Consider the following 65,118-nt stretch of genomic DNA (forward strand, 5'->3'; position numbering starts at 1 on the left):
AGTCTGGGTTGAGGGGCGAGCTGGGGGGGGTGGGGAGGGGAGTACGTGGAGCCTCCAGGCCCGGGGCTGGCAGACACCCGAGAGGGACGAGGAGCGGGGGCGGGGTGAGCCCCAAGCGCGGGGGGGGGGGGGGGGGGGGGCGCAGATCGGGGCCTGAGCTAACGCAGACGCCCGCCCGACCGCCGGCGCGGCCCCACCCGGGGCCCCCCTTCCCCGCGTCCCCTCCCCTGCGCTGGGTCCCTCCCCTCCCCCGCCGCCCCTCCCCCGCCCCGCGCGCCATTCCTCGCCTCCCGCCGCCGCGCAGGGCGTGCGCCATGGCCGGGCTGGTGCCGCGACCCGCCAAGGGCTACCGGGTGGTGCTGCTGGGCAGCGCGGCCGTGGGCAAGACGGCGCTGGCCACGCAGTTCGCGTGCGGCCGCTTCCCCGAGCGCTGCGAGCCGGCGGTGGAGGAGCTGTTCAGCAAGCTCATCGAGGTGAACGCGGCGCCCGCGCTGCTGGAGATCGTGGACACGGTGGGCGCCGAGCACCTGGTCACGCTCCGGGACCTGTACATCCGCAACAGCGACGGCTTCGTGGTGCTGTACAGCGTGCGCAGCGAGGCCTCCTTCGCGGCGGTGCGGCCGCTGCGGGAGCGCATGGGCCGCCTGCGGGGCGCCCGGGCCGTGCCGCTCGTGCTCGTGGGCACCCAGGCCGACCTGGACGCCGAGCGCCAGGTGCTGACGGCGCGGGGCCGCGCGCTGGCCCGCGAGTGGCGCTGCCCGTTCCTGGAGGTCACGGCCAAGAGCAAGCGGATGGTGGACCAGGTGTTCACGCAGGTGGTGCGCGAGATGGAGGCCCTGGCCCCGCCCGAGGCGGAGGCCCGCGCGGCGCCCGCGAGCGCCCCGGGGACCGGGCCGTCGGAGAGGTTCATCGGCTAATGCGCGGCCACCTTCGCGACGGCGAAGCCCGGAGCCCGCACCCGCCTGTGGAGCCGTCCAGCCGCCGCCGAGCGCCTCCTGCGGGAGCGGAAGCCTGGCCCGCCCCGCGCGCTTCTGGACCCTCGGCGAACCCTCTGCAGCTGTTTTCCCGACGATCGCGCTTTGAGAAACCAGCAACCTCACATCCCGCCCCGCCCCGCCCCGTCCCCCTTGGAGAGCGCGCCAGCCTTTTCCTCCCGTCGCGGTCCTTACAGAGGATGTTTCTTTTTTAATCCACATCATCAGACATTTGAAATTGGACGAGGACGTGAGCTAGCGGTTAGCTTTCGATTCGGTGAGGCCTGGTCCCCCTGGTTTAAGGCCTGAGCTGCAGAGTGAGGTTCCCCTGTGTCTCTTATTAGTTCTGAGGCCGGGCGGCTGGAGAGGGATAGTGGGGGGGCGGGGGGCGGCGAGCAGCTGCCCTCACACAAAGGGCTCAGAGCTGCCTTGTTCTCCAGCTGAAGGAGCTGGAGCGACTTGGGAAGCTGGTGGTTTCGCTGTTTGCCTTTCCAACGCCTGAAGCCGCTGTTGGGGCCGTTTCCACGCTGCCTCTGCTTCTCTTATTTTCCGGGAAATGGTTGGTCACTGGAGGGAGGTGGCCCTTTGTGTTTTTGCAGAAATTCTCTCCGCCGCGGTGCCTATTCTCTGTTCGGCAGCAGGACATTGTGTGTGTGAGTAACGGGACCCGGCCGCCCACAGAGAAGCAGAACGTGCGGGTCCGGTCTGACCTCCCCTTCGAGGCCAGAGGCTGCCCTGGCCGGTGCGCAGGCTGTTCTGGAACCTTAAACTGCGACCGTCCGTCCGTCCGGCTGCGAGTTGCTTGTGCTTATTCGCGAAGAGAACCCTCTCACCTGCCCTGAGACACACTTTTCAGGTTGAAGGCCTCGCCTCGCCATCGGAGCATCTTTCCAGGAGAAATCGACAGGAAAGCCCCACGCCGCCCGCGGCGCCTGTAGAGGGAGGCTACAGCGCACTGAGTGCTGTTTATGTGGCATGTGACGTCTGACTGGAGAAAGGGTTTTATCTGAACATGACATTTACATCCATCTGAGAAGCTAGGAGTGCCTGGCAGTTCCCCCAGGAGGGCCGGCTGGGGCATCCCCTGTCCCCTCTCCCTCTCCCAGGACATGGGGACATGGGGTGGGGGAGTTGGGACCCAGCTGCCCCACTCCCCTCTCTAGCCCTCTGTCCCCTCACACCCCTCTAGGCCATCATTTCTTACGTATATTTAGTTGATTTCAGGGAGGAGGGGAGAGGGAGAGAGTGATAGAAACATCAATGACGAGAGAGAACCATTGATCAGCTGCCTCCTGCACGCCCCCCCCCCCCAATTGGGGATCGAGCCCACAACCTGGGCATGTGTCCTTGACTGGAATCGAACCCGGGACCCTTCAGTCCACAGGCCGGCGCTCTATCCACTGAGCCACACCGGCCAGGGCTGGGCCATCATTCTTCAGGGGACATTTCACAGGGAGGGAAGGGAGGAGGGCTGCAGGCCAGGGCAGGGAAGCACCCTCAGGGCCTGAGCTCCTATGTCCAAAGCTGCCCCTTCTGCCTGCGGGAGCAGACAGGACCGCCGGACGGAGGGACGGACGGACGGACGGGTTGGGCTGCAGAGGAAGCAACAGGGAGTGACCAGCACCACCCCAAGAACCGGAAGCTGGTGACCCCTCCCCGGCCCCTGGCCCCCCCTGCCGAGGCCTCCGGGGTCTTGCCTCCCCCTGGATAACAGGCCCGTCCAGGAAACAGTGTACAAATAGCGATTCTCCCGCTAGGCTCCCGGGACCACCTGGGTCCCTCCCACTCAGGCCCGCATTTCAGCTCAGAGCGCAGGGCTGCTCCTGGCTGGCGGGGCCGCATGACGAGTGACCGGGCCCACATGCTCCGCCGCTGTGACCTCAGGAACCTGTATGAAGCTGCCTTCTGAGTGTGTCTGCAGACACGCGCACACATGCTCACGCACGCACTTACCAATATACACACAATAAAAAACCTACTAGCACACACTGCGATTTCTTTCTCTTCTTACTGCTAATGTGTAACTCCGTGTGTTACACACGGGTTGCCCGCAGTTCCTCTGCAGTCACCTCAGTCCTACATGCCCTGAGCAGCAGAGCCCCCGCTTGTCAGGGAAGACCCAGGAGAGGACCAGAAGCCCTCAGGTGAGGCCCTGAGACCCCCCAGGTGAGGCCTTGACACCCCCAGCTAAGGGCCCTGACACCCCCCAGGTGAGGGCCCTGACACCCCCCCAGGTGAGGGCCCTGACACCCCCCCAGGTGAGGCCCTGACACCCCCCAGATAAGGACCCTGAGACCCCTCCCAGGTGAGGGCCCTGAGACCCCCAGATAAGGACCCTGAGACCCCCCCCAGGTGAGGGCCCTGAGGCCCCCCAGATGAGGACCTGAGACCCCCCAGATGAGGACCTGAGACCCCCCAGATAAGGACCCTGAGACCCCCCAGGTGAGGGCCCTGAGACCCCCCAGGTGAGGGCCCTGAGACCCCCCAGATAAGGACCCTGAGACCCCCAATAAGGACCCTGAGACCCCCCAGGTGAGGGCCCTGAGACCCCCCAGGTGAGGGCCCTGAGACCCCCAGGTGAGGGCCCTGAGACCCCCAGATAAGGACCCTGAGACCCCCCAGGTGAGGGCCCTGAGGCCCCCCAGATGAGGACCTGAGACCCCCCAGATGAGGACCTGAGACCCCCCAGATAAGGACCCTGAGACCCCCCAGGTGAGGGCCCTGAGACCCCCCATGTGAGGGCCCTGAGACCCCCCAGATAAGGACCCTGAGACCCCCAATAAGGACCCTGAGACCCCCCAGGTGAGGGCCCGGAGACCCGCAGGTGAGGACCTGTGAAATCGGGCGGCTAGCTTGTCAGCTGGGAGGTGGTTGGAGTCTCACCCTTTGCGGTGACGCTGGCGTCGGCTCCGTGCACACTCAGCATAACCAGGAAATGGGTGCTGGTTCCCGAGTGGCATGGCGTTCACATGGCCACACGCAGGTGGGCACGGCAGCGGCTCTTGCCGCCATGGCTGTGATGCCGGTGTGTGCGCAGATGCTGTGGGTGGCGAGTGTGAATGACGCCCCGTTCCTCCCTGTGGCATGCCGCTCACTCTGCCAGCTTTGAAATCATGTGCCGCCCTTTTCTTCGTGGCTCTGGGGTCTCGCACAGCCCCTGTGGCGGGCAGCCTGAGACCCAAGGGCCCTGCCTCCTGGCGTGGTTCCCGCCCCTCGGGTGTGGCAGGACCTGGTGACTCTGCTAAGGAATATAACATGCCCAGGTGAGGGCATGGCACCCCCAGGTGACATCCCAAAGCACTGACCCCCGAGTTACCGCCTCTCGGCCTCCATCCAGGCCCCGGTTCTGGGGAAAGCAAGCTGCCCAGCTGTGAGGTCAGGGCTGGCTCTGCCCTCCTCGTAGACATCTGTCCCCCCCCCCCCCCACGTCTTCACATCTGCCCTCTGCATGTCTTTGTCCCAATCTCTTCTTAGAAATACAGCTATCACCCTGGCCGGTGTTTCTCAGTGGATAGAGCACCTACCTGAGGACTGAGGGTCCTGGGTTCGATTCCAGTCAAGAGCACGTACCCTGGTCCTGGTTGGCGTGTGCGGGAGGCAACTAATCGATGTGTCTCTCTCACATCAATGTTTCTCTCTATCTGTTCGTCTCTCCCCCTCCCTTCCACTCTCTGTAAAACTCAATGGAAAAATATCCTTGGATGAGGAGGGAGGAAGGAAGAAAGGAAAGAAGAGAGGGAGGGAAAGAAGGAGGAAGGAAGGAGAATAAACAATCAGCCCGACCTGCATGGCTCAGAGGTTGAGCATCGAACTATGAACCATGAGATCAAGGTTTGATTCCCAGTCAGGGCACATGCCCAGCTTGTGGGCTCGATCCCCAGTACGGGGCGTGCAGGAGGCAGCAGATTAATGATTCTCTCTCATTATTGATGTTTCTTTCTCTCTCTCCCCCTCTTCCTTCCTCTCTGAAATCAATAAAAATATGTTTAAAGAAAAAAAAAAGAAAGACAGCAATCTTATTGGATGAGGGCCCACCTTCATGTCCATAGTTGAACTTGATCACCTCTCTAACAGCCCCCCTCAAATACAGACACAGGGTTAGGTGAGCGACGCCAGGCACGAAGGAGAACATAACACAGGATTCTGTTTATATGAAGTTCAAAAACAGAGTCAGCCCTGACCGGTGTGGCTCAGTGGATACAGCATCGGCCTGTGGACTGAAGGGTCCCAGGTTCGATTCTGGTCAAGGGCATGTACCTTGGTTGCGGGCACATCCCCAGTGGGAGGTGTGCAGGAGGCAGCTGATCAGTGTTTCTCTCTCATCAATGTTTCTAACTCTATCCCTCTCCCTTCCTCTCTGTAAGAAATCAATAAAATATATTTTTAAAAAATAAAAGTGTTAATGTTGCCCTACCCGGCTTGGCTCAGTGGATAGTGTGTTGACCTGCGGACTAAAGGGTCCCAGGTTCAATTCCAGTCAAGGGCACATGCCCAGTGGGGTGCGTGCAGGAGGCAGCCAATCAATGATTCTCTCTCATTGATGTTTCTATCTCTCTCTCCCTCTTCTTTTCTCTCTGAAATGAATAAAAAATATACATATTTTAAAATGTCAGTGTTAGCCCTGGCCAGAGTGGCTCAGCTGGTTGGAGCGTCTTCCCATACACCAAAGTGTTGCCGCTTTGACTCCTGGGTCTGGCACATGCCCAGGTTGGGAGTTCGATCCCCAGTCCAGGCGTGCAACAGATGGACGTTTCTCTCTCACGCTGATGTTTCTCTCTCTCAAAATAAAAATAGCCAAAACCGGTTTGGCTCAGTGGATAGAGCGTCGGCCTGTGGACTGAAGGGTCCCGGGTTCGATTCCGGTCAAGGGCATGTACCTCGGTTGCGGGCACATCCCCAGTAGGAGATGTGCAGGGGGCAGCTGATCGATGTTTCTCTCTCATCAATGTTTCTAGCTCTCTATCTCTCTCCCTTCCTCTCTGTGAAGAATCAATAAAATATATTTAAAAATAAAAATAGAGTTTTCAATAAAAACATATTTTGAAAATTAACAAATGAAAGGTCAGTGTTAAAATTCTGGCAATATCCCAGAAATTACGCATGCCCTTAGCGACAAGTCAAACGTACATGTTTAAGCTGCGTGCTCACCTAAGAGAGTGTGAGACGGTTCACAGGTTTCAAGCTGCTCCGCGAGGGCCTCAGCAGGAAGTCCGCGTCTCCTCCACGCGTTTCGCTGGCGGCTTCTTGAGGTCACCGGGTGTTGAGTGGGTCCGAAGGCTCTGCAGACACCCGGCTCCTAAATCACCACCTCAGGAGGCCAGGGGAGGGGAAGGGACGTGACCAGGACAGAACATCCTGTCCCCCCACTAGGGGGCAGAGCCGGCTCAAGGGAGGAGGAGCTGCTAGTTGTGGAAGCTTCCAGGGCGAGGTGTCCAGACAGGGCCTGCAACCGCCCAGAGCCCACGCAAAGCCTAGGTGGCTGGGGTCCCAGGGACCTGCTCTCCAAGGCTCCCCTTGGGTAGGGGTCCCCCTCCCAAGAGCTTGCTCTGTGGCCATGGTTTCTGTTGCCTCATAGTGTCCAGGACACTCACTGTGAGGCTGTGTCCCCCCACCGTCCTGCGCAGTCTCCGGGACCATGGAGACCCCCCTGGAGGTGGCCACACCCATCCTCCTTGGCGGTCCTGCCCCGAGGCTGGCACGCCTGTCCCAGGATGTGGGGAGCTTGTGGCCTTTGGAGGACCCTGGGCTGCATCAGCACCAGAGCACACAGGGAGGGCTGGGCAGTCTGCACCCCACACCCCGATCCCCACAATCAGGTGATCAGGGGTCAGGGGTGAGTGATGTGGACAGGGGGCACGGGATGAATGCCAGCAGGACAGCTTTTTTGTATATATACTAGAAGCCTGGTGCACGAAATTCATGCAAGGGGTTTGACACCACCACCACCACCCCACCCCACCCCCGCCACCCGCCATGGTGGCTGCCTCTGCCTTGGCCCCAGCTACCGCAGCGTCATCCAGAAGGTCATCCTGAAGGATGTCTGGTCTAACTAGCATATTATGCTTTCACTATTATAGATTAGAGGCCCAGTGCTATGCACCAGTGGGGTCCCTCAGCCTGGCCTGCAGGTATCAGGCCAAAACCGGCTCTCTGACATCTCCTGAGGGGTCCCGGATTGCGAGAGGGCGCAGGCCAGGCCATGCACTGGGACTCTAGTATGCATATAAGATCTTTGGTTAATCTCTTCCTGCCCTCTCCCCCCTCCCCCCCTACTTCCCCCTTCTCTCTGAGATTCATCAATCTGTTCCATGTTTCCATGCCTGTGGTTTCTGCTCCTGCATTGACTGTCTGCCCCCTGGTGGTCAGTGTGCGTCATAGCTACTGGTTGGCTGGTCACTTAGACTTTTATATATATAGATATATATTTTTTTAAATATATTTTTATTGATTTCAGAGTGAAGGGAGAGGGAGAGATAGAAACATCAATGCTGAGAGAGTATTATTGATTGGCTGCCTCCTGCATGCCCCGTACTGGGGATTGAGCCCAAAATCGGGCATGTGCCCTTGACTGGAATCAAACCTGGGACCCTTCAGTCCGCAGGCTGGTGCTTTATCCACTGAGCTGAGTTGGCCAGGTCAGGACAGCTTCTTGTTAAAACTAATCTCAAGTCCCCAGGCAGCTCACCCTGCAGAAGGGTCTGGAACAATCCTTGGATTGCTTTAGAAGAATAAGAGTTCCCCTTTCTCCTGTTCTTCCAAATCCCACCTCCAAGTGGTGGGGCCTGGGTGCCAGGGAACTCAGGGCAGGATGGGCAGGCGCTGTGGGGAGCTGAGGCAGAGCCCCTCGCTGGGCTGGGGAGGACTACGGACACAGAGGGTGGAGGTCAAGGCAACAAGAGGGCCTGGGGGACAGTTCCGGCCATTGAAGCTTCTGGCTCTGCCACCCTGAGAAACAGGAGCCCCTCTGCTGGCCCAGCCTGACCCCGTGACCCCAGTGACTGCTTCCTGGGCAAACGCCTGCTTGGGTATGTGGCTGCCCCAGCATGGTCTCCTCCTCTGGGTGGCTCTGCCCAAACCAAGACCAGCTGCTCATAACCGGGCAAGACCAGGCAGTGAGGGCGATGGGATTTCCTGCCTGTCCTGGGGTCCACAGTGCCCCCTCCTCTCCTGACTCTGCCCTGCAAAGCTCCAGGCTGGTCCTTGGCTTTTTGAGGAGGGAAGAGGAGCCCTGTCCTCCTCCTCCCCTCCCCTCTCCCTCCCCTTCTCCCTTCCCCTCCCCTTCCCCCAGGCCCTCATCCCGGACCTTGACTGACTCTTGCAGAATACCTTGTGGAAGGATTGGCCAATCCTGGTGGGAGGAGGCCCAGCCATGCCTTTGGGGGCTGGTCTCGCCTCCTGCTTCATCACACAATCAATATGTCCTTGTTAGGAGTCCCATTTTTTTGTAAAATCCTAGGCATCCTTTCCTCTGTTTTACAGACTTAAAAAAAAAAAAGTTTTCTAGTTCCAAAGCACTTCATTGGAGATGTCCAAACGAAATAAGGTCCTATATAATAAAAGGGTAATATGCAAATTGACCAAATGGCAGAACGACCGGTCACTATGACACGCACTGACCACCAGGGGGAAGATGCTCAATGCAGGAGCTGCCCCCTGGTGGTCAGTGTGCTCCCACAGAGGGAGCCGACTCAGCCAGAAGCCCTGAGCCAGGCTCACAGCGGGTGAGCGCAGCAGCGGTGGCAGGAGCCTCTCCCACCTCCTCGGCAGCGCTAAAGATGTCCGACTGCTGGCTTAGGCCCACTCCCCGTGGGAAGTGGGAGTGGGCCTAAGCCAGCAGTCGGACATCCCCCGAGGGCTCCTGGACTGCAAGAGGGCACAGGCCAGGCTGAGGGAACCTCCTGAGTGCACACATTTTGTGCACCAGACCTCTAGCATCAAAATAAGACATTTAAAATGACTCAACTACTACAGACATGGGTGTGTCTTAAATGCCTTTCCCCATCCTGTTTGTACAAAATACTGTCTTCTTTTTAAAAACCTGAACAAAGAGTCACCCACACCCCATTCTCAGGATTCTGTGAGCACCCCTCTCTCCCTCTTGGCCCCTCCAGTTCTGCGCCTTGGGGCGCAGGCTGTGCCAGCATTTGGTACAAGCACGCATATTCCTGCAGCAACCCTGCTCTAAACTGTCCTCAGACCCGCACTCTCCCTTCCTGCCCTGTCAGGATGCCCCCCACACTGACCAGGACCCGCCCCTCCGGACGGGCCACCTGCCCTGCGGGTGAGAGTGTTTGCCTTCTTCTCTTTGGCTGGACGTTTTGGGATTTTCCAGTTTCCCTACAATGAGAACCCTGCAGACAGGAGACAGATGCCGGCCCTTTTATTTCTGACATGTGCATTTCCTGAGAGGAGAATTGTCACCTCGGAGATCTGGTTTAAGGCAGTCAAGATTCTCAGCCTCTTCCTTCCCATAAGAGGTCTAGAGGAGGCAGCCCATCTCCTGCCTGTTCGGGAAGTCTCCGGGTGCATGACCATGTCGGAATCCGGAAATGTCATTCCAGGACCCAGTTACCAGGCAACAGCTCTCCGTGGGACCAGCAAGCAGAGGTCCAGGCTTCTGTCTGAAGTTCCTGCAAAAGCCATGGCAGCCAAGATGAAAGTCTTAGAGACATCGCAGGACCTTCTGTTCAAATCATGGACTTTTGTGGAACGGGAACGGCACCGGGACCTGGGCTCAGCTACCTCAGTACTTGAGTTCTGGCTAAGAAAGAATTCAGAGCCAAGACTCCAACGATAAGAGGACATTTATCTAGGAAATCACAGAGGCAGGAGGAGTAACCCCGAGAAGAAACGGGCTCAGGAAACAAGCTATAGAGGCAATGGAAGGGCCCTGGGAGCATCGAGGGGAGGAAGGTCCAGGTGATGCCCTGGGGGCAGGGTGGGCGGGGGGGGGCTGGGCAGGCCCCCTTGGGAGCTTTTACGGGTGGAAATCCTAGGGGAGGACCCGGGGAGGGTTTCTTTTTCTTTCTTTTAATGTGTTTTTATTGATTTGAGAGAGGAAGAGAGAAACATCAGCGGGAGAGAAACACGGATCAGCTGCCTCCGACAGGCCCCCATTGGGCCCGCAACCCGGGCCCGTGTCCTGACCGGGAATCGAACTGGAATCGAACCAGACCCCTTGGTGCCTGGGTCAACGCTCAACCACTGAGCAACACCGACCAGGCAACTCTCAGTGGAACCTTCGCCCGCTCTCCAGGTGCCCTTCAGGGTTGGTCCCCACGGGCTGGCTGTCGGCCCAGGGCAGGGTCCTCACTCGGCGCAGCGGGTCTTGAGCTCAGCGGCGAGGCGGCTTCTCCGGTGCTGCTGCTTTTCTGGGCCTGGAGCTGAGACACCGGTGAGGCCGGGGTGGCATCTCCAGGGAGGCAGGGCCGGCCACTCCGCACCTGGGCCCGCGTCCTTGCTCTGCTCCCCTCCCTGCCCACCACCACGGGGCACAGCACACGCGGTGTCGGTGTGTCTCCGCAGCAGCCGTGAGTGGAACAGCCTGCAGTAAGGTGCATGGACTTGACACACGCGGTTTGTAAATGTTCACACGTGCAGATGCTCATGAGACGGTGGTCAAGGCAGTGACCCATCCACCAGCACCCACGCGTGGCCCTTCGTAACCGTTCCGTCCGGCCCTCCCCACTCACCCACCCCAGCACCCACTCCCCTGCCTCTTAGCGGCATCAGGTAACAAGGGCGCATGGCAGGCTGGAGACCACCAGGGGCTCTCACCCACAGCTCCTGGCACAGCCCCTGGGCAGGCCCCCCGCCAGCATCACAGACCCGTGTGCCAGCCTCCCCTCCCAGGAGGAGCCTCACCGAGGCCCCAACATCCACGCACAGTGACGCAGGCACCTGGCTGCTGACTTTAACAATTGATTTCCGAGAGGAAGGGAGAGGAAGGGAGATGGAAAGGTCCGTGATGGGAGAGAATCACTGATCCGCTGCCTCCTGCACGCCCCCCGCTGGGACTGAGCCGCCCTGCACATGCCCTGGTGGGACATCGAACCGTGCCCTCCTGGCTCATAGGTCGACCCTCACCCCTGGCTGGCTACTTACTTTGTTTGTAGCGAAATATTGGAAAGTCCCTAAGTGCCCGGCAACGGCTGAACAATGGAGCTCTATGCAGCCGAGAACGGGGAGGAGGGAGTGCTCTCTGCTCCGAAGCAGAAATTGCTCTGAGAGGAAGGCGAAGGGGAAAGCATGTGTGCCCAGCAGAGGGTGGCGTGCGTGCCGTTTCCCTAGTGGGGAGGGGGGGGCATTCATGAGGGCCGTGACCCTGCCCGCCTCTCTTATCACCCCCCCCCCCCCCCGCCCCTCCCCGCCCCTCCCCTCTCATCTGGGGAGGGACCAGGCACGCACTCACTGGCAGACTGGCAGCTGGTGGAGGGATTAAGCCTCTTTCCCTTTGTTTTATGTTGGGCTTGTTCTGCTTTTCTCCTTGTGTCTCTGTGCAGAGGGGCGTGTCTGCCCGACGGTCAGCACTGGACGGGCGAGGCCTGCAGGCGGGAGCCACGCTCCGCACCGGCCTGTCAGCAATGGCTGTGCGAGCCTCCCCCGCCCGCCTGGCCATCTCAGGTGGCACCTGGCAGGTGCTTTTGTTCCCCCACCGTGCGGCTGTGTGCCAGCCACTCACACACCTGCTGCGCCTGCGGGACACAGGTAAAGCGCACACAACACACACGGTGCCGCCTTATCCAGTGTGTTCTAGTCACAGCTCAGTGACGCCTACAGGACGCGACGTGCGTTGATGGCAGTGCGTTCACATCGCGGTGCAAGCATCACCACACCCGCCCTGCAGCGCCGTTCATCTTGTAAACAAAACCGTTAAATAGCTGCCCGTCCTCCCTCCCCGTCCCCGGCAGCCACCACTGCACTTCCTTTTCTTCCTTAAATATATTTTTATTGATGTCAGAGAGGAAGGGAGAGGGAGAGACAGAAACATCAATGACGAGAGAGAATCATTGATTAGCTGCCTTCTGCACGCCCCACACTGAGGATTGAGCCCGAGACTCAGACATGTGCCCTGACCGGGAATCGATCCGTGACTTCCTGGTTCATAGGTTGACGCTCAAGCCCTGAGCCACGCCGGCCAAGCATGCACTTTGTCTTTATGGTTTTGACAACGCTGAGTACTTCACCTAAGGAGGGTGGTGTCATGTCTGTCTTTTGTGACAGGCTTATTTCACTCAGTATAATGGCCTCGTCTCATCCATGTGGTAGCATCTGTCAGGATTTCCTTCTTTTTTTATTGATTGATTGATGGATAGATTGATTGGATTGAGAGAGACACAGAGAGAAACATCGACTTGTTGTTCCACTTATTTATGCATTCATTCGTTGATCTTGCAGGTGCCCTGACCAGGGATCAAACATGCAACCTTGGCATATGGGGGCAGGAGAACACTCTAACAAACTGACCCAGCCAGGGCGGTCCTTGATCTATTTTGAATTTATTTATTTATTTTATTATTATTTTAAAAATATATTTTATTGATTTCAGAGAGGAAGGGAGACAAAGAAAGAGAAACATCAATGATGAGAGAGAATCATCTATCAGCTGCCTCCTGCACCCCGCCCCCCACTGGGGATCGAGCCTGCAACCCAGGCACATGCCCTTGACTGGAATTGAGCCTGGGACCCTTCACTCTGAAGGCCGATGCTCTATCCACTGAGCCAAACTGGCTAGGGCTATTTTGAGTTTATTTTTATACTAGAGGCCCGGTGCACGAAATTCGTGCACGGGTGGGATCCCTAGGCCTGGCCAGCAATCAGGGCCTATTGGGATCATCTCGCCCAGCCCCAATGAGGGCTGGGCTGGCCGGGGCCTGCTGGCTGATGGACAAGGCCTGCCAGCTACTGGACGGGGCCTGCCGGATCGGGGGAGGGACAGGGAGAGGGACCACAGGAGGTTGACTGGCTGTGGGAGGTTGGCTGTGGGAGCACACTGACCACCAGGGGGCGGCTCCTGCATTGAGCATCTTCCCCCTGGTGGTCAGTGCACATCATAGTGACTGGTCTACCGGTCATTCCAGTCACGCGGTCGTAGCAGTCACTTAGGCTTTTATAGATATAGATACAGTAGCATTGAGGACAGGTACAATTTCACTTTTTTGCATGTGGATGTCCAGTTTTCCCAGCACCATTTGCTGAAAATCCTGCTCTTTCCCCACTGGATGGTCTTGGCACCCTTGACAAAAATCACTTGGCCACATACGTGAGGATTAAGTCGGGGCTTTTCATTCTACTCTCTGGCCTGTGCCTGTCTTTATGCCAAAGCTGCACTGTTTGATCGCTTTAGCTTTGTGGTAGTTTCGAAATCAGGAAGTGTGAGTCTTGCAGGTTTGTTCTTTCTCAAGATTGTTTTGGCTGTTCGTGGTCCCTGTAGATGGCATGTGAATTTTAGAATGGGTCTTTCTGTTCTGCAAATAATGCCATTGGGATTTTGATAGAAATTGCATTGAATCTGTAGAGTGCTTTGGGTAGTATTGATATATATATATATATATATATATATATATATATATATACATAATTTTTTTTAAATTCTCACCCAAGGATATTTTTTCCACTGATTTTTGTTTTATTTTTTAAAATTAAACCTTTATTGTTCAGATTATTACAGTTGTTCCTCTTCCCCCCCCCCCCCCATAGCTCCACTCCATCCGGTCCCCACCCCACCCTCCGCCCTCACCCCCTCTCCCACTGTCCTCATCCATAGGTGTACGATTTTTGTCCAGTCTCTTCCCCCATCCCCCACACTCCTTCCCCTCCCCAAGAATAGTCAGTCCACTCCCTTTCTATGTCCCTGATTCTATTATATTCACCAGTTTACTCTGTTCATCAGATTTTTTATTCATTTGATTTTTAGATTCACTTGTTGATAGATGTGTATTTGTTGTTCATAATTTGTATCTTTACCTTCTTCTTCCTCCTCCTCTTCTTAAAGGGTACCTTTCAGCATTTCATATAATACTGGTTTGGTGGTGATGAACTCCTTTAGCTTTTTCTTATGTGTGAAGCTCTTTATCTGACCTTCAATTCTGAATGATAGCTTTGCTGGGTAAAGTAATCTTGGTTCTAGGTTCTTGGTATTCATCACTTTGAATATTTCTTGCCACTCCCTTCTGGCCTGCATAGTTTCTGTTGAGAAATCAGCTGACAGTCGTATGGGTACTCCCTTGTAGGTAATTGTTTTGCTCTGCTGCTTTTAAGATTCTCTCTTTGTCTTTTGCTCTTGGCATTTTAATTATGATGTGTCTTGGTGTGGTTCTCTTTGGATTCCTTTTGTTTGTGGTTCTCTGCACTTCCTGGACTTGTAAGTCTATTTCTTTGACCAGGTAGGGGAAGTTTTCTGTCATTATTTCTTCAAATAGGTTTTCAATATCTTGCTCTCTCTCTTCTGCCTTCACCCCCATAATTCGGATGTTGGTACGCTTGAAGTTGTCCCAGAGGCTCCTTACACTATCTTCATATTTTTGGATTCTTTTTTCTTTTTGTTTTTCCGGTTGGGTGCTTTTTACTTCTTCGTATTTCAAATCTTTGACTTGATTCTTGTGATCCTCTAGTCTGCTGTTGGGAGTCTGTATAATATTCTTTATTTCAGTCAGTGTATGCTTAATTTCTAGTTGGTCCTTTTTCATAACCTCGAGGGTCTCACTACATTTCTTGAGGGTCTCACTAAATTTATTGGCAGTTTCTAGAAAATTCTTGAAAAACCTTATAAGTGTGGTTTTGAACTCTATATCCAGTAGTTTGCTTTCCTCCATTTCTGTCATTTGTGACCTATTTCTTTGTCTCCACATTTTTTGTGCTTCCCTGTGTTGATAGAGTGGCTTTCTGTGCTAGGTGTCCTATAGGGCCCAGTGGCTTAGCCTCCCCAATTACCTGGGGTGGACACTCTTGGTGCACCCCTTTGTCGGCTTTGTGCACAGTCTTGTTGTAGTTAAGCCTTGATTGTTGTAGGTATCACTGGGAGGAATTGACCTCCAGGCCAATTGGCTGTGAGAATCAGCTGTGTCTACAGTGGGAGAACTTCTGTGCTGGAGAAACCCTTCTGGGGCAAGACTTGCTTCAGTGGGGCTTTGGTGCTCACTGAGTCTGCCCCCTGAGTGTGTCCCTTATGGATCTGAGGAGCTGTAATCTGGATGGTCCCACTCTGACCACTGGGTACACTGGCACTTGGATCTCTAAGGAGGTGCTAATTTAGCCTCTTCCTGAGGCTACCCAGCAGGATCTACGGAGAGAGCTGCAGATTCCTTTTCTTTGTTTGGGGTTTGGAGATGCCCATATGAGGCCCATCTGTGAAGCAATGCAAGCTGCTGTGGGGCCTTGGGCCTTCTTTTGGAAGTTCTGGGTCTCTCTGACCCAGCTGCAGTTTGTTAGGTAATTTTCAGATTGCAAAGAGCCAGGCCTTTCATATGCAAAAGCCTCTGCGCACAGCTTGGGTGGGGCAGGGTCTCAGGGGATCAACAGGGCAAAGCAAGCAGCTATGGCTGATCCTCAGCCCTGCCCTAAGAGGCTCCTCGTCTCAGTGTCCCGGTAATCGCTGCAAGCACCTCTGAGAGAAAGCCGCCCTCAAGTTCTGCCCGATGCCAGACAGTCCAGTTTCTCCCCATATGAGTCTGGGTCCCCAGAGACTCGCCCAGAACTGGAGTTCAGGGCAGTCGGGAGCTTGAGAGACTCCCTCCCGATTGAAAAAGACAACCGTGTCCTCAGTTGCCAGCCTTTTCCGCACGGGCTTGAGCCTCCGTACCTCTGCACTTTACTTCCCCACCTCCTCTGAGTCTCAGTGTGCTTTTCTCTTTCCTTCTAGTTGTAGAATTTCCACTCAGCCAGCCTTCCTGTGGTTCTGGATGATGTTCGTTTTGTCTTTTAGTTGTATTTTTGAAGTGGTTGTGCGAGGCTGCAATTTCCGGTGTTTACCTATGCCGCCATCTTGGTTTCTCCTCCTCCACTGATTTTTAGAAAGAGTGAAAGGGAGGGAGGTGGAGGAGAGAGAGAGAGAGAAACATAGATGTGAGAGAGACACATCAACTGGTTGCCTCCCGAATGTATCCCGACAGGGGGCAGAGATTGAACCCGCAACCGAGGTATGTGCCCTTGATGGGGAATCAAACCTGTGACCTTTTGGTTTGTCAGCTGACGCTATAACCACTGAGCCAAAACCAGCCAGGGCTAGTATTGATATTTTAACAAGTCTTCTAATCCATAAACATGGAATGTTTCCAATTATTTGTGTCTTTAATTTCTTCCAGCAATGTTTTTTATATTGCACAAGTTTTCTTTATTTTTTAAAATCCTCACCTGAGGATATTTTTTCCCATTGATTTCTAGAGAGTAGGAGGGAGGGAGGAGGAGAAGGGAGGGAGAGAGAGAGAGATTGATTGGTTGCCTCCAGCATGTGCTCCTACTGGGGCTGGGGAACCTGCAGCCAAGATAAGTGCCTTTTACCAGGAATCAAACCAGAGACTTTTCAGTCCTTGGGCCGACACTAACCACTGAGCCACTGGCCAGGGCCTTTAAGTTCATTGTAAGTAATTTTGTTTTCAGGTTTTGCATTATTTATGTATAGAAATGCAACTGATTTTTGTGCATTGACTTTGTATCCTGCTACTTTGCTGAATTCATTGCTGTCTTTTGTGGAGAATGGATTTTTTTTGTGGTGAAATATTTAAATTCCTTCAAATTTCCTTTTGTGTTTATTCTATAGCTATTTTCTTTGGGGTCCCCATGGGGATTACATTTCACATCCTAACATGATCACACTCTAATTTAAATTTATAGCAGCTGAACTTCGCTGACATTCCTTTAGGTTCTACCCACCCTTTTGGTGGCTGAGACACAGAACCACATCTGTGTGTTTTGTTGTTGAGTCAGGCCCCGCCTCCTGATGGTGATACTCTCAGTTCTGAGTGTCAGGGGCACTGGCCTGGGACCCTGCCCCTCAAGGAACCCCACAGCCATTTCTCCTTCCAGCCAGTGTTGTGGCTGGACTGGTTGTTGTGTTTCTTATTATGATTGTAGGATGCACGTCAGTAAAAAACCGCAGGGAACTTGAGGAGTAGCTTTATTACTCACCGGTGCTGGAGGACACACAGCACGCATGAGGGTCACGCGGCCAGGTGCTGGGGAGGGAGGAGGACATGGGCCGGGGGCCTGCCATGCTCAGGGTCTGAGGGTGGGGTGTCTGAGATTTTGCAGGGTCACTTATTATGGGCTAATTTGAAACATAAGTGTGGGAGCTAAGGGGAGCATTTGAGATCTTGCTCCCCCAGTATATGTCATCAGTTTGGCTCAAATAAAGTCTTTTTTTTTAAAATAAAGAGTGGGAATGAAGGTGTGGGAGAGTGGAGGTAGGTCACTTACGTGACCAGCTTTCTAGGTCACCCAGGGCCTCTGAAAGGGGAACTTCATGGGTGTGGGCGGCCCAGTTCCTTGGCTGGTTGATTTGCTAATAGTCATGCCGTATGTTTTTTTAAAATGGATGTCATTCTAAATGGAGGCCTCAGCAATCCAAAGCTCAAGGTACAGTTACACAACACCTGTGTTCTCAGACACACAGAAATAATTCCAGCACCGTCATTAACCTCCTGAACTAGAAAACAGTAACAAACAAGATCTGGAGTTAGACACCAAAGCTACAGTAGGACTAGCTTTTACACTAATGTTTTTTAAAAATATATTTGTATTGATTTCAGAGGGAAAAGGAGAGGGAGGGAGAGATAGAAACATCAGTGATGACAGAGAATCATGGATCGCTGCCTCCTGCATGCCCCACACAGGTTCATCCTGGCCGGGAATCAAGTGCAACCTCCTGGTTCATAGGTCGACGCTCAACCACTGAGCCCCGGCGGGCGGCCTGTGCTGATTTGACAGCTGCTGACTTTAGGCTGGAGGGTCGGGGACTTGGAGAGAACAGAATTGGGAGCCTAGTGACAAGAAAACCTGGGGAAGAGTGTGAAGGCGGCCTCTCCGAGTGGGCGCACAGCGCCTGCGTGTGCCCTGGCTGCCCCACGGGCATCTATTGGGAGCAGCTCTCACTGACCGGGTGGCAGCCGCTGCGGGTTTGCCAGGGCTTCTGTCACCAAGGCCGCAGGACGGGCTGGAACATCTCACAGAGAGAGGCTGGGAGCCCAGGCGCAGGGCTGAGGGCTGGCGCCTTCTGAGGGCCACGCGCCTCACCTGGCCTCCACCTCTGGGGTTCCCTGGAGATCCTTGGTGCACCTGGGCCCGTGGGGTCACCCCAGGCTCCGCTCCATCTTCACCTGCTTCCTTCCCAGGTGAGCGTGTCTCCAAATGCCCCCTGTGAGGCCGGCAGTCGTCGCTCATCCGGGGCCACCCCAGTGGCCTGGTGGCGGCTCGCTCAGCGCCAGAGCGATCCCAGCTCCAAAGGAGGTCGAATCCTGGGCGCTGGGCTGCAGGACTTCAATGTGAATTTTGGGGGACACAATGGGACCCATAACAGCCTCTTTCCCCAGCCCCCCAGGGCTTCCACATGGACCCACCGACACAGTAGCGACGGGGACAGGGATGCGGGCTACCTGTGGGCGCACAAGCACGCGCTTTCTCTGACCAGCGGCTCTGGCCTCGCAGGTGTCTGATCTGCTCGGCGGGGCCTTAGCGGGGGTTGGCACTCACTCCGGGGCTGGCACCGCGCCTGGGAGCCGGTGGGTGGCCTGGGCCTCTTCCCTCTCGCAGGGGCAGGGCCGCAGCCTCCCTGGAACGTGGATGTGGCTCCTCATCCATATGCTCCTGCGGGACCAGGCCCCCAGGCCCCCAGGATCCTTAGCCATCAGCACGTACTCCGCAGTGTGGCTTCTGGCCCGAGGTTCATGTCAAGGCCTGGGAAATGCAGCAGAGGCGCCCAGGCCGGGAGTCCCTGCTCTCACCTTGGGTCCTGTGCCGGGAGGGACCAGGTGGCTGATGGCTGGAAGAGAGCAGCCAGGAGGGGTGGGCCCTGCGTCCCAGGACTCGGTCCCCTGCCCAGGAAGCAAGGAGGGGCTGCGGGCAGGTCCTCCCCTCTGGCCTACAACCTTGACCTCTGCTAGTGTCAGCGTCTCAGTCCCCCAGGGCGAGGGCTTTGGCCAGGATGCGCAGTGTTGCACTGCATTGAAAGATGGCACTGCCCCCTTGGGCGCCTCATGCCCACCAGAGGCCTCAGAAGGGGTGCTCTCCTGGGAGCGATGGAGTGCGGTCACTCCAGGGAAGTGGCGAGCTGACGGGGAGGGGTGGGTCCCTGCAGCTCTGGGGGCGACATGCAGGGCCTACGGTAGAGACCACAGAGGCAGCACCACTAGGACAGGCCCTGGGGGACGGCTCAGGTCATTCCGCCCAGTAAAGACCCCAAAGCGGCGGTTCTGGCTGGGGGGGCGGGGGAGGGGGTGGGCAAGCCGGGTGACGGGAGGAGGACGCGCAGGCATCACAGGGGATGGGGGGGGGGGGGCGATGTCGCATTTCCTCCGCTTGTCCGACGGTGGGCGCGTGTGCTAACCACTGGCCTCCTATTAGCTGGAGTCAGCGTTACACGCCCGTCCTCCGGGCCTGACCCCGCGGAGTGCCGCGCGCAGGGCGGCGGGTGCGGTGGCTCCGGGTGTTTGGAGACGTGCGGGGGGGGGGGGGGGGGGCGGGGGGCGTTTTCCAGGCAGGAAGGAGGGACGTGGCGTTCAGTGGAAATGCTCTCAGAGGGGAGCTGTGTCCACAGGGGCCCCTGGAAGCTGAGCATCGAATCCACGGCCTCTGCCTCCCGCGCATCGCTTCGCCCTGGCGGGGCCGCGGTTCCGGGCCGGCTGTCCCCGCCCCGGCAGAGCGCTGGTCCGCAGCGGGCGCTGGAGGGGCAGGAAGAAGGGCCCCGGGGCGGGGGCCGCACCTGGGATCCCCTCGGGCTGCGGCCCCGCCGCCTCCTCTGGCCCCGGGGCCCGCGCACCGCCGCGCAGAGCGACTCGGCGGCTGCACCCTCCGCGGCCCGAGCCCCAGGGCGGCTGGGCGGGGGTCGCGGGTGGCCCCCCTGGGAGTCTGCCTCCGCCCCGGCCCGGGGCCCTCCATCCCGCAGCTCCAACGCAGCTGAACGTTTCTTCTCGAAGGTCCCCCAGTGACTGGTTTCCGGCTCGGGTTGGCCCCCGAGTGGACGCAGCGGTGACAGTGGCTCAGCTGGAGGGTGCGCGGCGGAGGCGGAGGCGGAGGGAGCCCGGGAGGGCAGAGCCTCCACTCAGGGCACCGCGCTCTCTCTCCCTCCCTCCCTCCCCCCTCCCTCCTGGGTCTCCCCACCAGCGCTCCCACTGAGGCCCCAGCACAGCCTGACTGCCCCCCCCGGCCCCCACCCGGTTATATCCAAGGGCGCCCCTCGGGCTGGCGGGCGAGGGACCGGGGCCAGGGACCCGGGCTGGTGGGTGCTTCCCCCCCTCCCGCACCGGTGCCCAGAGGACATGGCCCTGCCCAGGCCCCCACCCCTGCGTGCGAGCTGGGCGCTTGGGGCTCCACATTGGCCGCCACGGCCAGCATTCCCGGTGTCCACCTCCCACAGCCGGGGACTCCCCCATCGTCCGCTGCTCCCACCACAGTGAGCAGCCGCCTGCGAACGGGCGAGATGTCCAGGCGCTGAGGCCCTCCCGGAGGGCGGCGCGGTGCGCACAGGGCCAGGGCAGGGTGGTCACCTGAGTGTGGACACTCCAAGGAGCCCACACAGCCCCTCCCCGCAGGCCCTCCAACCTAACTGCCCTCCTCCCCGGCCCCCCCTCCCCCAGGCCATCCCCAGCTCGGACCGGGCTGGTCGGGGTCTTGTCCACGGCTCCGGGAATGGTCTCCCCTCCCCGCTGCCCGGAAGCGAGCTCCTCTCCCTCCACGTCACCCACAATCACATCTGTCCCCGGCAGCCCACACACACATGGTCGCCTGGCCTGCCCCTTCTCCGTGCCGCAGTCAGAAGGATTTTTTTTAAATAGAAATTTCCATTGATTCCGAGAGGAAGGAAGAGGCAGAGAGAAACTTCAGTGATGAGAATCACTGAGCCCTGCCTCCTGCACGCCCCACACTGGGGATCGAGCCGGAAACCCAGGCAGGTGCCCTGACCAGGACCGGACCCTGACCTCCTGGTTCCTAGGTCGATGCTCAGCCCTGAGCCACAGCCGGCCAGGGGGGTCTTTCCAAGGACCACATGTCTTATCAGCCCCATTGCCTCTGGGAGACCCTCCGCGCTTCCGTCCTTACAGCCGAGGTGAGCCCTGCTCCCGCCCCAACTAAGGCCCGGGAGCCCTGCCCCCTTCTGCGCTCCACTGGCTCCCTGCCTTCACCCACCCCTGCCTGGCGCTCTCTCTCTCCCTCCCCCTAAAACAGGAACCCTCCCAGTCCTCCTGGCCTTCGCCCAGCGGTTTCCTCCCCTGCACTGTTCCTTCCAGGGGGGGTCCCCTCCCCAGGGAGCACGCCCAGGCCACAGCGCCGCCTCCTCCTCCCCTCCCCACGGCCTGCACTTGGACCCCAACTGTTCATCTACTCACTCCCTCCAGGAATGTCAGCCCTGCAGGGAGGGCCCGGCTGCCTTCCCCACTGCCCCTCCCCCGTGGATCACACTTGTTCCACATGCACTGTCCCCCTCCCTCTCCCCACCCCCACTCCCCGCCTTCACAGGAGGGGCGGGGCCGGGCCTTGTGCAGGGAAGCAGGGGCGCGGAGCCCCGCCCAGGCGCTCTCTCCCTGCGCCCGCGACTCCTGCCTCCTCTGAGGCAGAGGTTCCTGGGCCACAGCTGCAGGAAGTTACTGAGGTGGAACCTGGGGTGGCCCGCACTGGTGACCAGGGTGAGACCTCAAGCCCTCCCCCACCCCACCCCACCCCGGTGGCAGGAGCCGCAGGAGCGACAGGAACCTCGAGGTGCCACCCATGTCCCCTCCTTCCGCCCCAGCGTGGTGGGTGGGCACCTGAGAGTCACCTGCCCTCCGGCCCTTCCCCACCCCAGTGCTCCAGGACCTTTCGGGTTTAAATTCACCTTCTGGGGCCCTACACACCTGCCCCCATTTAAAATGAGGCAGCCCGGCCAGCGGGGCTCAGTGGTTGCGCATGGACCTATGAACCAGGAAGTCATGGGTTCGATTCCCGGTCAGGGCACATGCCCGGTTGTGGGCTGGATCCCCAGTGTGGGGCGTGCAGGAGGCAGCCGATCCATGATTCTTGCTCATCAGTGATGTTTTTATCTCTCTCTCCCTCTCCCTTCCTCTCTGAAATCAGTAAAAATATTTAAAAATAAATAAATAAAAGTTTGAGGCAGCCTTGGCTGGTTTGCTCAGTGGATAGAGAGCGTCAGCCCAAGGACTGGAGGGTCCCGCGTTTGATTTCAGTCAAGGGCACCTGCCTTGGTTGCAGGTTCCCCGGCCCTGGTCAGAGCTCGTGCAGGAGGCAACCAATCAACGTCTCTCTCTATACCGGCGCTTCTGTCTTGCCCTCTCCCTTCCACTCTCTCTAAAAACTCAACGGGAAAACATCCTTGCGTGAGGATTAACAACAACAAAAACTGTCGAGGTGAGAAACCTGTAAGAATTCTTGTGTTTATTTGAGCCAAACTGACGACAATTGCCAGGAAGCAGCCTCTCCTGACAGAGAACATGCCCGAGGGTGGCAGTTCTGCAGCGTGTTTCACAGGTTAGCATCAACGCGGGAGGCGGAAGGGGTCACCTGAGATCCCTGGTGGGAGGCGAGGGAGGCGGGAGGAAGCACGGGGGCCTCTGGGATTGGACAAAAAAGTAAAACGGTGGACACGCCCTTGGCGGGGACAGGACCGCTAAGGTCCCCGGCACGTGGAGGTGGTATTCAGGGAGCACAGTGACATGAGGCATCTGTGGTCCCTGCTCCGGGGGGAGGTGTGCCCGGAGGAAGAGATGCTGTGACGTTTCTAAGGCATGTTGTCTTAGAGGCCACCAGTCCAGGTAAGGGACAGAATGACCTTCGGCAGGAGATGCCGGCCTAGGACGTGATGACCCGCCTCGACCCGCGTGTAGTCAGGAATTTTAAGTCCAGCTCATCCTGTGTGGTTGCTGGGGGTCTCTGGGTGTGTAAGGCTACCACCGAGCTTGCCAGGTTTAATATGTGGCTTCGGCCCGGCTGGCATGGCTCACTGGTTGAGCGTCGCCCTATGAACCAGGAGGTCATGGTTCAATTCCCAGTCAGAGCACATGCCTGGGTTGCAGGCTTGATCCCCAGTGTGCGGCGTGCAGGAGGCAGCCGATCAATGATTCTCATCATTGATGTTTCTCTCTCTCTCCCTTCCTGTCTGACATCAATAAAAATACATTTTTTAAAAATGTGACTCTGTTTTTCACCCCAAAAATGTCCCCCTGGTCCTGGCTCTCCCCATCCTGTGCCCAGAGGTACCATGAGGGTCACTGAGCCTCCCGCTCCCTGCCCCCACTCGGTGCTCCCCTGGGAGGCCGAGGGCAGAGTCTGCAGCCCCCAGGGGTTCCAGCAGCCCAGGACCACGCACAGGTGGCACATGGACTGGGGCCCTCCAACCACGGGGCACCCCGTAAGGATCTCCTGGGGCAGCCATCCCCCCCTCCTCCCTCCCCACTGCTCTGTGGGCTCTGCCCATCCCAGATGGCCCCACAGATGGGACTGGCCAGAAAGGCCTCCCTCCCTCTCCAGCTTCCTCTGACCCTGAGCCAGGCTGCTGAGGTCAAGGGCTTTCCTGCAGGTCCCAGACCCCGAAGGTGGTGCCCTTGCCTGCCTCTCTGTGGAACGGATGGTCAAGTTACCCCCTTCCTTGCCCAAATCCTGGGCCGGATGGGAGAGATCTGATCTGCCCACTATTTTGTTTTTCCTTTGATTCCAAGGGGCCTCCCTGACTCACCACCGCCCCGCCCTCGCTACGCCCTCGGGACCACGGGCTGTTGACCACAGAGGCAGCGTTTACGGTTACGTCCAGGCCTCAGCTGTGCTTCAGCTCCAGAATGACCCACGAACTGCATCCTGGGAAACCAGAGCAGGCGCTGCCCCGGCGACATGGGCCCGGATGCCCAGCCCACCCGCCCGCTCTAGCCCTCGCAGGCCAACCGAGCATGAGCACCTGCGACGCTGGTCGTGGCACCACCAACTCCCAATAAGCCCTCGCTTCCTGGCTGCAGAGTCCTGTGTGTGTCCTGCTGGGCTTTGCTGTGCAGGCAAACGGGCCTCCCTGGTGAGCCAGGCCTCTGTCCGCCGACAGCTCTTCAGGTCAGTCCCAGACACAGGAGTACGTTCCCTCTGAGCCCTGTGCGTGGAGCTGACATGATTGTCCAGGGTCCTAACCTCCCCCCTCCCCCATCATCCTCAGTAAAGTGTGTGGGGAGGTCATTACAGGAAGGACACTGCGGACCTGGCACAGAGCCAGGAGGACAGGCCTGCCCAGACCCCCAAACCCTGAAAAAGCCGCTGAGGCCCAGCCCTGCTCCCCGAATGAATCACTCCACGGCCGCTTCTGAAATCAGCTTTATGTCAAGCTATAAAAACACGGACCGTGTCCTGGGACACGCATACAAAAGCAGTGCTATCAAAAATAACATCAGTGACATCCAACATGTGAACCACAAATGTACAAAGGCTCTGCACCGTTTTCGCGGCCAGTTCCTGGCCAAGTACCTGGACGGAGAGACGGACCCTGGAGAGAGAGCTCGCCCGACCTGGCGGTGCCCTCAGAGGCCGAGTCACACCTGAATCTGCTGAGAGGGCCTCTGGGGTGGGCCGAGGCCAGGGGGGTAACTGAACACGTCTTCCTGGGGTAGGACCAGGCGCTCTCCAGGGCAGGGGACGAATGGAGGCCGTGGTGGGCAAAACCATGGCCCCCCAAAGATGCCCACACCCTAACCTCTGGAACCTGTGACCATGTGAGGTTCGCGGGAAAGGGAATGAAATCAGGCTGCCAACCAGCTGGCCTCACAGAGCGCGGTGCTGGGCTATCCGTCTGGATGGGCCAAAGGTAATGGCTGGGCTCCTTGCGAGTGGAAGAGGGAGGCAGGAGCGAAGCCCTGAAGCCCTGCCCTGTGAACGGCTTTGAAATGGATGGGACCACAAGCCAAGTCCTCTGGGAAGGTGGCCTCTAAAAACCACAAGAGGCCAGGAATCCTCCCCGGGAGCCGCCAGCAGGGCCCAGCGCCAGCCGGCCCCTTGCCTTCAGCCCACTAGACACGCATCAGAACTCTGACCTCCAGAACTGAAACTTAGTCTTGTTTTAAGATACTAAGTTTGTGGAAATTCGTTATAGCAGCAGTAAGTAACTAATATAGGTGCAGAGGGGTCAGAGGTCAAGCTTGCCCAGCCCAGTGGAGGACCCAGGAAGGCACCCCTGGGCCTGGGCCTGCCTGGGGGGCAGCCTGAACCCTAGAAGACCCAGGAAGCCCCCTTCTGGGCAGGGGGTGCCTGTGGGCAAGGCAAGCAGAGAGGGGTCGGGGTCTGAGCTGCAGGGATCACAGGGCAACCTGGAGGGGCTCTGACGCCGGCTCTGCCCCAGCCTGCGGGTGACTGCCCGCCCCTTCCCAGGCCCAGGCAAGAGCTCATCTTTCCCTTCTTTCCTCCCAGCTGCCTTCCTTTCCAGACTTGCTGAACCCAGCAGGTCGCAGCCCTGGGTGAAGGGGGCAGGTAGGTAAGGCTCGGCATCCGGCCCGAGGCACTCAGCCCCGGCCATGAGGGCAGCTCTGAGGTGGCCGGGGAGGGACCCCTGGATAGGAGGTGACCCAGGGTCGCTGACCCCTGGCCACTCTGCTCCTTTAGTGCATGACGATCAATGGCCACTTCTCAGGTATAGTCTCTGGCTCCTCATAGGTGTGCTCCCGCCCCACAAGGCTGGTAGCGAACTGGGAGCCGTCCGTTCCAGCTGCCCCTGGGCCTGCACCAGGCCGGGGCTGGGTGGCAGCAGCAGCAGAAGGCAGGAAGCCCGGGAGGCCGGAAGCCAAGTGGGGTGACTGGCTTGAAGTGGGGTGTGTCCGAAGCTCGCCGGGGCTCACAAGCAGGTCAGTCCACAGGAAAAGCTAACCAACCTTTATAAGTGAAAATAGGGCCTTGGTGGCCTCGGGGGCCCCCGTGTGGACGTCCAGGATGCTCCGGATGCTCTTGACTTCACTACTGGACATCCCCTTGATGGCCAGGATGGCGCTCAGGTGGCCTTTGCTGTCAGGAGGAAGTCCCGTCAGTCCAGCCAGTCACCAACGCCTCTGCTCACACCCTTCTCGCTCTCCAGCCTCCCGGCCTGAGCCACAGCGCCCCACAGCAGCTTCCTCCCATGAGCTCCAGCAGCATGGCCACCCGGCCCCCCGAGGGCACACCTGCTCCTGCCACCTCAGGCCTTTAACCGCTGTCCCTCCTGGAATCTCTTCCACCCGCTCTGGAGGGGACCAGCTCCTCTCACCTTTAAGTCTCAGCTAAAATGTCACCTCCCCCAAGAGGCCTTCCCGTCCCGAAAGCCAGCACCTCCTGCCGGTTACATAACCTTTCCAACGTGCAGGTGTATCCCTTTGCCTGACTACTGTGAACCCTCCGTGGACTAGAAGCCACAGGAGGGAGAGCGGAGGCCTGCTCCGTCTTGTACATCATTGCATCCTGGTACCTAGAACCGAGCCCGGCACCTGGCAGACCACTGCAAATTATGGGTGGGCTGGTGGGTGGGTGGTGGGTGGGTGGATGAGTGAGTTGATGGGCGGAAGTTGATGGATAGATGCATGGATAGATGGATGGATGAATGGATGAATAGGTGGGTGAATATATGGATGGAAGAGTGAGTGCATAAGTGGATGGATGGATGGATGGATGGATGGATGGATGGATGGATGGATAGATGAAAGGATGAATGAGTGAGTAGATAGAAGGCTGAGGGGTGAATAGATGAGTAGGTGAATGGAGAGATGCAGAGTTGGGTGGATGATGGATGGATGCATGAAAGGATAGGTGGTGGACGTGTAGATGAATGGGTGGCTCGATGGGTAGACTTGTGGATGGTGGGTGAGTCGATAGCTGGATAGCTAGATGGTGGTTAGATGAACAGATGGGGAGATGCTGCTTGTATGGGTGGGTGAGTAAGTGGGTGCGTGTGGAGGTGAGTGGGTGGCTAGGTGGATGAGTGCAGTGGATCAGCCAGGGGCTACACTAGGCTGAGCTGTCAATCCAACTCAGGGCCCATTCAAACGCTCTCCTCCGTGTCAGAGGACTCGGCCCCCAAACCTATTTCCTGGGCTCACAAGATCCTCAGGCAACCGCCACTCTGGAACGGGGGACCAGGACCCAGGGCCCAGGTCCAAGCCCCAAGCCCCCGGGGATCCCTAGGCTGAGTGGTGGACCCCAGCTCCATCACTGACCTGCTACAGCCTCTAGCAAGTCCCTGGTCTCTCTGGCCTCAGTTTCCCCTCCAAGGGGCAGTATCATCAAAGGCTAAGAGTGGGACTGTGGAGCCAGACTGCCTATATTAGTCATCTTAGCTCCACCGACTCACTGTGTCACCTTGGACACGTGCCTTTAGCTCTCCAGGCCTCATATGTAAATCAGGGATGAAGAGCATCAGTCTGGCCTAGCCCGTTTGGCTCAGTGGCTAGAGCATCCACCTGCGGACTGAAGGGTCCCAGGTTTGATACCGGTCGAGGACATGTGCCCGGGTAGTGGGCTCAATCCCCAGTAGGGGGCGTGCAGGAGGCAGCTGCTCAGTGATCCTTGCTCATCAGTGATGTTTCTGTCACTCTCTCCCTCTCCCTTCCTCTCTGAAATCAATACAAATATATGTTTAACGAAGGAAAGCGTCAGCCTGGTAGGGCGGTGGTGAGGCTCAAGTGAGTGAGCCGCTGTAAGGCTTTGCCTGGGCGCCGGCAGTCGCAGCCCTCAGCAAGGTCAGCAGCCAGGACTGCGTTGCATGGCCAGTACTGGAGCGCCCCCCACCCCAAAGGGGCTGATGCAGCCAAGCCAGGCTCTGACAGTGGGGACCGGCAGGGCCATGCTGACTGCCCAGGTCCCGGGCTGCCCGGTCTCACCTGAAGTCAGGGTACCAGGTGGCGTAAGTGGCCACCTCCATCTTGATGGCACTGGGGTCTTGCAGGCGGATGATCTCGGCGAGTTTCGGGAGGGCGTGGTGCAGCCAGGTGGCCGGGGAGCCCTGCAAGCACAGGCCTGGTTGGAGGGAGGCTGCCCCTGCTCCAGAAGTGCCCCCGGGCCCAGAGTGGTTCCGCCAGAACTGATGGAGCTTGGAGAGACCCAGAGGGCAAGGGCAGCCCATGGGGGACGGGGGTGGGTGGTGAGGGGGTGGAGTCAGGGCTTACAATCTGAGTGCAGAAGTGCTGGATGACTTCGGCGTTGGCCAGGACCTGCCCGGCCAATTGCTGCTGCTGCTCCGCGGTCTTGAGGACCACGCGCCGCTTGCAGAGCCGCACGATGTACTCCTTCACCAGGTGCAGGTGGACAAGCTCCATGAGCTCCTGCGCGGCCAGGGGCAGAGGCAGGGCCGTGAGCCAGCTCCCCACGGAGCTCACACCCTCCCCTGACAGGAGCTTGAAGCCTGGGGCCAGGAGTTCAGGGAGGACAGGTGCCAGGGCCAAGGAGTGCATACATGTGTGTGCGTGTGCAGTGCTGGTGGGTGCGTGCACAGGCCTGTGTGAGCCTCATGCCCAGCTGCACCGCTGCCAGGCCCAGCCCAGCCCAGCCCAGCCCAGCCCAGCGCCTCACCTCCTGGAAGCACTCGCGCAGTTCTGAGAACTCCGGCAGCCTTGTCTCCACGGTGGAGACGATTTCCTCCAGGGTCTGCGCAGAGGCCGTCCAGCGGGTCTGTGTGAACCTCTTGAACAGCGGCTGGGGCGGGAGAAAGGCAGGATGTCTGGACCCGCCCTGCAGGGGAAGGCTGCCAGCCACACACGCAGACACGCACACTGACTCTCGGGGTGGCCCAGGGTCCAGGGACCCAGGGCAGGACTCAGGTCACAGGCAGGAAGTGGAGGGGAGTCTGTGTACCCTTCTCCAAGGACACCCAGCTGTGGCCCCTGCATCGCAGGCGGCCTGCGGAGGCCTTTTCCACCCTCCCCCCACCCCTCCGCCCCCAAATAAATAAATTCCTGCATAAACAAAGCCTCGCGCCTGACTGGTGCCAAGTCATCCCGGGTCACTGTGTGGCCATCACTGCCAACTGGCCACCCGGCCTCCCACTCTGGCCGCTGGGTACATGGTGGGCAGGCATGGGACCCCTCCTGCTTTTCTCCGGGGACCCTCACCCTCTGCTAAAGTAACAAGGGCTTTCTGTGGGTTTCTTGGCCCAGGCAGACATGGCGTGGCGGTGGCTGCCAGAGGCTCTGAGCATCACAGCTGGAGTTCAGCATGGGACAGGTGGTTGGGGAGGGGGGTGGGAGGGGGGGTGGGGGGCGCGGGGAGGGAGAGAGTGTATGCAAGCTTAGGGACTGGGTGGGGGCACGCTGAAGCTTTTCTGTGTCCTCCCAGCCCTGGGTGGCCCCTCTGAGGCCAAACACCAGGCCAAAATGGCGGGGGCGAGGTCGAGGCCTCCATGGCCCCTCGCTGGGCACACCAGCCTCTCTACACCCGGCCCCACACCGTGCCTCCCACATGCCAGTCGGGCTCCTACCATTCTTCCCACCCCATGTCCTATGCACAAGCCTCGGCGGGCCCTGGGCGGGGCGTAGCTACCTTCAGGTCCCAGAACAGGCCCTGGAGCAGGGTGTCAAAGCCGTGGCTCTTGAGCTCATTCAGGGGGCCCAGGAGGCCCTGTGGTGCCTGCCACTTCTCCAAGGATATCCTGGAAGGACACGGGGCAGGGAGGCCAGTCACACCGGCCCTGCTGGCCCATGGCCCGTACCAGAGAGCCAGTCAGCCCGAGGCCCATCTTCCTAAAACACCTCCTCACTCTGGAACCCTCGATGGCTCCCCATTCCCTTGGGAGCAAGTCCAAGTCACTCCATTATACCCCACAGGCAGGCCCAGTCTGCTCACTGCCCGCACACCCTCAGGCCACATCCTCTCCTAACTGGGGGGTGTGGCTCCGCCTCTGCACACCTGTGTGCTCCGCTGCTTAACGGACAGAATCACTGCCCGTTGTTCGAGGATAAAATCACCAGTGAACCCTTTGCCTGAGGCGGGGCCCACCACACAGCCGCTTCCGCTGGGCAGGCCTTCCTCATTTATTCCACGGCTGCTTACACTGCTGTGGCCTCCCCGCCACACCTACCTCACCCCCGACCACGCACTCTCCTCTACCTCCCAGCAGCCCCTTCTCTCCAACAGGCAGGCTGGTGCTCTGCTCCCACACCCGCTCCTGGCCGCCCAGCCTCACCGCCCTCACCCTCTCACCGGAAGGACAGGCAATTGTTGATGTTGGCCATCACATTGGCCCTATAATTTTGCAGCTGTTTGCACCTCTCCAGAAAGTCCTCAAAGGCTCGCTGGTAGCTGGTGAGACAGGAAGAGGCACTTGCAGGACCAGCACAAACACTGGGACAGGAGCAGCGCCCCGGGTTACAGCGCACTATCCCAGGGGTGGCCCCTCAGCTTAAGGCAGCAGCTGGCCCCGGGCACCACGCGGCTGACTTCGCTCTCGGGGCCAATAGAGCCAGGTCCTTCCGAGCTCCTGAGCAGGGGGCCGCCAAGCTCTGGGAGCCTGAAGGGGGCCGTGGGTAAATGGAAGGGTCCTCAGAAGTGGGGAGGGAGGCAGCCAGGAGATTGGGGGGCGAGACTGGAGGTGCCACCTGAAGGGGAGGCCGGGGTCTCAGTCCCTCGGGAGGCATTCCCTTGCAGCTGGAGGGTGCTCCACTGGGAGCTGTGCCCAGCAGAGTGGGGGCCTCAGTGCCCAGTGCAGGGGGACAGACATCCCTAGGGGCCAGGAGGGCACTGGTCTAGCCTGGACCCCCAGCCGGGCACAGGGAGGACGCTGCAGGGCCCTCTGTGCGCGCCTGCGCACACACCCACCTCCTCAGAAACGCAGCCAGCTCCGCCAGCAGCATGTGCTGTATCTGTTTGCCCAGGTCAGGCGTGATGCTCTCGGCCTTGATCTGGCCCTGGGAGATGATCTGCAGGGAAGGGGGTAAGCTAAGCAGGGCCCCACCAGCACCAGGGCTGGGGTGGGGGTGGGGGCCTGCTGGGAAAGGGGGCGGGCTCAGAGGGGCACGTGTGTGCACACAGGGATGGACTGGGTGGGCTGTCCGTGTACACGGGAGGGGGGCTGCTACCTGAATGATGTCAATGGCCAGCTCGCTGTGACAGTGGCCGTTCAGCCTCTGGGGGGCCACATCCTGGGCCCAGCGCTGTGACTCCAGGTCCAGGGCTCGGGCCATCAGCTCTTTCACGCTGGCCTGGGGGCCGGGGAGAGTCAGGTCAAGGTAGCAAGGAACTCGTCAGCCCTGCCCACGTGGGAGCCCTGTCAGGCTCCCTGATGTCCTGACTGTCCCAGAGCCTCCCTCCGCTTCCTTCCTGCCCCTCCCTGGCCAGGCCCCGGCGCTGTCCTTGGACTCACCACCTCATTGGACAGGAACGTGGCCTCCAGCAGCCGGACCTGCTTGGGGGGCAGGAGGCTCCCCAGGTTGATCCCCTGCAGCTCCCCTGCCAGGCTGGCGCTATTGATGATGTCGCTGTGGGCAGAGGGGCTGGTGTGAGGCAGACAGGCCCCACCCAGCACCATCCTGAGGTGAGAGTACCTCCCTCCCTGCCTCTCTGCTGTCTGCCCCCCACTAACGCCCCTCCCTGCCTCTCCGCTGCTCTGAGCTCCGCTGTCTGCCCCCCACTGACCCCCCTCCCTGCCTCTCCCTCCGCTACTCTGAGCTCTGCTGTCTGCCCCCCACTGACCCCCCTCCCTGCCTCTTCCTCCGCTACTCTGAGCTCCGCTGTCTGCCCCCCACTGACCCCCCTCCCTGCCTCTCCACCTCAGATGATGGGCCCTCTATCTGTTCAGGTAAAACCTGGGAACATCATGCCTCCTTTTACTCTCTCATCCACTCAGGCTCCAAAACATCCCCCCGCCCCGCCCCATCAGCCTCCAGCCACCCAGCCAACCACCCCATCTCCCGCCTGGCTCATTGCCGGAGCCTCCTCCCAGGCTCCTGCTTCCGCCCTTGTCCACCAGCAAGCAGAACCTGCTCACCTCCTCCTGCAGATCAAATCCCAGCTCCCCTCTCACACACAGGAAACCCGCTCCCTCTGGCAGCAGCCTGAGACCAGCCACCCCTCCCCCTCTTCCCTCCCTGCACCCCAGCCCTAGGCCCCCGCCCTCCCGGCCACCCTTGCTGTCCGCAGAGGCTGGGCCAGCCAAGCAGGAAGGGCTGCTTGCAGGGCTCTGCGGAGGCGGCTCCCCTCACCCTCCTGGCGCCTCTGTGGGCCCAGGGCCCCCAGGGACGGCCCAACCTTGGCACCTCCTCAGGGCCTTTGTCTGCAGGAGGCTCTGCCCCTTCGCAGCCTGGACACCATGTCCCTTTGCTCCCTGCACTTCTGCCACACAGGCCTCAACCAAGCCTCCGGAACCCGCCTCAGGACTCCCAGCCCAGCCAGCCTCCGTTTCCGCTGTGTCGACCCCAGTGGGCCCCAGGCTAAAGGCCCCCGGTCACCGTCACCGGGACAGGAAGGCTGCCTGCCTGGCAGAGGTGTGTGTGCCCAGCGTTTCCTGTTGAGTCAGGCCCGCCACCCCTGCCCTGTGCCACTGCCCTGTGCCCTGCTGACTCCTCACCCACCACCCCACTGGGCCCTTCCTCCGGACCCGCTGACCACCAGCACCAACTGAGCCCACTGGCTACCCAGGTGGGCCCCTGAGGCCCTCCACACTGTTCAGACTGTCTACTCCTCCGGGCTTCGCACTGGGGGCTGGGCCAGCCCTTCAGGCCCCCCTGGCTTTTGCTGGGCACTTCTACACTCTGTCTCCCCCCACCCAGCTTGTGCTGAGACCCATGGAGTCTGGGTAAATCGGGATGCCTGAGGCTGTGCCCACGGCTACCAGGCCCCCTCCGCGGGCACCACCAGCCTCCCACCAAGGCGCTCCAGGGCCCCTGGCCGGAACTCAGCTCAGCTGTGGGCTCACGGGGATCTTTCCATGGGCCACGTGGCCCAGCCCAGCCCTGCTCTCCCAGCTTCCTGGGAGGCCCCCATCACCTGTCCATAAAGCCCAACACTGACAAGCTCCGCACAGCTCCTAGAATGCTTCCCGGCTCCCCTTCAGGCCCAGGGAGTGACTCCCTTCGACGAGAGCACCTCCCTCCTTCTGCCTTCTTCCTGAGCCCCCTCCCCTTCTGTGGGATTGGGAGCTGGCCCTGCTCAGGGACCTGGGCTCCTGCTCCAGGCAGACCCTGCTGGCACCTCCTCAAGCCCACTTCCCAGACTGACCAGGCCAGGCTAGGGCTCTGCCCTGGGCTCCCAGTCCCTGGCCCCTCTGCCACAGCCCCTCCAGCTCTGGATTGCCATCGTGTGCCCACCCCTTGCCCAGTTCATGAATGAATGAAGTTCTGGGCCCGGCCAGGTGGCTCAGCGGTTGAGCATTGATCTATGAACCAGGAGGTCACGGTTCGATTCCCAGTCAGAGCACATGCCCAGGTTGCAGGCTCCATCCCCAGTGTGGGACGTGCAGGAGGCAGCAGATCCATGATTCTCTCTCATCATTGATGTTTCTCTCTCTCTCCCTCTCCCTTCCTCTCTGAGATCAATACAAATGTATTTTTTTCAATAAGTGAAGTCCCTGCCTTTCTCTGCACCTCGGTTGCCCCAACTGCACCTGTTTCCCCAACTGAGGCCCTGGGAATGAAGGGTTCCAAGTGCAAAGCCGACCCAGCAGGCCTAGGCTCCCGGCCTGCTAGCCGCTCCGCCCACGGGGACTCCTCCCCGCGGCCCAGGGCCCCGCCCACGGGGACACCACCCGGGGGACCTGGTTTCCCCCTCCCGCCCCCCCCCCCCGCCCCCAAACACCACCCCTCGGCCCAGGCCCGCACTCACTTGGGGTAGAGGTTCTGCACCCAGAGCAGCAGCATGTAGGTGTCGCGCTGGCACAGCTCGAACTGCGCCATGGCCGCGATCTGGGCCGCGAACTGCGCGTGGTAGCTCTCGGCGTAGACGGCCACGACGCCGAACTCGGCGGGGAAGAGCGGCTTCAGCCGCTGCACCACGGCCTCCAGGTCCCCCTTCATGGTGCGGCCCATGGACAGGAACGTGCGCTCGGCCTCCGAGAGGCCCTCGGCGGCGGCGGGCGGCCGGCCCATCCGCTCCTCGGCCTCCTGCGCCACCGCGCGCTGCCACAGCTGCAGCCAGTGCCGCGGGCGCGTGGCCGCCAGCGCCGAGGGCTGGGGCTCCGCGGCCGCCACGCGGCGATCCTCGCGCTCCTGCTCGGCCAGCACCGCCAGCGCCTGGCGCAGCCGCTCGGGCGGCGTCTCCAGCGGCCGGCGCAGCGGCCCCAGCACCTGGTCGCGCAGCAGCACGTACAGCGCCTCCACTTTGCTCTGGCGCCGCACCAGCTCCTCCTCGCTCACGCCGCCCGCCGCCGCGGCCTCCTGCAGCTCCCGCTCCAGCCGCATCAGCGGCCCCGCCGCCTCCAGCCGCCCGCGCTCCAGGTCCGCCTTGAGCTCCTCCACTGTCACAGGGGACACGCGTTAGCGCGCCAGCCACGGGCCAGGGCACGCGGGGCCAGCCCACCCCATGGCGCCCGCTGGAGAACCCGAAAGGCGAAGGGATGCGCCCCGAGAGCCAGGACTGAAGCCTGGTTCGCCTCCTCCCAGACCCGCAAATTAGGCAGGGGTGCAGGTGGAAGGAGGGAGAGACGGGCGAGCCCACCATTCTGCCCTCTCGGTCCTGGCCAGAGTGAGCCAGGCCCCGCCCGCTCTGACCCGGGACCCTCACCCACGCGGCCCCAGCCTACCTGTGGGCAGCGGGCCCCCCAGCCCCGGCTGGGCTTCAGGCTGGGCTTCAGGCTTGGCCTCGCGCTCCGCGGCACCGGACTGGCCCTTCTTCTTCTTCCCTTTGGTGAAGATGCTGAACATGCCGGCCAGGCCTTTGGGCTTCTTCTTCTTCTTTGAAGCCTCCTCCTCATCCTGGGCCACCTCAGCCTCCGGGAGTGGCACAGGGTCCTCCGAGGAGGCCTCTGACATGGAGGCCTCTGACTCCGCCTCTGACCCGGAGCGAAACTTCAGTGGGCTTCCAGGGAAGTCAAGGGCCCCTGGCACCCGCTGCTGGCCGGGCAGGCCCTGGAAGGGCATCGTCTGCAGCATCGTCCCGCCTCAAGCCTGCAGTGGGCGGGGGGGGGGGGACGGGGTCAGGTCGCCGCACCGGGCGGGCGTGTGGCAGCAGTAAGTGGGCCTGCTCAGTCGTCCCCAGTGTGGCCACCAGGGCTCTGGCCTTCTCCTGGCCCACGTGGGCACCAGCTCAGCTCCCTCCCTGGACACGGGTTTCTCAGCACCCACAGCTCCCCCGTCACCACCACCACACCGCAGCCCCCCAGCACCACCGCAGCCCCCCAGAACCACCAGGCAGGGACCAGGCTGAGGAGGCCCTGCCCGCCTCCAGCTGGAGGGGCCTCCCTTTGCTTGCAAAGCTTCCTTGACAGCCCACCCTCTGGGCAGGGGCTGCAGAGCATGCACCCTGGATCCCGGGGCCTGGGAAGAGACAGCATGGCTTCGGTCCCATTGCACGGAGCACGGACCAAAGTCCAGAGGGGCGCGTAGCTGCGAAGGCTGGCTGAGGCAGAGGGCCAGCCCGGCACACCCTCCATCTTGCCCAGCTCCTCTCTGTCTTGTCTGGCTGTGGGGTCCCAGAGGGACCCTGTGAGCAAACATGGAACCACGAGGCAAGCAGAGCTCCCCCTATCCTGGCTGTGGAGCTCAGTCTACAGACACCATAGCCCCCCTCCCACTCTAGGGGGGAGGACTTTGGAGAGCCGCCCACGTGGTGAGATTGGGGCTGCCTGCTTCTCCCTGCTCCAAACAGGGTGATGTCACCGTCACAGCAGCTTTCACTTTCTGTGCCTTCCCGGGTGCCCACCCATCTCTTCCTCATTCCCACTGTGGCGGGGGGAGTCCTCATCTCGCAGAGAGGGCGCAGGGAGGCTTAAACGCCCCTACAGTCAGCAGCGTGAACTCAGAACTCATCCCCTGCCTCCGGGTCCCCCACCACCTTGCAAGCTGCACCCACAAAAGCAGGACCCCTGTGCCCAGCAGCACTTGGCCACCATCAGAGCGGGCCAGGGTCATGGAGGGGAGCATGGCTGACCCCAGGGAGCGAGCGGGGCAGAGCTGGGGACGGGGAGCAGATGGGGCCAGGCCTTCCTGGGAACTGGGGTGACCCATAACCATAGTGCCTTCTCGCCACCCCAGAGTAAATATACCCAGTCATGACGCACGCAACGCGGTGACTTAGACGGCCCCTGCCGCAGCCCCGCCACGCGGATGGGCTGCCCACCATCCAGGAGAAGCCGAGGAGCAGGTGATGAGGCTGCGGGAGGCTCAGCTTGGGCCTGAGACCTTCCGGAGCCCCTGCTGCCTCCCCACCAGCCCACACACCTGTCCCATCCCCCGGCTGCTCACCCAAACCCCTGAGCTCGGCCAGAGCCACGCGGGGCCAGGGCGCCTGGGTTGTTCCCACTCCCACTGACCTCTCCAGATGCCCTGGGCAGGCTCCTCCAGTGCTCCCCGTGCCCCTGGGCCTGGCAGTCCCACTGCAGAGCCCAGCAGGGGTGCTCTAGGGGGCCCCCAGACCAAGGTCCCCATTTCTGCCTCCCCACCCACTGCCCCCGCATCCCCTCCCAATCCACCCCGTTCATGCCACGCACCCATGGGAGCTGGTCTGGCCATCTGGCGGGGGGGGGGGGGTGCTCAGGGCCACCCCGGGGCCTGCCCACCTCTGCCCTCCTCCTGGGGAGAAGGAGAGGCCACCCTGACCAGCAGGGCCACCAGCCTCGCCTCTGCAACCTCGACCCCATCTCCCTGTTCCCACAAGCTGGGCTCCTCTGACCACCAGACCCTGCTCTGTGGGTCCCCACGTGGTCCCCGCCTCCTCCCCTGGGCACAGACTCCTTCTAGGGCCCTGCGGCCCCCAAAGACTGCAGGCGCAGCCCCGCGCCAGCCCCACGCAGGGCCAGGAAGGGTGTGGGGGTCTCAGGCCAGCAGGGAGGGCGGGAGAGGCGATCGGTGAGGCGCAGCCCTGGCTGGGCAGTGAGGGGAAGAAGGGGCCGCCCAGTCATACTGTGTGGCAGCCCCCCTCTCCTCAGGCCCGCACCCCCTCCTGCCCTCCTGCCCTGGGGTCGGGGCGGGGTCGCACAGCCTCCCCGCCTCTGCTCCTGGCGGGGAGGTCTCCCCGGTGAGGACAGCAGGCGCCGCGGTGGAGTGACGGCCGGGGGCACACAGCCTCCCTCCGCTCCGGCTGCGAGACCAGGGGGACCCGCGCCCTTCCCCCCGCCCCCTCCGGCCTTTCCAGGGGCCCCCCCGCGCTGGGAGCGCCGCCCGGGGCCGGGCCTCAGTTTCCCTGGAATCGGCCGCCCCCCGGTCCCCGCCGCCGCGCCGGCCGCTCCGTCGGGGGACCGGCCATCCGGGGGCGAGCGGTCCGGCGGCCGGGCAGCCGCGCGGCGCGTTGGGGACGGACGGACGCCGGGCGCGGGGAGGGAGAAGGTCACTTACTGAGCCGCCGCCGCCTCTGTCCCGGCCGCCGAGCCCCGCGCGGCCTGATAAAGCGCCGACTCCGCCCCGCCCCGCCCGCGGCCACCACGCGGGGGAGGCCGGGGGAGGGCGACGGGGCTGCCCGGCCCGAACGCGGGAGCGCCCCCCTCCCCGGCGGGGCTGGGCCCGTCCAGCAGGTGTGTGGGGTCACTACCCCCCACCGGCGGGGCGGTGGCCGGGGCCACCCCGTCTTTGGGGCGCGGGGACCCTTACCCAAGGCAGACGGGGATCGGGTCTGGCTCCCACCCATTGTCCAAGGGCTGCTTCTGATTGGCTAACTGGGAAGTCCCCTCCTCTCCTTCTCCCCCCACCCCCGCCCCCCAGTTCAGGACCACATTTCTGCGTCACAGAGCCACCCCCATCCCAGCTCGGGGCGCCGGGACGGTCCCACCCCAACTCTCTGGGCCACAAGGGGATCCCACTCTGGGTGGCCCTGTGGCCTCACAGAGGCGCGGAGGGCTCCCTGGAGGAGGTGTCCTGGGGGAGGCTGTAGGGTGGTCCGCCAAGGACAGAGCCCTCACTGTCAGGCCTCGCGGGAATGGGGAGATGCCGAGGGCACGCAGGCGGGTGGCGGAGTCGGAACTCACACCCAGGCCGCCGAACCCCCACTGAAGGGCCTTCCCTTTCTGGGACCCGAGCTGGGCCGGACAGGCTGCTGGGGGCCCAAAGCCCGGACCCCAGCAGCGTGGGCTCGAGCCTCACTCAGCCCAGCTCTGTCCTCGCCGGGGGGAGGAGGGGGGGGCTTGAGCAGCTCATCCCCTCTCTGGGCCTCAGTTTCCCCGCTCAGCCCTGGTATGGGGTGGGGAGAGGGTGCGGCGGAGAGCACCCCCCAGCGGCGGCCCCCTGGCTATGGCGCATGTCAGGAATCCCTCTGGAAAGGACCAGTCATTCAGGAATTTCCCGGCTGCGCCCGCTTCCCTTTCGGGGAGCCGCTGCCCCTCCCCCTTTTGTTTGCTCCGTGACCCCTCCACCTCCGAGGGCCACCGCTCCCCCTGGGCCCGGGAGGATGGCAGGGCGGGCGGGTCTGGGAGCTGGGGGTGCCCCTGGGGACCGAGAACTTCCTCTTCCTCTTGGGTGGAAGTGCCAGGCTTGGGGGGCTTAGAGGAGGGGAGGGGCGTCAGGAGTGACAGTAGGTGGACCCCCCTTTCTCTCCGACTCCGGGGGAGGCGTTTTTCAGAGGAGCCACCGGAGGGGCGGCAGGGAGGGCCTCCCATCTGCTCCCCAGTTGAATGGGAGATGAAAGCCAGGCCCCCAAGGCCATCAGCTGCCAGAGGGCTCATTGTGCAAACCTGCTTTCCTGTCAGCTCCCCAGTTCGCCCCAGATTGGGACACTTGTGAAGCTCCCAGGCCCACAGATTGGGACACTCTGCCAGCTGGCGAGCACCGTCCAGCAGAGCCGGTCCTGGTCAGCACGGACAGGAACGCTCCTCCGCAGGGCACAGCCTGGCCGGCCGCCCAGCCCACCTGCCCCCTTCTCCACAGCTTCACCTGAGCAGGGGCCAGGGCAGGGGGTGAATGGGGGGGGGCTGCCTTGCCCTTGTGTGTTGCACCAGCCACTTCCCCAGGGCACAGGGCGTGTATGTGAAGACCCCAGCGCGAGGGAAAGCCTCTCAAACGGGCCGCACAGGGGCCAGGGATGACAGCTGGGAGGAGGTGGGGCTGACTCGGCAGGAGCTATTCCTGACATGTGAGGAGACCTTCCAGGGGAGCCAGCCGCGGGCCAGCCAAGAATCGCTGTCAGCAGGAGGGAGCAGCCCATGCGGTGGGAGTGCTGCTGGCCAGCTGCTGGCTCTCCCGTGTCCCAGTGCCGTCCCAGTCCCGTCCCCCTCCAGTCCCCTCGGGGTTCCCGGCAGGGAGGGCGGCAGCAGGGGCAGCCAGAGGTGGTCGGCCAGCTCAGGGCCAGGAGCCGTGATCTGCTGCTCGCATGCGACCAGGGCCTTGGCCCCACCACACGCGTGGGAGCTGCATGCCTATGGCTCTGCCCCCCTTCCGGCCGCTCAGAAGTGACAGCTGACTTTTTTCTTAGAGCTGCGGTAACAGATGCCTAACGAAAAGGACCATTTTGATCATGGACGCGTGCAGCTCAGCGGCATTAAGTACCTTCGCACTGTGGTGCAGCCATCACCGCTGCTGCCATCCCTGAGAAACTCATCAAACGCTAACCCCTCCCCCTCCTCCAGCCCGGGCGACCAGCATTCTACTCTCCGTCTCTATATACGTGTGATATTCTAAGTGCCTCCCAGAAGTGGAATCATATCGTGCCTGCCCTGGGGGACCGGTTTATTCCTCAGCGTAATGTCAGGGTTCCTCCCTGTCCTGGCGTGTGTCGGGCTTTCCTTCCTTTGTAAGGCTGAATGCCCATTGTTTGTTCGTTGGCACGGGTGGGCAGGGGCTGCTGCCACCCCAGGCTGTTCTGAGGGCTTTGTGCACGTTAACTGCTTCCATCAGGCAATCTTCTGAGATGGGTGCTCCCTCACTGTCCCCTTTCTCAGGCGGGGAAACTGAGCCCTGTCTGTGGGTCAGTGGTGGAGCTGGGCGCCCCATGAAACATTGCTTCCCCCCAATGTTGATCAATGTGGGAATGCAGTTTTATGTATTTAAGTCACAAGGAGGGACTGCCAGGCCAGACAGCTCAGATGCAGAAATGGGAGGTTTTACTGCCTTCCACTTTGTTTACATCTTTGGGGGGGGGGAAAGTCCCAGTATTACATAATCTTTTTCATTAACTGAGTCTTCCACCACTCCCTCAGGGACCCAGCCCCATGGGGGGAGGGGGGAGGGGGGAGCGAGTGCCGGCTGTGCTGGGACTGTCAGGGGCAGAGCTGGGGGGGGGGGGGGCTGCCTGGGAGAAGCTCCTGGGAAGAGGGGCATGGAAGGCAGAGGGGGCACATTCATGGGCAGAGGCTGAGGGCCTGTGGGTCATGGAGCCGGCTGCACCCAGACTCCGGGAAAGGTGAGGCCCCAGCGGTGGCCTTCAGCACAGGAGGGTGCTGACAGTGGGGTGGGCTCCCGACCAGGAGGCCAGGGCACCGGGCTGTCGCCCAGCCCCCCACCCAGGCCTGGCCCACTTCCCTCTATGAGATGACTTGCATTTCCACTGCTGGCCCGTCAGTCCTGCTTCTCCCTCTACTTCCCAGGCCATCGCCTGACTGGGGGACCCTTCCTGGGGCCCCTTGTTCCCTGGGGTTGCCCCCTCACTAACTGCACTGCTCAGGGCCCTCGTGTCCCCTGCTGACAGAGGAGGAAACTGAGTCTCAGAAGGGCAAGGGGACTCGCAGGCGGAGGCCTTGAGGCTGGGGCCTGTGGCTACCGAGAGAAGTCACTGACTTGGGGTCACTGGCAGCTGCACAGTCCTGGGCCAGAGTCAGCTGATCTCCCCGGGGCCACGGGACAGCTGGCCAGGAGCCACCCTCCCGGGCACCCTCTCCCTCGGGGGCACTTGCCCCATGCGAAGATGTTTACTTGTGAACAGCCGCTCCCCTTCCTCCCAGGAGGAAGTCAGGCCCCACACTTCCTTTTTTGTCTGGCAGTTGGGGAAACTGAGGCCTGAGGATAAATGGCTTCTGCAGGGTCCATGGGGCAAGAGGACCCCAGTACTTGGCCTCCCACGGAGTGCAGCGCAGGAGGGCTTCCTGGAGGAACCGCCCCAATGGCCCAAACTCTCTCCTAAAAAGGCCTGGCCTTACGCAATGGCTTTTGGTGGTGATGCAAAATGGTCAAGTCCAGCTCCTGTTCCTCCAGGCCTGGGCTGCCCTTGGAGCCTTCCCCTAGCCGGCATGATTTCTAGGAAGTCATGTTTGCTCTCCACTGGACCCCACCCAATGACAGAGGCAGGAATGCTCCTGGGAATCCCAGCACTCTGCAGGGCTGGGCCAGGGCCCAGAGGAGGAGGGCTGCCCAAAGCACCAAGGGCATGACTTTTCCCAGAGCCTGGGTGCTGGGCTCTCCTCCTTATCCAACACTTGAGAACTCTGGGTGTCTGGACTTTGGAAAAGGAAGGCATAACATTGATATGTTTATTTTATTTTATACTAGAGGCCTGGTGCACGAAATTCGTGCATGGGGGTGGGAGGGATCCCTCAGCCCAGCCTGCACCTTCTCCAATCCGGAACCCCTTGAGAGATGTCCGACTGGGATTGGGCCTAAGCCAGCAGTTGGACATCCCTCTCACAATCCAGGACTGCTGGCTCCTAACTGCTCCCCGGCCAGCCTGATCACCCCCTAACTGCCCTCCCCTGCTGGCCTGATCACCCCTAACCACCTCTGCCTTGGCCCCCCACCACCATGGCTTTGTCCAGAAGGATGTCTGGTCTAATTAGCATATGACCCTTTTATTAGTATAGATTATTATTTTTTAATATATTTTTATTGATTTCAGAGAGGAAGGGAGAGGGAGAGAGAGATAGAAACATCAGTGATGAGAGAGAATCATTGATCAGCTGCCTCCTGCACACCCCTCCCCCAGCCCCACCCCCCCATTGGGGATCAAGCCCACAACCTGGGCATGTGCCCTGACTGGGAATTGAGCTGTGACCTCCTGATTCAGAGGTCAATGCTCAATCACTGAGCCACGCCGGCCAGGCCACATAGATGTTTTTAGACATGTGGCCTCACCCCTGGGGCCTCAGTCTTCCCTCCTGGAAATGGGGCTGGCACACGCTCTGAGTTTGCCAGGGAAGGCTGCAGCACCCGTGCATGCAACCAGCAGTATCTGCTCCTCTCCGGACACTGCTGCCAGCCAGGCCCTCATGAGCCACGTTTGCATTTTTGCACAAATGCTCCCCATTTTACCCCAGGAGACAGAGCCAGAGAGGTGGAGTCACTTGCCCAAAGTTACACAGCCAGGAAGGTGCAGAGCTGGGATCCCAGCCCAGGGGCCTCGGAATCCAGAAGCTGATTCCTAACCCTGCACGGAGGGAGGGAGCCGGGCACACAGTGGCTGAGCCCTGACAGCCCCACGGCCACAGACATTCCTCTTCCCTAAGATCCAGAGATCCCATTACTGTATTTGGGGACTTATTCTTACCCGGCTCAAGGACTGCCCGCCCCCACCCAACGACCACAGCAAAGGCAGGCTCTTCGCCATTCAGGTTTCCCTTGTTAACCTCGGCTGTTTACAGGCAGGTGTCCCCCAGGGAAGGACACAGAGGAAGGAAGAGGAGACTTTTTACCTTATATCCTTCTTATACCTTTTTAATTTTGAACTAAGTGAATGGACCACGATCCCAAAACATTTCAAAGTCACAGATGAAAACATGTAACACGTTTCACTAGCCGCTAATAGGTGTGTGGTATATACAGCTTTGGCAGGGGGAGAGCAGTGGGCCAGGGGTGGGCCTGACCTGTCCACGTGTCTGTCCTCCTCCAAGCATTTCACTACAGTAGGGGTCCCGGGGAGGCCGGGCTATGACCTGGTGGCACCTACCCTTGGAGCTCCAACTCCCAGCACATTCCCCCCCTTGAGGCCCAGGAAGGGGCCCTGCTCTCTGTTGCCATGGTGCCCAGGACAGAGCCACTGCCCAGCACTCTCACGGACTGGAGGGGGGAAGGGCAGTGAGCAGGCGAAGGCCGAATCCCTGTTCCTCCCTCCAGGCCTGAGCACAGACAGACACTGACCACCATGGGGGGCCCGCGGGTCTGTGGGGTTCCTAAGGGGACTTTGTGGTGGCAAAGGAAGGAAGTGAGATTGGGGAAGCAGGTCCTCTGGGAACCAAGCAGCCCCCTCTCCCCTCCTGTGCCGCAGTCTTTCGCAGCAAGGGTTCAGGAACCTGGAGAAGGGCCGCGCATAAATGGATACACTAGACAAGAAGTATAAATTTAGAAGGCATGGGGAACCAGGCGGAAACCCTTCTCTAGCGGAGTTGGCTCGCCTAATCTCCGGACCCACAGCTTTTTATTTACACACTAGAGGCCCGATGCACGAAATTTGTGCAAGAGTAGGCCTTCCCTCAGCTGCCAGCGCCCTCCCGGCATCTCTCTGGCACCTGGGATGGCTTCCCTCCAGCTGCCTGCAGGTACCGGAGACCCCAAGGCTTTCCTCACAGCCCCTGCTTCATTCCCAAGGTTGAAGCCCGGTCTAATTAGCATATTAGCTCTTATTATTATAGGTTTTGTCCTTTAGCAAAGCAAGCATACATATCAAAGGTAAGGTTGGTAAACAGTAAAAGATTATCAGGTTAGGGGATTGCCCTGAGACATTCAGCCAACATTGTCCCCTTGCTAAAAGCCCCAAGGTCCATGAGCCTTCTGAAGGACTTCTTGCATAATTATGACCTGCTGGTCTTAGCCTCTAGCACTCCTGGGCAGTGGTGAGGGGCCCTTCAAGGGGGGCTGCCCCCGTGTATAGGTGAGGTGCAGGGCCAGGCAGGGAGGGGCCTGCAGCCGTGGGGCAGGGTTCAGGCCTAGCTCTGCACTTTCCAGCCACGAGACTGTAGGCCAGGCCCTTCACCTCTCTGTGCCTCCGTTTTTCCAGTGAAATGGGGCGCTGTCTGTGACTCCCAGGCTGGGGAGGGTGATGTAAATGCTAGCCATAAAGCCAGGCCCCTATGACTGCATGTTCCCAGGGGCATGGCCAGGCCATGGTCTGCAAGAAAAGCTGGGAAGACCCTGGTGCAAGGCTGGGGGGAACTCTGAGTGGCACAAAGCTGGAGGTGAGTGGGGCAGCGTGTGGGGAGGCCCCAGGAGGACTGAGCAGCCTCCTCACGGCGCAGGGAGCACTGAGGCGGAGACCACGCTGTCTCCCTGAGCTTCCAGGTTCGGAGACAGGAAGTGAGTTTCCTGGCAGGAACTCCATGCCCGGGCAGGCCTGGTGCGTGTTCCTGTCAGCCCAGCCGCGTCTGGGGCCTGGAGTCAGCTTCCCAAGGCCGAGTGGGGATGAGCCGCTCCTAACGGTGCAGTCGGGGAGGCTGGGAGCCACAGGGCCGGCTGAGGTGGGGACACCCTGCGTGCTTCAGGCCCAGGGCTCCGGCCATCGGTCATTCTGCCTCAGGGGTGGGTGGGGGCTGTGCCCAGGACCCTGCCACCCTCCCTGTCACCAGGTCCCATGAGGCCCTGCAGAGAGGAGAGCCCAGAGAACTTGGCTCCTGTGGTCCAGGCCAAGTGTGGGCTAGGGCCTGCCTCCAGAGCTGCTTCCGGCCGTGCTGGCCAAGCTGTCTGGCCAATAAGGAAGTGTGTGTGTGCGTGTGTCGCTGGAATGTTCTGGCCCTGGTCCACACCCGAGGATGGAGGGACCGTGCCCCGTGTCTGCAGTTCTCCTGAGGCAGGACAGCCTGGGAGCCCCAGGTGCCCCTCCAGCTGGAGTCCCGGCTGCGTCCCCTCCAGCAGGTCCCTGGTCCTGCCTCTACCTGGCGCCCTCCTCCTGGCGGCGCCCTCTCCTCCCTCCGCTGGTCTTCCCCCAGTGCCCACGTTCCCGGGCTCCTCCATGGACAGGGCTGTCCTGTCCACCCCTGAGCTGAGGGGCCTGGAGTCGGGGCCTGCTCCATGAAGTCTGGGGGCTCCAGCCCAGGCCTCTCTGCTCCCCTCGGAAAGGCGGTGGGGGCTCCTTTCTGAGGAGGTGCAGAGGGCAGCCTGCAGCCCAAATGCAGTCCTGGGGTGAGCCCAGCCTGGGCTCGCACCCTCTGTGGCCCCCTCCCCGTGGCTGAGCATCCCAGCCACCTGGTGCGAGGCAGGGCCAGCTCACGCTCTGCTGGCTGCCTCCCCCCCCCCTCCCCCCGCAGGACTGCTGGTCAGTGGCAGTTCTCAAACATTCCCTGCCACACCCCCAACATGGAACCTGAGAACTCCAACCTCTCCTCTTCCTCATTCCACCCCCACCCACCCCACCCCACCTGATTCCCACCAGGGAGGTCTGGGCATCCCCCCCTCCGCCACCTCTAGCCCCTGAGCACCCATGCGTGCCTGCTCCCACCCCTGGGGCCCACCAGGACTCAGCCCTGGCTGTGCTCAGCCCCGGGGAGGGAGCAGGACAGCCCTGCCTGGGCTCTGCTCAGTGCCGGTCGCAGTGCAGGGAGGTGGGCCCGGAGGGTCTGGAGACGCACGGCCCCTGCCCCTGCGTGCCGGCCCTGCAGCCTTTCAGGACCCTCACCCTGTGCTTGGGAGACAGCTTCCTCGGGCTCCAAGGGGCCTGGCTCCAGAGGGATAGACTGAGGCCTGGCCGGGAAGTCCTGGCCCCTGTAGCCACCTGCTCCCTCGCGCTGCCATGGTCGGGGCCAGGCCGAGAGGCAGTGGGGCCTTCTGTGCAGGGGGGAGCGGGGAGGCCTCTGCCCGTTTCCATGACTCCGGTCAACTCCCTCACCTCACGCCCAGGTTCCCGGCAAGCTGAGGTTGCCAATGCAAATGAACTTCCCAGCAGCCTCGCCTGAAGGCTGGAGCCCGGTGCCCAATGGAGGGATCTCCTTTCAGCCCCCCTCCGAGCCCAGGCCTATGGGGTCAGCCCCCACACCCGAGGGTTTCCCTTGCCTGGCAGGAGCCCCTCAGCCTGAAGTCCCTCATGTCTAACCCAATCCCTGATGCCACACAACAAACCTTGGCGGTTCCTTGTCTCCCAGGCCCCCCGCTGAGCGGGGCTCCTGGAACCTCAGGCAGCGAACCCCGAATTCCAGGGCGGGAGCTTGTTTTGCTCGGCAGCCACAGGCGTGGGCCTCCCCAGCTCTGGGCCTGCCTCTGTCTCCGCATCCACTAAATGGGGCCACAGGACCTTCCCTGGCACATGGGGCCCCAGGCCTCCTGCTCCCAGCTGTCTTGGCCTGCCTTTCCGAGGAGAGCACCGCTGCAATTCACGTTTATTTTTTAAAACTCTGTGTCTCACGCTCAGACCGGGTGGTGCCGACACCGGTCTGGACCCCTGCCCCACACTTCCCAGCAGATGCCTGAAATGCCTCCGCCATTGCTGTCCCTCTGGCCCAGCGGCCACGCGTGGCTGAGGATGGAAGCTTCATGGCTCTGGGCTGACATGGGGCAGGGCTGGGAGTGCCTCCCTGGACTCCTGGAGTGGGGCTCAGGCCAGGGGGACAGTGGCTGAGCCTCACCTCCCCCAGCGCCCCCTGAGGTCAGCTCTGCTCCGCCCGCGGGAGCACTAGATACAGGTGATGAGCAAGTCCACCGAGGCCGGCACCTGGATCTCCTCAAAGAGCACGCGGCCCCCCGCGGTGTGGGCGCGGCCTGCGCTCAGCAGGTCCTGGGCGCGCTGCAGGAGGCGGTGGTTCCGCCGGCGGCCCAGGCGGCGCAGCGCCAGGATGGCCAGCACGTGCTCATGCCTGCAGAGACACGACCCTCATTGCAGACCCAGCCCGTCCAGGGACACCCCAGGCCCCGGGTGAGGGGAACGGCTGCTGGGGCTGGTCTGAGAGAGACGGGCGGAGGAGCGCTGGCCTGGAGGGTCCGTCTGGTGGAGAGAAGGGGCCGCCAGCTGGGGAAACGCCTCGCAGAGGCTCAGGAAACGCTGCGTGTGGGGGGGGGGGGGGGGGAGGAGGATGCGTGTGCACAGGGCGGCGGGCCGGGGGCATCATGGGCCTGGGAAAGGGGAGCCCAGCCAGGCAGCAAGGGGAAAGGCCAGTGGAGGAGGGAGGTGGAGGAGGCCTCCTTAGTCAACTCTTCCTGGCCAGGGCACCCGCCTCCAGGAGCCTGGGCAGGCAGGGCCACTGAGGGTAGGGGAACCCCACGGGGCCAGGAGGGGAGCCCCAGAGCGCTGAGGGGGGCCCCTCTGAGTCTGTCAGAGGGACAGTGCGGGCGGGGCTCTGGGGGCTGCGGAAGGTGCTCCTGCACCTCCACCATCCCATCCCCAAGGCCATGAGCCGGGATTCCCACGGGCTGATGACTCACCCCTCCGCCCTTCCCCCCAAACAAAGCCTCTTTCCTCCTGGCAGGGCTTCCAGAGAGGGCTTTGTTCCCCAAAAGTTCCCCGTGGGGGGGGGGGGACATATCTCCACCATCAGACACCGAGGAGGGACCAGACCGCTCAGATTCCAGGGGTCCCCCATCCCACCACAGGATGGAGTGAAAACCACAGAGAATAGATTATGAGGCAGGGGAACCCCCTTTTCCAGGCCCCCCCTCGCATGAGCTCGCATCACCCTCAGGCTCCTCACCTGCCCACCCACGGCCTCAGGGATGGGACCCGCCCCGGCCCGCAGCCTGTGGGAGCCAGGGCAGCAGGGGTACAAACCTGATGTCGGGGTAGCCCCCGATGAGCGCCTCCAGGTGCCGCTGGATATCGTCTTTGTAGGTCTCACCCAGGATGTCAGCCACGCCCGGGATCGCCTGGTCCAGCCACGTGGCCTCCGAGCCCTGCGGAGGCAGGGAACCGCGCCTGAGCCTGTGGGCTGGCCACCTCCCCGGGACCCCCTTCGGCCCTGCCTGCAGCCCCTGCGTAGTGCACCGGCGGCCTTCCCGCAGCCCCCACCGCGACCCTTCCTCGGGGCTCCACCAGGTAGACCTGCACCTTACAGGGTACAGCTCAGGGTCTTCACGCCTCTGCTCAGAAGGTAAACTGAGGCCCAGCCGGAAGTCCGGCCTGGAGTCAGACCAGCAGCCGGGTGAGGGGTGGCTGTGTCGGGAGGAGGCCCTCTGCTCCAAAGGCTGGAGGTCGGGGTGGAGGAAAGGCCTCCCACAGCCCCTTGCGGTCAGATGCAGTGTCGGCCCTCACTCTTGGAGCCCCACAAAATGTATGTAAATATATGTAAATATATGCGGAGCGCCGCTCCGGCCCCGCCCCTCTCGAAGCAGCCCAGCTGCCGGCCCCAGAACCCCGCGGAGGGGAGCCGCTCACCAGGCCCCGGAAGGTGGCCCCGATGGCCTGGGCGTCCAGGCCCATCTTCTGGGAGCCGGTCAGGCGCTCGGCGCCCCGGAACCGCTCGCGAGGCCTCAGCGCCTGGGCCAGGTACTCACGGACCACATAGCGGTGCGCCTCCTGCAGGGTCTCCTGGGCAGGGCGGGTCAGGGTCAGGGTCAAGGTCAGGGTCCCGGGCCTGGCTTTGGGCAGGAACCCACCAGGGCCACGCTCCTCCCAAATACCTGCGCGCGAGGTGGCGCCACGCGCTCCAGGTGGCCGGCGAAGGCCACCACCTTGTCCATGAGGGGCTGCAGTGTGTCCTGCGTCAGCCAGGCCTTGGTGCACAGGAGCCTGAAGAGCGGCTGGGCGAGGACAAGGGGGGCTCTTCCAACTGTGCCCGCCCAGCCACTGGGCCTCCCCTGGAGCCATGCAGGGCTCCTGACAGCTAGGCAGGGCGAGGCCAGTCTGTCAACAGGAAGAAACCCTGGGGGTCTCTCTGACCCCCTTCTCCCAGCGCAGGGTGCCCCGGGCCTCCCTACCAGTGATGCACGGGGCTTTCCCAGGGGCTCGAGTTTGGGTTGGAGCCTGCAGCCAGGTCTTGCTGGGTAAGGGGCCTGGTTTCTTTTTTATTTGCTTTTATTTTTATTTTTTTAAGTGATAAAGTTTTTTAAAATATATTTGTTTATTGATTTCAGAGAAGAAGGGAGAGAGATAGAAACATCAATAATGAGAGAATCATTGATCTGCTGCCTCCTGCACACCCTCTACTGGGGATGGAGCCTGCAACCCGGGCAGGTGCCCCTGACCACAATCGAACCCAGGACCCTTCAGACTGCAGGCCAGCACTGAGCCAAATCGGCTAGGGCTCTTTTAAAATATATATACATATGTATAATATATGTATATTATTGATTTCAGAGAAGAAGGAAAAGGGAGAAAGAGAGAAACATCAATGAAAGAGAATCATTGATCAGCTGCCTGCTCCAGGACCCACACTGGGGATCAAGCCTGCAACCTGGGCATGTGCCCTGACCCGGAATCGAACTTTGACCTGGTTCTTAAGTTGATGCTCAACCACTGAGCCATGCCCGCCAGGCAGGCCTGGTTTCTTGACCTACAGTCTCCAGGAAGTAGCGACTGACCATCCCTGCCCAGCTGGGACCTTGTCTGGGTCACTTGCCCCACACCACCCCTGAAACTGCCCCTGGAGTAATGAATGCTGTGACCTGGGCCCCAGGGCCCAGGGGGCACTCACTGGGTGTGGAAAGTAGGCAGAGAGGGCCCGTGTCACTCACCTGCACACTGTGCTGCAAACCCTGGAGCAGCCGCTTCTGGAAGGTGCAGGTGGCAGCCACGAGGGGCTGCTCCAGCTCCGTGAAGGCTACTGGGAACCTGGCCAGTAGGTTGGTCCTGGGGAGGGGCCAGGACAGGTTACAAAGTAGCAAGGGTGCGGGACAAGGCCCGGCGTGCAGTCATGCGGGCTAGGTGCCATGCAACTTCACTCCCTTAGACTGCAAAGGGCCTAGGACACACAAGGTAGTAACGCTGGGAGCAGAGCCAAGTGAGGGGACAGCACCAAAGCCCCAGGAGCCAGTCATGGAAGCGCAGGTCAGGGGCACGGGCGTGGCCCATTGCACGCAGAGCTCCCCTGCGGCAGCTCTAGGCCAACCCGCCATCCCTCCGGGAGAGTGCAGCCCAGCCCAGCCTGACCCAGGGGCCCTTCTTGGAGCCTCTGACCGCCTCCCTGCAGGTGCCAATGCCCATTTCAGTGTGGAGGCAATTGAGGGCCAGGCTATGTCCAGGCCCCAGTACAGGGACACAGAAGGGCGGGCTAACATGCCATCAGGGGCTGGACCAGAGGCTACCTGCCCACCAAGGTGCAGAGAATGTTCCCTGGGGCCGCCCGGACAAGCCGGACCCAGATTAGAGACAAGAGTGGTCTCATTGTGGTCTTGGTTTGGATTCAGACAGGCCTGGTTCTGAGTCCGGCTGCAGCACGTACTGGCTGCAGACGATAGACAAGTGGCATTTCTTTCCTAAGCCTCTCCTTTCCATCTGTACATGGGGACGCCACCCTCGGGATGAAAGGCACCAGGTGGGTAAAGCCCTGGCACATCACAAGGGTTCCTGAAGCCACTATGCACGGGCCCTCGAGGGCACTGAGTCCCAGGGAGCAGTGGTCTGACCTCCACGGGGGAGGTCAGGAAAGGAGGCGCAGAAAGCGGAAGTGACTCATCTCAAGACGCACAGCCGGCAAGTGGCCGAGCTGGGATCTGAACCCGGGGCGGCTCAGCGTCTGCGTCCACCGTTGCTGGCTGCCCTGCAGCCGCTGGTGCCTCCACAAGGGAGCACACTGAGCCTTGGCAAAGGGTTGAGGGCACAGAATGGGGCAGCACTGCCAGCCCAGAGGGGGGGCCTCTGGCTTCTGGGCAGAGGGGCCCAGGCCCCACTCCCAGAACAGCCCCGCTTCCCAGAAAAGGGCGTGTTCTAAAGAGAACGAAGGCTGCTGGGATGCAGGGAGGAAAGAAATGGAGCCCACATTGGCAGGATGTGGACCGAATTGGCAACAGACAGAGACCAGCGGCTGGAACTTCTCAGCCTTGGCTCAGCCTTGGAACTCTCTGCATCTCTTCCCGGAACTCGGCTCCGGGGTGCCCAGGCGGCCTCCCGGGAATTCCCCTTTTTGCAAATTTGTCTCCTTTGCGTGCGCCTTCAGTGCCCCGATTTCCAGAGCTCGCGCGCCCCCTGCTGACCGTGCTGGGCACCGCGCCGAGGAGGAGCGGGAGACCTACCTGAGCTCCTCGCAGGCGTTGATGTTGGCGCCCAGGTGCGGCTCGCTCACCGCCTCAGACTCCAGAAAAGTGTTTTCAAACCTGTGGGCGGGGTACGCAGAGGCCTTGGGGAGCCTTCCTGGCCGCGCTAAGACCCGGGTCCTCCCTCCCTTCAGAACCACCCTCCCCTCGAGTCCCATCCAAGCTTCGGGGCCTTGGGATGAGGCCCCTCCCTCCCACGTGTCCGGACCTCCCACTCTGAGCAAACAGGATGGGCTCTCCCCCGGGGAGACACCATCCACACCGGCTTGACCACTACCCCCACCCGCCCTGGCCGAGGATGGCCCGCACCTGGGCAGGAAGAGGCCAAGCGCCCGCGCACAGATCCGCAAGGTGGTGGCCTCCAGCTCCGCGGAGATGGCCCCCGCCGCCTTCACGTGCTCTGCCACCAGCTAGGAGCGAGGCCACGCTCTGAGCCGGCCTCTGAGCCCTGGACCCCCAGGCCCCCGCTAGTGGCTCCAGCCCGCCCTGCTGTCTCACATCTGGGCTCCAGCTTCCAGCCGCCTCAACGTGGAGGCCAACCCTCCCAACGCCCCACACCACGGCCAACTGGGAGCTGTGGCCTGGCGTTCCCTGCCTGGCCATGCGACCAGGGGACCCCATCCCGCCCCACGTGGGCCTTCAAGCTCCCGTCTGAGTGGGGGAGGGGGTACTGGATTTTATAGCTTTGGGTGTCCCTACTCCCAAACACAGGTCCCCTCCTCAGCCCCTCCCGGGCCGCACCATGTGGATGTCGATGGACAGCGACGAGTGGTACCGGCCTTGCAGCACCTCTGGGTCCACGGCGGCTGCCCAGCGGCTCTGCTCCAACTGCAGGATGCTCTCGAAGCAGCTGGCGATCTTGGTCTGGGGGGGTGGGAGGAAGAGCGGGGGGAGGGCGCGGTGAGACCCTGCCGGAAGGAGATCGGGTGTCCCCTACTTCAGGAGCCGCACCGCGCGTCCTTGGGGACAAGGGCCACCTCGCCAGGGCTCAGGCCGCGGGGAGCTTTGGATTGCTATCCTGGGCTGCTGGAGCGCTGAGCGTACGCCCGCCCCCTGCTGTCTAGCCCCGCCCCCTGCTGTCTAGCCCCGCCCCCTGCTGTCTAGCCCCGCCCCCTGCTGTCTAGCCCCGCCCCTACAGTCTAGCCCCGCCCCGCCGTCTGGCCACGCCCCTCCTCACCTCTAGGAAGCTGGTGTAATCGCTCTCCAGTTGGGCCCACACTTCTGGGGCCAGGAGCGGGGGCAGCGGCTCCGTGGACAGAGTCAGGTCCGGGGCGCCCAGGAAATTAGGACTGGAAGGCAGGAGGGGGTGATGAGGCAGCGGCTGCCCCCCACCCCACGCCCCTCTGGCCGGGCTCAAAGAGTAACACTATCACCACCATCACCGCAGGGCCCCAAACCTGAGTCTCCAATCACACATTCCATCCCGTCCTCCAACCCCACCTCACCCCCAAGCTTCTCCCCGCCGGGCTTCCTGGCACCGGCCCAATCAGCTATGTGCGCACAGAATGCATAGGTACGGCTTCCACATGGACCTTGGCCAGGCTGCCTCGGAAGTGACCTCTACCCTCATGGTCGGAGTACACCCCCAACGGAGCTCTAAGCGCCCCAGTGCCACGCAGCTCAAGCACCTGTCGCTATCCAGCCCACCCCAGGGAAGCCCAGAGAGGGGCCAGTGTCTCTCCGAGAACCCGTACCGCGCCCAGGACCCTCCTCCCACGCGCTCTCCCGCTGTGGGCTGCGGGCGCTCAGCGCAGAGGCGACCGGCCCATCACACTGCAGAGCCGGGGGTGGTCGGCCTGTGCCTGCTCCTTCGGGGCATCCAAAGGAGAGCGTGCGGCTAACAGCCCACCCACGCCGAGCAGCGTGAGTCCGCGGTTGTGTGCCGCCTGGAGGGTGCCCTTCTCTAAGTCACTTACTAGTAGAGGCGCCCTGGGGACCAGCAGAGGCCCTCTAGCGGGGTTCCCTGCCCAGGTAGGAGTCCCCCTGACGCTCCCCAGTTTCGGGAGCCGGCGCCTGGGTGTCCCCTTGTGAGCACACCATGGCCTAGAACCGCAGGAAAGGATGCCAGAGGCCTGCGGGACTCTCACCAGCCCTCGCCCAGGAAGAAAAGGGAGGGGGAAGGGGCCCGCCCCTCTGTGCCGCCCGGGACCCTCACCTGCCATAGACGTTGGCGGCCCAGTCCAGCAGGATGTAGAGCTGCTCGCAGCCGCGCGCGTCCCGCGCGAGCTCCTGGAGGCGCTGGGCCACAGCGCCGTGGTAGGCGCGCAGGTAGGTCTCCCAGGCGGGGAAGCCGGCGGCCGCGTACGCGGGCTGCACCTCCAGCCGCACTTTCTGCAGGTCGCGGCGAACCAGGCCGCCCAGCTCGGCCAGCAGGCGCGCCAGGCCCGCGGCCTCCCCGGCGCCCGCCCGCTGCACGCGCTCCTGCGCGCTCCGCCGCACCTCGTCCTCCCAGAGCTGGCGCCAGCGGCGCGGCGTGCGCAGGAAGTCGCCGTCGGCGGGGGGTCCCGGGTGCGCCTCCTCTTCGTCGCGCACGACGCGGGCCAACTCGGCCAGCGCGTCCGCGGCCACGCCGTCGGGGCCCAGCGTTTCGCGCACGATGGCGCGGATCTCCGCGGCCAGCCCGTCGTAGTGCAGGCACACGTCCATGGCCCGCCGCGCGAAGCCCGTGGGGTCCCGCTCGAAGGTGTGCGACGCTTTCTCGGCCACCAGCCGCGTCTCCAGGCGCTGCAGCTGTTCGAAGGCCGCCAGCAGCTGCCACTCGGTGATGAGATCCGCCACGGACTTGCCTTTTCGCCAGGAGGCAGGAGAGGGGCAGTGAGGGGACCCCGCGAGCCTGTAGCCCCCCAGTCTGACCCCGGAGCGGCGCTGCCTGGCCCCAGAGCTCGGCTGAAGGCCACTCCAGGAGCAACATCCCCAACTGCCGGAACCCCCTGAATCACGTTTGAAGAGACAGAACCCCAGGCACAAGCCTGGCTGCAGACAGCATGTGGATCAGCCCCTGCCCCCCGCCCCCCCTCCGCTCCCGCCAACCCAGCTCTGCTGAGCCCTACCTGGTTCTCAAGTGCAGCCCCTCCTGCAGGTCCAGGGGTCAGACTGCAATGCTCAGGCTGCTGCCCCATGTCCAGCTGGAGCACTTTGTGCTGCTCCTGCTCGGGGCCAGCCCCCTGCTCTGGGAGCCTCTACTTCCCCCTGTGCCCCCCTTCAGGGCACAGCACCTGTGTGTCCTCTCCTGGGCCACCCCAGCCGCCCCTCCAGGCTGCCATGGCTCCCTGCAGGCTCTGTGACCCGTGGCCTAAGAGGGCAGCGCCTTGTCCATCACTAGTTCGGCCAGGAGCCAGGGAGGCTGGAAGAGGCCAGGGCTCTGGAGCCGCAAGTCTGGATTCCAGTGCCATTTCTCCCGTCCCAGCTGTGAGGCATGAGAGTCACTTCATCTCTCTGAGCCTCCCTCTCCTGTGCCCACAGGAAATGCCAGAGGAATTTAAAATGCAACTGTGCGGGGGCAGGGGTTGGGGGGCTGGGGAGAGCCTGGCCGGCCCTGGGCTCCGCTGTCTGCCCTCTGGCCTCAGTTTCCCCCCCCCCCCCCCCCCCGGCTTTGTGCTGTTGGTGCCGCCCTCACCTGCCTCAGATTCCAACTCCTCCGGCTCCTCCCTGGGGGATGCCTGCTGGCTGACGCCGTCAATGGCCCTGGAGAGCTCCTCGGGGCCGTGGCCTGCCCCTGGCCCAGCAGTGGCCTGGTCCTGGTCCACGGCCGGCCTGTGGTCCTTGGAGCGTCGCAGGGACCGGAACAGGAAGCGGGAGCTGCGGCGGAGCAGGCCTGGGTCCTCCTCCGAGGCCCGGCCCGTGGCCCGCTGGCTCACCCGGGAGAAGGCCCGCTGGAAGGCGCCCAGGCCTGGCATCAAGGCCTCACGCTGGGCGCTGGGCCCTTCCCCGCTGCTTGCCCGCCGAGTGCCCGGCACTGGGGTCGGTGGCTCCCCAGGCTCCTTGGGGCTGTGCAGCTCCAGCCCAGCGGCCACCGTCCGAGGTGCGGTCTGCATGGCAGCAGCAGGAGAGCTGGGGACGAAGCGGAAGCACAGGGGGCCTGAGGGTGCCCAGCCATGGGGAGCGGGACAGAAGCACGTGAGCGCCCGGTGGCACCTGGCAGGGGCCCAGTCGAGTGGTCAGGGAAGCTTCCCCAGGAGAAGAGTCCTGGGCTGTCACAATGGCGTGTCACCCGGCAGCTCTCAGGCCAATGCTGTCTGTGCCAGGCTGCAGCCAGCGCAGAGAGGTAGACAGCCACTTCCTCCAGGCAGCCCCCCTGACACTCCTTCCACGGGTCTCCCCCAGGTGCCCATCCTCACCGCTCATACAGGCCAGACCCTCCAGCAGAGGTGGAGAGGGGAAACGGGCAGGCAGTTCCTGGGGCCCAGCCCGAGCCACAGTCCCCTGGGCTGCACCCAGCAACCACATCCAGGACCTCCTAGACCTCAGGTCCTCAGGCCTAAAATGCCAGCCACCACCACAGCGTTCGCCGCCCCCCAGGCCTCAGCTCACCCCCATTCGGCCTGTCAGGCCTAACTGCTTCTGCTCACGAGGCACTCAGACTCTCTTGGGAGCCCCCATTCCCAGGGGGAGTCAGAATCAGAGGGAGGAGGGGTCAGCTTGTGGGCATTGGAGGAGGCAGCTTATCGGGGACTTGCAGCCAGCCTGGGGAGGTGGTGGGAGGGGCCCTGGTCTATATTTAACTAGGAGCTGGGGGTGCCCAAGGCAGTTTCTCACCCATTACATCTGCCCCCGTAGCAGGTGAGGAGAGGGGCCCTAGGCTCTAAGGGTACAGATCAGAGGCTGGCCCTGCACACCCAGGCCCCCCAGGCTCTGGCACATTCCCTTTCAGCCAGCATGGCTGTGCTTGGCTTTCGGGCTTTAGGTGAAGCTCTGGGTGGGAGAGGAGAGAGCCTTTTCTGCCGGCTGGACAGCTGGACGGGAGGTCCCAGCAGGGGTGTGTGGAGGGTTTAGCCTCAGAGAAACTGGGGCAAAGGAAGGACAGGACCTCCTGAAGTCACTGACCAAGAGGCTGAGCCCCAGCTCATTCCCAGCTCCCACCCCCCACAGAGGCCAGCTGAGGGCCAGCACCCGGTCCTTGGACATCAGGCAGGAACAGCCTCTCCCCAGGCCCTCACCCACCCCCATCCACGGGCCAGCAGAGACCTACCTTCCTTTCGCAGAGGCTGCGGGCAGCTGGCAGGAGGCCCTGCTGAGGGAGGGCCAGCCAGGTGATTGATGGCGCCTTGTTGGCCCCGCCCCGGCCACAGGTCACCGTCCTCCCTGGTGCCAGAGCTCAGCGACCCTGCCTTGACTCAGACCCACCCACACAAGGCAGGGAGCATCGCCACAGGAGCCGGGTCCCCTGCTCTCCCCACTCCCTGGCGCCCCTCAGCACCCAGCAGGGGCAGGCGTGGCGATGAGGACCGTGCCAGCTGGCAGAGGGGCCCAAGGTGCGGGCAGCTCCCAGATGCAGGAGGGGGTCAGACTTGAAGGTCTCCCCGGAGCCTAGAGGCAGACTGGGTGGGGGGGGGGGATGGGGTGTTGTAGTAATATATAGAAATGTTTAAAAAGGTCTAAAAATGTGAAAGAAGGTTTTTAAATGTTTGAGTTAACTTTCCTGAAGTTCGAAGTGTAATATTAAGGACACATACGCCACTATCCTGAACATGTGTATCCCTTAGATAAGGAATTGAACTTCGATTACTGACTTAGAGTGACTTACTATAATAGACATAGGTTCGCCTGTGTAATTGCTGATTAACACTTGTAACCCTGACGTAGCTATAAGATAAACACCTGGACTGCTGTGGGTACGAACAGGCTGTAAAAATGAATCCCTGAAGAGACCCCCCTTGATCATCGCTTGACAAAAGAGCTTTGTAGTCGCGATTGCTTTGATCCCTGCACTGCACTGGTGACTTTGACGGCTGGAAGTTTACCTTCGCCGATCGATCGCCTTCAGTTTTGGGTGCAGTTCCCTCCCCATTCCTCGGGGCCTTGGATCTCCGATCTCCGATCTCCGTGCTCCACGCAACGCCCCCTGAAACCTGAAACTCCTGACCTGACTTGCCAGTCAGCCCCCAGAGGAAAGCCATGTTTTGGGGTCCCGCTAAGCCTGTACCCACAGCGCCAGGAGTTTTGTGAGTCACAGTGTGCTGTGTGCTGATAAGCTTTGTGCCCACTGCAATGTTAAAAGAATAAATTGCGTGTGAATTGCAACTGTAACTATTTGTGTGGCATAATTCCTCCGGCAGCCATAATGATCTATACCGGTGGTCGGCAAACTGCGGCTCGGCAAACCGTGGCTCGTGAGCCACATGCGGCTCTTTGGCCCCTGACTTCTGCGCATGGGCCACGAAGTTTCAATTGCACTGTACCTGCGCACCCGCACGTGGTATTTTGTGGAAGAGCCACACTCAAGGGGCCAAAGAGCTGCATGTGGTTCTCGAGCTGCGGTTTGCCAACCACAGATCTATACTAATAAAAGGGTAATATGCTAATTAGACTAGGTCAACCGGCCATTTTCCGGACGGACGTCCGACTTCCTTCTGGACAAAGCCAAGGAAGAGGTGGTTAGGGGTGATCAGGCCTGCAGGGAAGGGCAGTTGGGGCCATCAGGCCAGCAGGGGAGTGGTTAGGTGGTGATCAAGCCTGCAGAGGTGGTTAGGGGTGATCAGGCAGGCAGGCAGGTGAGTGGTTAGGAGCCAATGGTCCCGGATTGCGAGAGGGATGTCTGACTGTGGGTTTAGGCCCCATCCCTGCAGGAAGGGGCCTAAACTGGTAGTGAGACATCCCCCGAGGGGTCCCGAATTGGAGAGGTTGCAGGCCAGGCTGAGGGATACCCCACCCCCCCCGCCCCATGCACGAATTTCATGCACTGGGCCTCTAGTACTAATATAAGGTCAGGTGAAAATGCCTATTCCCGGTCCTGCCAGCTCAAAGGAGTCTTTTGCTGGCAACTACTTTAAATGTCCGAATACCTGCACGGTTAAAGCTTGTCTCAAGGGACGCCTTGGATAAACGCCCCTCTTCCTCGGACAATGGGGCAGCTGGGGGTGGTCTCATGGGAGGTTACTTGGGGCCCAGCCTGCTCAAATCAGAGCTGCAGCACAGGCCCATCAGGCTCAGCCAGTCCCCCAGCCCTGTGGCCCTGCTCCTGCAGCTTCCCCAGCCATTCTTGACCTCCCTGAGGCACAAGGCAGCCGGTCACTCCCCTACTCTAAGCCCCACAGAGGCTCCCATCGCTCGGCCACGCCCCAGCCCGCAGCCTGGCATCTGAAGCCCAGCATCGGGGAGACCTTCAGCCTCACCTGCAGCGCCCTCACCTGCACCCACAGCTCTGGCTGTGGAACCGTTGGACTGTGCTGCACCACCTGTCGGCTCAGGGGCACTTGGGACTGTCCCCTCCTGCTGGCCTGAGAGCCTCTGAGCACCAGCCGCCTCCCCGTAACCCCGGAGCCAGCCTGGAGGAGGAGTGCACCCGCAGTGTCAGGTCGCCCCTGCCTGGCCTGCCTGGGCTCCACAGTGGGGCCTGCTGGGCTGGACTCTGCGGACCCCACCTTGGCCCTGCCCCGCACTGGCCTCCGCGCATCCCTAGGGCATCTCTCTGGCTCCCTGCCCCATTGCCCTCCGTGTCCAGAGGCCCAGCTTCAAGGCCCAGGAAACCCAGGCCCAGCCTGAGCCCTGGTCCCAAACTCCCCAGGTCAGGCCAGCACAGCTGCAGAGCTGGGGGGCGGGGGGGCGTGGCTATGCCACCCAGGAGCCATGGTCATTGGGAGCTCCCATCAGGTGCCACCCAACTGTGACCAAGAAGCCAGGCCTGGGCTTCCTCCCTTCCCTACCCCCAGCCTCAGCATCCACCCCTGTTCCTAGGCCTGCCCTCCCACCCTCCTCATCTTCCGTCAGCGCCCATCCCACCCCCAACCTCCCACCTCCCCTGGGCTGAGCCATCACCCCACCCTTGAAAGCTCCACACCAGCCACGTGAAGCAGGTGCCTGCTTGCACCCTGGGCCGTACCCCAGGGCGACTGTCTCCCCCTGTCACCTCCCACCTGGCCATCCCCCATCACCTGGTCACAGGTCCTACTTGGATCCTTTCTCCTCAGAGCAACTGGTGGAGAGAATGGGGGGCGGGGGGATCCTGCCGAAACACAAACCTCCCTTGAAACCCTTCCTTGTAAGCTAAGCTAAGAGTCTCCTAAAAATAAGACAGGTGTGTTCTCACCATACTACCCCCCATGTGTCTGCTAATGCTATAAGGCAGTGGTTCTCAACCTTCTGGCCCTTTAAATACAGTTCCTCATGTGGTGACCCAACCATAAAATTATTTTCGTTGCTACTTCATAACTGTCATGTTGCTACTGTTGTGAATCGTAATGTAAATATCTGATATGCAGGATGGTCTTAGGCGACCCCTGTGAAAGGGTCGTTTGACCGCCAAAGGGGTCGCGACCCACAGGTTGAGAACCACTGCTATAAGGCAAGAAAAAGAAGAGGTAGAAATATTGGAAAGACCTGATAAAACCATCATTATTCATAGGAGATATGATCGTCTGCTTAGAAAATAGCTTTCCTGTACCCCAGAAAAACCTGTGGGCTCCCCTCGATAGCCACAAACACATGAGACCCTCGGGGCTGCTATCGCTCAGAGAAGCAGACTCTCCTTGGCTGGCGCTCAAGCCCCTCTGGCTTCCTCCCCACTCACCACCTCTGAGCTCAGAAGCACTCACCTCTCCCCCACCTTTGCACAGGCTGCGCCCTCTGCCAATAGTGACCTCACCCCCACTTTCCCCAGCTGCCAGCTCCTTCAAGGCTCAGCACAAGTGACTCCTCCTCCAAGAAGCCTTCCTGGAGCAGCTGAACCGCAGAGCGTGGTCAGCACCTCCCGCTCTGAGCTGGTCTGGCCCTGGCATACCTTCTCCCGTGACTAAGGGACAATGACAGGGTCTGGGGCACCTGCCCTCTAACCAGGACCCCCTCAGGACAGGGGCTGGGCCCAACCCACTGGGCAGGTGCCCAAGGAAAACAGATAAGCAATCTCAGGCAGGAGCGTAAGCCCGTGGGTGTGCCCACACTTCTGTGTGGGCCTACATGCGTCTCCTCGTGTGCGCCTCTGATCTAGAACGTATGTGCCTCCGGCCGTCTGCGAGTGCTCTCCCCGAGTCCGTGTGTCTGTCTGCGCCTGCATGCGTGTCTTTATGTCCCTGCCTGTCTGCCTGTGTGTGTCCACTGTGACTTAGCTGGCGCGCCGGGTTGGGCTCCGGGCAGAGCGGAGGCCTGGAAGGCCACTGGGAGGCCCGGAATGGTACTCAGTCCCTGAGTCCCCGCCCACCGGCCACGGCATCCCTGTGACCCTCCTGCTCCACCTGCAGGGGACATACCTGCTGAGGACGGAGGCACTGGGCCCCGACAGGACAAACCACCAGGAGAGGCCTCCGAGCGGGCCCTCAGAGCCGGCTGCAGTGAGGCCTCTGGCAGCCAGGCAGCCAGAGCCAGTGACCAACAGCTGGGACTTCCCAGCTGAGGCCAGCCACCCGCCACTGCCTTGCCCCCTACCCTCCCCCCAGCCCCCCTCCCCCCCATACTTTCACTTTCAGAAACATTCCAGCCCTTCCTTCCCAGCGCAATCTCTCCAACCTTTGAGTCCAGCAAGCCCAGGGCTCAGGCTGAGGTTCAAGGCCCAGGAGGCGGGCTCTGGAGCAGTGGACGCCGCTGGGGACAGCTCTCCCTGCCAGCTCCGCCTGCGGTCAGCCCCGGGCCAGCGGGGGACCGCAGCCCACTGCTCCCTCCAGGACAGAGGTGCCAGCACCAGGCCTGCCCGCCAGGCTCACCCCAGGGGCCCTGCCTGAGAGCCAGGAGAGCAGAACCGTGGGCCCGGCTGGCAGGGTGGGGGGCACGGTGACAGCACTGGGCGCCCTGTGAGCCACGCGCCAGCACAGAGGGTGCAGGAGCTGGAAGGGCAGGCTCCAGGGCTGAGGAGGCGGCTCCCTGGGCAGGGAGGGGTCCACCTGGGAGCCGTTCGTGGGGCAGGCCCGCTCCTCCCAGGCTCAGGCTGAAGAGCTTTGTGGGGAGGGTCACTGAGACTTCCCAGAAGAAGCCGGCCCCACCCTGCTGCGGGGGATTCCGCCGCGAGCCGCCCGGAAAAAACTTAGGGAAAATCCAGGGAGGACAGGTCCAGGCCTGTCCCACCAGGGCGGGGACAAAGGGGGTGCTGGGAGAACAGACAGGCTGGGCTGGTGTCCAAAGGCCCTCCAACACAGACAGTTATTTCTCCCCGCTCTGGAGGCGGGAGGGTGGGCCCCAGGTGTGCGCAGGCTGGCGTCTCCAGAGGCCTCTCCCCTCGGCTTGAAGGTGGCCGTCTTCTTCCTGTGTCCTCGCGTGTCCTCCCTTCTGTACGTGTCTGTGTCTCCTCTTCTGATAAGGACACCGGTCCTGTTGGGTTCGGACCCCTGCTGGCCTCATTGTAACGGAAGCATGCCTAGAGACCCTCTCTAAGTGCAGGCGCCTCCTGAGTGACGGAGACCTAGGGTCTCAGCAGAAGACTGTTATGAGAGCGAAATCCAGCCATAGCAGATTGGAAGGCACCTGGGCTGCCGGAGAGCCTCTGCCATCGGCAGGAGGGCCCAGTCGGGGGCAAGTTGCCAGCACCTTCCCCGGGAAGCCCTCTGTTTACCATGGAGCCGTTAGCCCCCTGAGCCCTGGGTTCCCCTCTGTGAAGTGGGGTCCTAAGAGTCCCAGCTCAAGCCCCTGGGGCACCCAGCTGGCCTCCCATTCCCTGCATCTCTCAGTCAGAGACGGACAGATGGGAGGGGCAAGCACAATCCCAGAGACTCGAGGTGACCTCCCGGGGCTGCTCAGTGGGGTCCTGGGGCAAGTCTGTCCTGCTGGATGCCCTGTGGGCAGGTGACCGCTTCCCATGCTGCACTGGGACACTGACTCAGAGAAGCACAGGGACCTGCTCACGGCCACACAGCTGGCGAGACCAGGCCTCCAGCCTAGGTGTCCGCCTGGGAAAACGGGGCCTCCCCTGGGGACAGACGCTGGGGGACCTCAGTCTGACCCGCCTGCTCCCTCGCTCACAGGGCATGTCCTGGGACCTCCACCCAACAGACAGGTCCCTGCAAAGCTGGTGGTGCCCAGGGCCTGCGATGGCGCCTGCACTTCTCCCCAAGTCCCAGCTGCACCCACATCTGCCCAGCCCGAGGCCGGCCTTCAGCCAGAGGCTGTAATGCGCCTTCTATCCCATTTCCACGTTGCTTCCCCAGCATTCTGAGTGGAATCCTCTGGCAAAGCCACCCGTCTCAGGGGAGCCTCCGGCCAGGGCTGGTCGGGGATGGCAGGCAGAGGTCGCGGTCCAGACGCTGGGCTGAGCCCTTGGGAGAGGCCCTTCTGACTCTGAGCCCTGTACTCCGCCATAAAGCAGGGCTGCTGTGGGTCTAATGGGTTCGCCTCCGTGGAGGGCCTGGTCCCAGAGGGGAAGGGCAGGACCCGGACCTGCAGCACCAGTGCCTGTCTGACCTCGTGTTCCTGGGAAGCCAGGCTCTCCCCGCAATGCAGACGCCACGCGGCAGATCCCACCCGCCCTGCCGCCGGCTCGGGGCGGAGAGCAGGAGGCCTGGGCTCCATCCTCGCCTCTAACCGTCTGCGGACCTTGGGGAGCTTCCCTCTCCCCAAGGTGGATACCGCAAACACGAGGAGGCCCATCCGGGAGCCCAGGGGGCAGTGACGGGGCGGGGCGGGGCTTACCCATGGGCGGGGCGTCCTCGCGGGCACCGCCCCCGACCTTTACCCGAGAAGCGGGAGGTGGTGGTGGTGGGCGGGGGCCCTGCTGGGCTAAAGGCGCCGGTGCGGTGGCTGCGGGCTCCTGAGCTGTTCCGGGGAGCAGAAGACGGGGTAGAGATGCTCTGCCCACCCCCACTGGGCTGCCTCCCTGGGTCTGCACCCCCTCCTCCCAGCTCGCCGGGCATGGGGAGCTCCAGAGTGGCGTGGTGGGCACCGGCCCGCTTGGGTCTCGGGCGCACCTGGGATTGCGAGCTCAGCTCTCCGTCGCGGTGGGACCGCGGGAAAGTCAGGTCTAAATGAGCTGGGAGGGTGAGGATGAAATCTCTGCATGTGGCACCATTGCCCACCCCCGTGCCACATGGGGAACCTGGAAACCACCCCGCTCCCTCCGTGCCTTGCCCTATATTCCCAGTGTCAGCAAGTCCAGCAGCACTTCCTGGGGAATGTCTACCCCTTTCCCACCCGCTTGGGGACCAGACCCCAGGGGCTTGAAGGACAGCCCCACCCCTCTCCCAGGCTGCAGGCCAGGGCCTGTGTGTGGGGCACAGGCGTCCCAAGGCTACACTTAAAGCAGACCCCAGACCGCAGGCAAACTGGCACTTCCGCCTCCCACCTCTCCTGCTTGTGGGGGTAGGGGTGGGGGCGGGGTGAGCTATTTTTAGAAGGAAGGGGCAGGGGAAGGGCCCCAGAACAGAAGGGCCTGTCTCCTGCCTCCCCAGGAGCACACTCACCGGCCTGTCCCACCGCCTGCACCTGTGTGTTCTGTGGGCTGACATTTATGCCGCGCTGCCCCTGCTAGCCCTGAGGCTCCTCGGCCTCGTGGTCAGGCTTGCTGAGGGCAGGGGCCAGGTGAGGCGGGTGGCACACCTGGGGAGTGGCCGGGCAGCGATCAGGTTTCTGCCCCCCAGCCAAGCTGACCCCTGTCCTGGTGCAGTGGGACAGAGCCAAGCGACAGTGAGGCTGGAGCCCATGGACAGACGGGACCCTCACGTCACGTGGCACAGGAAGAGGTGCCACCTCATCTCCCAGGTGGGCTCTGTGTCTAGCTGGCGGCTTCCCAGCCTCAGGGACCCCATTATAGCCTTCGACACTTCCCTTCACACCTCAGTTACCTTCACTGTAAAATGGGACTTTGTAGGATTTCGGGAGATCCAGCCTGGGAGAGGGCGCCCACCCCCGGACCATTCTTGCCCTGGTGCCCAGGGAGGAGGGACGCGAGCACTGACTCCTGCCCTCAGGGCCCCGCCAGGGCTGCAGGCCCCAAGGAGGGTGGCCGGTGAGTGAGGGAGCCGGTCCTGCCTGCCGCCTGGGCTGGGGCAGAGCAGACAGCCCTGGGCAGAGGCCCGAGGAGCCCACGCCACAGCCCCTGGGGAGCCCCACCCCCCGCCCCGGCCTTTGCCCCACACAGACACCCACGTGGTCTCTCCCAGCACCTGGCCTGGCCAGCCAGGGCTCAGAGCCGAAACCCTGACCCGAGAGGCCAGCAGCAGAACCCAGATTGTCCTCGGTCCCTCGAGTCCCCACCGAGGGTGCCACTCCCAGGAAATGCCTTTATTTCTGCTTCAAACCACAGAATAGGGAGGGGATGATCCCGACCCTGACCCTGGGCGGAAGAGGGCGGGGCTAGGGGTCTGGCCAGAGGAGGTGAGTGGAGGCGCGGCCCAGCTTTATTCCCGGGGCTGGGGCCCTCCCAGCGGTCAGGGAGCAGTGGGACCCTCCCAGCGGTCAGGGAGCAGTGGGGTCCTCCCAGCGGTCAGAGAGCAGTGGGACCCTCCCAACGGTCAGGGAGCAGTGGGGTCCTCCCAGTGGTCAGGGAGCAGTGGGACCCTCCCAGTGGTCAGGGAGCAGTGGCGGCGTTGGCAGGGACAGCAGAATCTGGCCCTGGTCTTGTCCTATCCCTGGGCCGCGGGGCCTGGGCCTCGGAGCTGGCACACTCGCTGCCGGGGTGGCCTGGTACGTCCCTGGGTGCTCCTGGCAGGCTGGGCGCGGGGGCTGCGAGACAAGAAGGCCCCTGTTGGTGGGGCCACGCTCCTGGCAGGCTTGCAAAAAGAATGTGGGAGGAGGGGGGACTGCACCTGGAGGGGCTGGCCGCAAGTTCCCCCCGCGGGAAGGAGGGG

At 61.7% G+C, this 65,118-nt stretch overlaps 4 protein-coding genes and 1 long non-coding RNA gene across 9 annotated transcripts in view; 1 reads left to right on the top strand and 4 right to left on the bottom strand.

Moving 5' to 3' along the window:
* Positions 1-72, bottom strand: part of LOC118655007 — a 1,480-nt gene extending 1,408 nt beyond the window's left edge. The window contains exon 1 of the long non-coding RNA XR_004967177.1: positions 1-72. This exon is cut by the window's left edge and continues 102 nt beyond it. This is a non-coding gene — a long non-coding RNA (uncharacterized LOC118655007).
* A 188-nt stretch (positions 73-260) lies between these two features.
* LOC118655062 (ras-related protein Rap-2c-like) lies at positions 261-2,962 on the top strand. Its single transcript, XM_036306497.1, has one exon. It carries the CDS (start codon positions 315-317, stop codon positions 915-917), a length of 603 nt encoding a protein of 200 aa, XP_036162390.1. The 5' UTR covers positions 261-314; the 3' UTR covers positions 918-2,962.
* A 21,487-nt stretch (positions 2,963-24,449) lies between these two features.
* On the bottom strand, positions 24,450-37,660 carry TNFAIP2 (TNF alpha induced protein 2). Its single transcript, XM_036306409.1, has 12 exons — positions 37,580-37,660; positions 34,831-35,194; positions 33,915-34,545; positions 31,459-31,573; positions 31,175-31,297; positions 30,915-31,015; positions 30,300-30,398; positions 29,640-29,748; positions 28,674-28,796; positions 28,271-28,426; positions 27,986-28,107; positions 24,450-26,141 (listed from the first exon to the last, which is right to left on the bottom strand). Exons 2-12 carry the CDS (start codon positions 35,177-35,179, stop codon positions 26,003-26,005), a joined length of 2,067 nt encoding a protein of 688 aa, XP_036162302.1. The 5' UTR covers positions 35,180-35,194; positions 37,580-37,660; the 3' UTR covers positions 24,450-26,002.
* Positions 37,661-46,386: 8,726 nt separating this feature from the next.
* On the bottom strand, positions 46,387-60,748 carry EXOC3L4 (exocyst complex component 3 like 4). Of its 4 annotated transcripts, none has more exons than XM_036306441.1 (12): positions 60,601-60,748; positions 54,816-55,249; positions 53,355-53,985; positions 52,377-52,488; positions 51,941-52,063; positions 51,509-51,609; positions 51,179-51,259; positions 49,682-49,796; positions 48,629-48,748; positions 48,384-48,536; positions 47,781-47,902; positions 46,387-46,872 (listed from the first exon to the last, which is right to left on the bottom strand). In XM_036306441.1, exons 2-12 carry the CDS (start codon positions 55,231-55,233, stop codon positions 46,692-46,694), a joined length of 2,157 nt encoding a protein of 718 aa, XP_036162334.1. In that variant the 5' UTR covers positions 55,234-55,249; positions 60,601-60,748; the 3' UTR covers positions 46,387-46,691. The 4 variants fall into 4 exon arrangements, with proteins under 4 accessions (XP_036162334.1, XP_036162333.1, XP_036162332.1 ...); XM_036306440.1 differs by lacking the exon at positions 60,601-60,748 and adding an exon at positions 56,388-56,524; XM_036306439.1 differs by lacking the exon at positions 60,601-60,748 and adding an exon at positions 55,730-56,037.
* Positions 60,749-64,539: 3,791 nt separating this feature from the next.
* Positions 64,540-65,118, bottom strand: part of LBHD2 (LBH domain containing 2) — a 4,903-nt gene continuing 4,324 nt past the window's right edge. For both annotated transcript variants that reach the window (XM_036306407.1, XM_036306408.1), the window contains exon 4: positions 64,540-64,993. In XM_036306407.1, the coding sequence (XP_036162300.1) occupies positions 64,839-64,993 (155 nt within the window). In that variant the 3' untranslated portion in view covers positions 64,540-64,838. The remainder of the gene's footprint in view (positions 64,994-65,118) is intronic.

This window comes from Myotis myotis, unplaced genomic scaffold (genome assembly GCF_014108235.1).
Source record: "Myotis myotis isolate mMyoMyo1 unplaced genomic scaffold, mMyoMyo1.p scaffold_m19_p_41, whole genome shotgun sequence".
NCBI lineage: Eukaryota > Metazoa > Chordata > Mammalia > Chiroptera > Vespertilionidae > Myotis > Myotis myotis.

Excerpts from the sequence above, each read along its gene's own strand:
- EXOC3L4 (XM_036306441.1), bottom strand. The coding sequence starts at position 55,233 with ATGCAGACCGCACCTCGGACGGTGGCCGCTGGGCTGGAGCTGCACAGC. Across the intron at positions 49,797-51,178 it reads AACGCCTGCGAGGAGCTCAG|GACCAACCTACTGGCCAGGT; the intron begins GTAGGTCTCCCG and ends GCCCCTCCCCAG. Across the intron at positions 48,537-48,628 it reads TGGCGCCACCTCGCGCGCAG|GAGACCCTGCAGGAGGCGCA; the intron begins GTATTTGGGAGG and ends CGCCCTGCCCAG.
- LOC118655062 (XM_036306497.1), top strand. The coding sequence starts at position 315 with ATGGCCGGGCTGGTGCCGCGACCCGCCAAGGGCTACCGGGTGGTGCTG.
- TNFAIP2 (XM_036306409.1), bottom strand. The coding sequence starts at position 35,179 with ATGCTGCAGACGATGCCCTTCCAGGGCCTGCCCGGCCAGCAGCGGGTG. Across the intron at positions 30,399-30,914 it reads CTGGCTGCGTTTCTGAGGAG|CTACCAGCGAGCCTTTGAGG; the intron begins GTGGGTGTGTGC and ends CTGTCTCACCAG. Across the intron at positions 28,108-28,270 it reads AGCACTTCTGCACTCAGATT|GGCTCCCCGGCCACCTGGCT; the intron begins GTAAGCCCTGAC and ends CTGTGCTTGCAG.